Source organism: Neoarius graeffei, chromosome 12, assembly GCF_027579695.1.
Source record: "Neoarius graeffei isolate fNeoGra1 chromosome 12, fNeoGra1.pri, whole genome shotgun sequence".
In the NCBI taxonomy this organism is placed as follows: domain Eukaryota; kingdom Metazoa; phylum Chordata; class Actinopteri; order Siluriformes; family Ariidae; genus Neoarius; species Neoarius graeffei.
Window position 1 is genome coordinate 24,677,989 of NC_083580.1, and position 72,089 is coordinate 24,750,077.

The 72,089-nt window shown below is 41.9% G+C and overlaps 1 protein-coding gene across 1 annotated transcript; it reads left to right on the forward strand.

Annotated features, from left to right (window-relative positions):
- Positions 1-24,915: 24,915 nt before the first annotated feature.
- On the forward strand, positions 24,916-54,997 carry tbca (tubulin cofactor a). The gene is made up of 4 exons (XM_060935720.1): positions 24,916-25,093; positions 41,710-41,815; positions 50,524-50,610; positions 54,743-54,997. The coding sequence occupies exons 1-4, from the start codon at positions 25,038-25,040 to the stop codon at positions 54,821-54,823; spliced, it is 330 nt and encodes a 109-aa protein (XP_060791703.1). The 5' UTR covers positions 24,916-25,037; the 3' UTR covers positions 54,824-54,997.
- The last annotated feature ends 17,092 nt before the right edge of the window (positions 54,998-72,089 follow it).

Sequence of the window (72,089 nt, forward strand, 5' to 3'; positions counted from 1 at the left end):
AATCAATATGAAATTTGATTGGGAGCCAATGCAATATAACCTTTTAATGAAATAATCTCCAGCCAGGGGCAGCTTCAAGTCTTACTCGCTATGCAGAGCTTCTATGTCTTGTGCCCAAATGACATTAGAGCATTGCCAGAAACGATTGGGGGGACTTTTCTGATTGGTTAAAATATTTTCAATGGCAGCATCCATGAAACCATCCATTCTGCATGGAAACTGACTTTCAAAGATGGATGTCTTAGTTGTGTGAGCTCCTTATTTTCAGTTATTCACATGAATCATTTGTTTATATCATAATCTATCTTCACAACTGTATTTTAAAAATGGGTTTTCTTTTCTTTTAAGGTACATTTACTATATGTTTAAGGGCATTATTTTACAGTGTATACCAGTAACTGTATGTGATATTATTTAATTATCATAAGATCAGTTGAAGAAACGCTGATATATAATTTTGATCGCCACTACAAGTAGTGGGCAAATCACCAATGAAATTACTTCATGGATCTTTAAGAATACTACCAAGGGCAAGTATGTACCTATTTTAAAATTTGCTCTTTGTTGTAGCCTCCTCCTCCATTCAGCATGTACATAGTACATAACACATACAGTGTATGTGTTATGTACTATGTTGTGTGGAAAGGATTTGTTATCAAGAGTATTGAAATGGGTGGCATGCCACAGACAGATAGAGCAGTGCAGACTGTTTAGTTCATTGGCATGAGGCATAATATGTGTGCCATTAAGCCTTCTTGATGTTAGATGTAGGGATACTGCCATGAAATTTTGAATGGTCATATGTCACCTGTACAACAGAGTTTTGTGAACTAGTTTCTTGTTTGTGAAACTGTTTCAGAGTTAGCAGAATGGTCAAGATCTTTCTGTCACATCACAAAGGCGTGGTTAGTCTCAGATGAGCAGGTCACTGTAGTAGAGCAGACCACACACCCTGAAAGTGCTGATCATGCATATTGGCATGTTCACAAGGTTCACAACTTACTGACATGTTCACAAGGTCACACATACTCTTATGGTCTGTTAAGTAGTTTTTCAGCTTGCCGTTTGAGCCAATGCAAAATACTGATATAATACATCTGATATAAGCACTGTTTATAAGTGTTACCTGTTATTGCTTGGTGGGATATATAACAAACCTTTATGATGACTTTGATATGCAATCTAAACTTCTGAGGGAAACTGTTCATAAGGATGTAGAATCAAAGATTATGTATCTTCCAGTAGTAGAAAAACTAAATGGAGGAGCACTTATTTTTATTGATGTGCATATTTTTATGATTCTGTAATTGCTTGTTCAACTTATTATATTGACAGCAAACCACATTTTATTTTTCAGAATAGCATGAAGAACAGATACACTATATTGCCAAAAGTATTTGGTCACCCATCCAAATTATTGGAATCAGGTGTTCCAATCACTTCCATGGCCACAGGTGTATAAAATCAAGCACCTAGGCATGCAGACTGTTTTTACAGTTTGGAGCTGGCCCTTTCCTCTTCCAACATGACTCTGCACCAGTGCACAAAGCAAGGTCCATAAAGACATGGATGACAGAGTCTGGTGTGGATTAACTTGACAGGCCTGCACAGAGTCCTTACCTCAACCCGATAGAACACCTTTGGGATGAATTAGAGCGGAGACTGAGAGCCAGGCCTTCTCGTCCAACATCAGTGTGTGACCTCACAAATGTGCTTCTGGAAGAATGGTCAAAAGTTCCCATAAACACACTCCTAAACCTTGTGGACAGCCTTCCCAGAAGAGTTGAAGCTGTTCTAGCTGCAAAGGGTGGACCAACGTCATATTGAACCCTATGGATTAGGAATGGGATGTCACTTAAGCTCATATGTGAGTCAAGGCAGGTGAGCAAATACTTTTGGCAATATAGTTGTAACCCTGTTGGAATTTATTACTAAGAAGTTAAAAGATGATATGAATAAATAAGTTCATAGTGAAATAAATAGCTCAAAAAGTTAAAAGGTTAATGGTAATAAATAGTATTAAGGTTAAGAAAGAGTTAAAACCCATTGGCCAGGACGGGGTTAAATGGGAAGTGTTATGTTAAGTGAAATGGATGTTGGGTAACATACATTATCTTTCTGGGGGTTATAGATTTGCAATGTATTCTTTTATTTCATTTTATTTTATTTATTTACTTTTGAAAGGTGAATGTTAATGTGTTAAAACTGTAAAAACTGTGTACATGTAAAAAGAATTAAGTTTGTAAAAAATGTACTTACCTGTTACGTTAGCCAATCAGAGTGGGGGTTGGAGGTCGAGGGGAAGCAGGAAGTGTGAGAGGAAAAAGAGCATGCAAAAAAAAAAAACGGGGATGACTAAGAGTTAGGCTGTGACGCATGTGAACTGCAAAGTTGGCAAAACGCTAATTTGATGTATGTATATGGTAAATGTTTAATGACAAACGGACAGTGAGTCGTTTATGGACATTCTGCCTATGCATAGTAGTGTTACACGCGAGTTAGTGGAAGACTTTGACCAAAAGTTTCCCGCGAGGATACCGTGAGTGATAGTCAACCAGACTTCGCTTGTTGGAGTTAAGTGAACTGTGCAAGTGAGTAGCCTGCCCGGCTATACTACTTCAGTGACAGATCATCATACCCCGATCCTCGGAGGCATATCTTCGGCTGTGACATCGTCGGTGCTCCTTCAGCACCGCCAGCACTGCGAGGCTACCGAGAGCCTGACGCCGACAACAGCTGAAGCAGTGAGTTTTATTTCATGCGACACGGCGTGAAGCGGCCATGTTGTTTTAGGTCTCTCCGCTCCCAAGCCACACTAGTCTACAGGCCTGCATCTTTTGACTTTCACCGTGCTTTGGTTGGGTACCCATTTCATTTTTGTTTCATTTGATAGTATTTCAGTTTATGATATAAACTGCCGGCATTAGAATAAGGTGTAGCCTATGAGGTTTTGATTGAAGATTTGAGTTGTGAATATTTGAGTTTGGATTACAATTGAAACTGAGTTGAATTATTTGGACTCTAACTGTACTGGAACTAAAAGAGAATATTTTATGTTTGTATGTTATATATTTTTTTTTCTAATTTTAAGTAAACCGTTGAACTTAATGTTTGTGCATGTGTGCATATTTCATGTAGGGAATTCATACAGAGGTAACATTGAACCCTGAGTTTAGAGGTTAAAGGGTAAAAAAGTGTCATGTCATATTGTTTAAAGGGTAAACAGGTCATTTGAGACGTATTTCATGTCGAGGTATTTACAAAGTAAGACAATACATTAAGAAAGAGACAGGATTTCATGGTTAATTCATCAGTTTGATATCTTTATGTTAAATGTGTAAAACCGTAGCCTAGTGTCATGATTAGCATCAAGTAGTTTAAATAGCAACATTCAAAGACATTTCTGATTACATAAATTAGAGCATTAGTTAACTACATAGAGAGAGAGAGATCTCTCGCCATACATGGATTCGGGGAGCGCACTCCAACAAATAGCCAGGTCAGCTAGGGGGCGCTACATAAAATGGGGGCTCGTCCGGGATCGTAAACACTGTTAATTAATGTGACTAATTACTTTAGGAAATTAAATAATTAAGGATATTTTTAGTTTATTATTAGCATTTGGTAGCTAACTGCTTAGCATAAATAGGATTAGCATTCCTTTTGAAAAGACTCAAAGTTAATGTAATTATGGAGACTTCAAGTAGCCATTCAGAGTTAGCAACGGAGCTAAGGGGATGGTGCCGTGGCGAGGCTGTACCTGAGGATCATGCAGTCCTGCTACTCATTCCCAATGAAGTCGACATCAGCCTCATCGAAGAGACGATGCAAACAGTGAAGAGTTTAGGACGTGTGCGAGTCCGAGGGCGAACTTTCAGTACACGGCACAACAGCTACCTTGTCCTGTGTGAGTGTAGAGAAACAGCAGAAAGAGATAATGTTCCTCCTGAGATCTTTCCTATTGAAGGCGGAGAAGCATGGACTGTAGTCATAGCAAATGGAGTTCCACAAGGTGATGCTCCACTGCCAGCTCCAGGCGCCAATGCACAGGATTTTAGTCAAAAGTTAGCTGGGCTGCTGCAGGCTGAAGGTAAGACTGTAGAAGACCTCCGCAAAATGTTTCCTGTTAAAGATCCTAACTCAACGGAGTCAATCCTGCAAGCGGTGGGGGATTTTCTTCAAAAAACTTCAAAGCTTTCAAGTGACAACAGTTATCGCCGTCTACGATTTTTCTCTGGGACATTGCCCACCCCATCCGGAGAAGAGCAGTTTGACCACTGGCTGGGACAAGCAAAGCTCATGGTGGAAGAGTGTGATTGCTCTCCCAAAGAGAAAAGGCGAAGACTCATGGAGAGCCTCAGAGGTCCGGCGTTGGAGATTATCAAAGCAGCTCGAGTGAGTGATCCTGATGTGTCACCTGAACACTGTTTAGAGGCACTTGAACATGCCTTTGGGAGTGCAGAGTCAGGAGATGACTTGTATTTTGCATTTCGCTTACTACAGCAACAGACAGGTGAAAAGCTTTCAGACTTTCTCAGGCGGCTAGACCAGTCGTTGAACAAGGTGGTCCAGAGAGGTGGTCTCCCTCCTGCTTATGTAGACCGAGCAAGACTAGATCAGTTGCTGCGTGGTGCTGTCTCCTCTGATTTGATGGTAGTCAATCTGCGTCTGAGAGAGAGGAAACTGATCCCGCCATCTTTTCTCCAACTGTTAAAAGAAATAAGAGAAGAAGAGGAATATGAAGCCTCACGAAAGAAAATCAGTCCCTTTGTGCAGAGTGCCTATCTAAGGCAAGATAGTGATGTTAAGCAGTCTGAACTTCAGAGCTTGAAATCAGAAATAAAAGAGCTCAAGTCTTTAGTCACTGCTGCAGTGTCTAAGCCAGCTTCAGCTATGCTGGGTAGCACTGAGAAAACTCCCCTGAAACCTGTATCAAATGAACATTGCGCTGACAGTGAACTGACAGCATTGAAGCAAGAGGTGAAACGCCTGCAACAGAAAGTTACTCAGAAAGCGCCTGAGCCTCAAGCTGCTATTTCAGCTGTAAATACGCCAAACCCAGTTGCCAGCTCTCCACAGAGATCAGCCAAACGCTCTGATGAGTATTTTTGTTATCGCTGCGGGGAGAATGGGCATTTTGCAGGGAAGTGTGAGAACCCAGAGAACCAAGCCAAAGTTATCAAGAGACTTATCCAAGCTTTGAAACTGTCAAAAAACAACCAGCCATCGGCTGATGCCACTGCTAGTGGAGTGAACAGTGTAGTGAAGAAAAGCGCTGCTGATGTGCCAGAAAATGCCTGCATCCCTGAGGGTCTAGTTGGTCCACCCAGTTTAGTGCCATTGAAGATTAATGGGCACTCCTGCACTGCTCTGTTAGACAGTGGCTCGCAGGTGACAATTATATTTGCACCATGGTACCAGAAGCATCTGTCTGATGTCCCTATTCAGCCCGTGTCTGGTCTGTCCCTCTGGGGATTAAGTGAAACGGGTGTTAGCTATCCCTATTGTGGGTATGTGGTGGTTGACATTGAATATCCAGCTGAGGTGTTAGGAATCAGTCAGATGGTGACTGTCCTTGCTCTCATATGTCCTAGCCCCAGAGCTGAAGATCCGACATCTGTCATTGTGGGCACCAACGCTAGCCATGTTAGACGCCTGGTGAAACAGTGTCAAGACAATGGTGTGGATGTTGCACGTGTTGAGCGAACACTAGGTCTTCGTGTTAGTGTTAATGAAGAAGAATCCACTCTCCATAGTGGTGCTATCCCTGTGCATGAAGATGAGGTTGGTTGCATTAGATGGCTGGGTCCAGGCCCTCTGAACATCCCACCGGAAGGCGACACACAGGTAGTGTGCAAAGTTGAGTTACTGAAGCCAGTTGAACAAGAGATACTGATGATCGATGCATCACCCAAATCTGCATTGCCCGCTGGTGTGTTCCTCCATCCCATGGTTGTGCCCAGTGGCGCATTGGATGTCAACATCTTCAGAGTGTTAGTCAAGAATGAATACACGAGAGAAACATCCATACCTGTTGGAACAGTGATTGGCTGCATGTATCACATTGATTCAGTCGCGACTATTCCCCCTAAAGAGACTGCTTGCACTGAGTTTGATGCAAGCTTAATAAACTTTGGAGACACCCCAATCTCTGAATCGTGGAAGAACAGACTAAGACAGAAACTAGCACAGAAGTCACATGTATTCTCAATGCATGAGTGGGACGTGGGGTTAGCCAAAGGCGTAGAGCACAGAATCCGTCTCTCTGATCCCCGGCCTTTTCGTGAGCGGTCACGCCGACTAGCTCCTGCAGATATTGAAGATGTGAGGAAGCATTTACAAGAACTGCTACAGGCAGGAATCATTACTGAGTCTCGAAGCCCCTATGCGTCACCAATTGTAGTCGTACGAAAGAAAAATGGCTCTATTAGGATGTGCATAGATTACCGACTGCTGAACAGCCGCACAATCCCTGACCAGTATACGACGCCTTGCATTGAAGATGCACTGAACGCTCTGTCAGGAAGTCGGTGGTTTTCTGTTCTGGACTTGCGCTCTGGGTACTACCAGATAGCCATGTCCGAAGACGACAAAGAGAAAACGGCCTTTATTTGCCCACTGGGGTTCTTTCAATTCGAAAGAATGCCGCAAGGAATCGCAGGCGCTCCAGCGACCTTTCAAAGGTTAATGGAGAAAGCTATTGGAGATATGAACCTTTTACAAGTACTAGTATACCTGGACGATCTGATCGTGTTCGGGAGGACGCTTGAAGAACACGAGGAGAGACTGCTCAAGATCCTAGATCGCCTTGGGGAGGTTGGGCTGAAGCTCTCTGTGGACAAGTGCCAGATCTGTCTGCCAAGGGTGAAGTACCTGGGGCATATAGTGTCTGCAGAGGGTGTCGCCCCAGATCCAGACAAAATCGAGGCTGTTGCAACATGGCCAAGGCCGACGAACCTGAAGACGCTGCAATCCTTTCTTGGATTTTGTGGCTATTATCGCCATTTTATTCAAAACTATTCAGCAATTGTTAGGCCATTGACTGAGCTCACCAAGGGCTATGCTCCTACTCAGAAAAGTAAGAAACCGTCTTCAGCCATGAACAAAGTTTACCTAAAAGAGTCTGAGCCCTTCGGGGATAGATGGGATGAATCTTGCACGGAGGCATTTCATAGCATAATACTCTGTCTGACACATGCACCTGTACTGGCGTTTGCCAATCCTCAAAAGCCCTACATCCTGCATGTTGACGCAAGCCTAAAGGGTCTTGGTGCTGTCCTATATCAAGAGCACCCTGAGGGCCTGAGACCAGTTGCTTTTGCAAGTCGAAAGCTAAGCTCATCCGAAAGAAACTACCCCATACACCAGCTTGAATTCTTGTCACTCAAGTGGGCTGTAGTTGATAAGTTTCATGAGTACTTGTATGGGGCCAGATTCACCGTACGCACGGATAACAACCTGCTAACATACGTACTGTCTACAGCCAAGCTCAATGCGGTAGGGCATCGCTGGCTTGCTGCTTTATCGACGTACGAATTTGATGTTCAGTATCGCCCCGGGCGTCAGAACGTGGATGCCGATCTGTTGTCAAGGAAGGTGCCAGATGTGGATGATGAAGAGGGCTGGGTGACTATACCTCCACCTGGGGTCAAAACGATCTGCCAGCAAGTCTGTGTTTCAGAGTTCCCTAACAGCTCACTAGCATATGTCGCTCAGCTTGGAGCATCTCCCCACTGTATTCCAGACATTTATGCCTTTCCATCGCACATGGAATTGAAGTCATTGGAGCTCATGTCCAAACAGAACATAAAGAAAGCTCAAGAAGATGATGAGGCCATTGGACCAGCCATCCAAGCCTTGAAGTATGGACGTTGGCCCGAGGATGGGAACATAAATCAAGAGCTGCTGAGACTGAAAAGAGAAGCTGGGAAGCTAGCCATGAAAGAGGGGCTGTTGTACCGGTTTAGTAAGAGGTCATCTGGAGAAGTGGTCAGTCAGCTTGTCTTGCCGAGAGAGTTCCAGGAGATGGTCATGCATGCCCTGCATGATGACCTAGGGCACCTCGGACAAGAGAGAACCCTTGACCTGCTCAGAAGTCGTTTCTTTTGGCCTGGGATGTCAGCGCACGTGGAAGCATACATCAAGAACTGTGGAGAGTGTGTTTCCCATAAGACACCTGTGCAGAGAGCTGCTCCATTGCACCAAATCATAAGTCAAGGGCCCATGGACCTAGTGTGCATGGACTTTCTTTCTATGGAGCCTGACTCTAAAGGTATAAGCAACGTGTTAGTAGTCACTGATCATTTCACCAGATATGCCCAGGCTTTCCCAACAAAAAGCCAGAAAGCTCCTGTTGTGGCCAAAGTCCTGATGGAAAAATACTTTGTTCATTATGGATTACCTTCCAGAATCCATTCAGATCAAGGAAGAGATTTTGAGAGCCGTTTAATCCGAGAGCTACTTACCTTGATGGGGATACGCAAGTCGCGGACGACGCCGTATCATCCACAAGGAGACCCGCAGCCAGAGAGATTCAACCGAACTTTGATCTCCATGCTCGGTACACTAGGAAGTGAGAAAAAGCGAAGTTGGAGTCAACACGTACCTTACTTAGTACATGCGTACAATAGTACGAAGTGTGATGCTACAGGATATTCGCCTTACCACCTAATGTTCGGCCGAGAGGCAAGACTTCCTGTAGACTTGTGTTTTGGAACATCCCCTGATGGTATTGAGGACGTGTGCCACACCAGATTTGTCACTAAGCTTAAAGAAGATCTAAAGCAAGCCTACAAGCTAGCTTCTGAAGCTGCAGACAAGAGACACCAAAGGAACAAGAGGTTGTATGATCACAGAGTTACATTTCGGTCCTTGGAAAGTGGCGACAGGGTTCTGCTCAGGAACTTAGGACTGCGAGGAAAGCACAAGCTGGAGAGCAGGTGGAATCAGGAGCCCTACGTTATAGTGGAAAAGATGCCCAACCTACCTGTGTTTAAAATCAGAAGGGAGGATGGAAGACCAGGAACCAAGACCATCCATAGGGACCATCTTCTTCCTATTGGCCAGCTGGTGAGGATGCCCACCACCAAACAGGTCCAAGACCCTCCTGCCAAGCCAAGAACCAGAGCAGACCCTCGGCCAAGGGACTTAAGTCCGGAGGCTCAAGAGCTAGAAGAGTTTTCCGATTCATCCTCTGACTGGGGCTACTATGTTCCTCCGCGTGACTCAACGTCCTGGAGAGAGCTAGCGCAGAGAGTGACTAATGCCTCCAGGCCAGTAGTTGAAGTAGAAGAAGACTTACCTTTCACTCCTGAAGTGGAAGACCGTAACTCCTTACCTGATCATGACCCTGGAAGAGAATCAGATCATGAACCTGAAGCTGAACCTGATGACGGAAAAGAACCAGAATCCGAACCTGAGGAAAGCAACTCTGAACCTGGCCATGGGGATGAGAGGGAGGAAGAGCGTAGTGGAGATGAGGCTCCAAAAGAGATCTCAGAAGCTGAAACTGCCCATGAAGATGTGGACGAGGTCCAGAAAGCTGATAAGATCAGACCTAAGCTAAGACCTCAGAGAACAGTGAAGCCTACTATTAGACTCACATATGATGAGCCTGGTAGGTCCAGGGACCAGCCTGTGACCATTGTGCACAGGGGGTTAGTCATTAAAATTGGAAAGCATTAGACTCATAAGACTCCTTAGTTAAGTTTACTAGTGTCTGGTGAGGACACGCAGACAATTAAAAGGGGGAGGGTGTTACCCTGTTGGAATTTATTACTAAGAAGTTAAAAGATGATATGAATAAATAAGTTCATAGTGAAATAAATAGCTCAAAAAGTTAAAAGGTTAATGGTAATAAATAGTATTAAGGTTAAGAAAGAGTTAAAACCCATTGGCCAGGACGGGGTTAAATGGGAAGTGTTATGTTAAGTGAAATGGATGTTGGGTAACATACATTATCTTTCTGGGGGTTATAGATTTGCAATGTATTCTTTTATTTCATTTTATTTTATTTATTTACTTTTGAAAGGTGAATGTTAATGTGTTAAAACTGTAAAAACTGTGTACATGTAAAAAGAATTAAGTTTGTAAAAAATGTACTTACCTGTTACGTTAGCCAATCAGAGTGGGGGTTGGAGGTCGAGGGGAAGCAGGAAGTGTGAGAGGAAAAAGAGCATGCAAAAAAAAAAAAACGGGGATGACTAAGAGTTAGGCTGTGACGCATGTGAACTGCAAAGTTGGCAAAACGCTAATTTGATGTATGTATATGGTAAATGTTTAATGACAAACGGACAGTGAGTCGTTTATGGACATTCTGCCTATGCATAGTAGTGTTACACGCGAGTTAGTGGAAGACTTTGACCAAAAGTTTCCCGCGAGGATACCGTGAGTGATAGTCAACCAGACTTCGCTTGTTGGAGTTAAGTGAACTGTGCAAGTGAGTAGCCTGCCCGGCTATACTACTTCAGTGACAGATCATCATACCCCGATCCTCGGAGGCATATCTTCGGCTGTGACATCGTCGGTGCTCCTTCAGCACCGCCAGCACTGTGAGGCTACCGAGAGCCTGACGCCGACAACAGCTGAAGCAGTGAGTTTTATTTCATGCGCCATGGCGTGAAGCGGCCATGTTGTTTTAGGTCTCTCCGCTCCCAAGCCACACTAGTCTACAGGCCTGCATCTTTTGACTTTCACCGTGCTTTGGTTGGGTACCCATTTCATTTTTGTTTCATTTGATAGTATTTCAGTTTATGATATAAACTGCCGGCATTAGAATAAGGTGTAGCCTATGAGGTTTTGATTGAAGATTTGAGTTGTGAATATTTGAGTTTGGATTACAATTGAAACTGAGTTGAATTATTTGGACTCTAACTGTACTGGAACTAAAAGAGAATATTTTATGTTTGTATGTTATATATTTTTTATTTCTAATTTTAAGTAAACCGTTGAACTTAATGTTTGTGCATGTGTGCATATTTCATGTAGGGAATTCATACAGAGGTAACATTGAACCCTGAGTTTAGAGGTTAAAGGGTAAAAAAGTGTCATGTCATATTGTTTAAAGGGTAAACAGGTCATTTGAGACGTATTTCATGTCGAGGTATTTACAAAGTAAGACAATACATTAAGAAAGAGACAGGATTTCATGGTTAATTCATCAGTTTGATATCTTTATGTTAAATGTGTAAAACCGTAGCCTAGTGTCATGATTAGCATCATTAAGTAGTTTAAATAGCAACATTCAAAGACATTTCTGATTACATAAATTAGAGCATTAGTTAACTACATAGAGAGAGAGAGATCTCTCGCCATACATGGATTCGGGGAGCGCACTCCAACAAATAGCCAGGTCAGCTAGGGGGGCGCTACATAGTGTATCAGTACAATTTCAACCAATAGATGTTTGGTGTTCCATGACATTTCTACTGTCACACAGGCAAGTGTAGAACTTTTCTTTTACTGTCATCCATCCATCCATTATCTGTAGCCACTTATCCTGTTTACTGTCATTGTTAGGACTTAAGACTGATTTGGCCTCTAGTGGCCGCTATTGTGCCTCTGTGTTTTTCTTTTCTTTTTTTTGGTGGTCATGTGATCAATTTGTCCTTGTATTTATACTGGCTCTGTTGTGTTTGCCTTCACTGAGTCTTTGGGATTTGCTGGTGAGTGAAACCTTTGCTTTTTGCCGTTCAAAAGTTTTGTGCATTTCGAAGCCTCTCTGCCCTTGTGTTTGAATTTTTCTTTTTTGGACTTGGTTGTATTTTACCTTTTTGCCTCTGTGCTCTTGGACTATTTTTGGTTGTTTTCTGGATCTAAGTTGTTGGATTTTTTGCTTTTCTCCTATCTTCTGAGCGTTCCAGAGTTTGTTAATAAATTTTTTGACGAATACTATCCCTCTACACTTGCATCCCTTCACTAGCTCACTGAGCTGGTAAATTGCTGACCACTCCAGTGACCTGGGTTCAATCCCTGACCCCGCCATGACAGAAAGACTCAGTCATGACAGACTCAGCAGAGGCTTCTTGTCCTGTGCCAGAGTTTGACAAGTTAATGGCGGCCATCACAAGTTTTGGAAACACATGGCCAGGCGCTCACTAACCTACAAAAGATTCATGGTTCGAGGCTGTGGTGGATTGGCCTGGCTCTTCAGCAACTGACTGCTCCCATGGCTCAACTGGCTCCTCCTGCTGTACCAGCTCCCCTGGATCCACTTCGTCTGCCCTCACACAGCAATGAACCCCGTCTCCTGGCTCCATAGAGATATGATGGCAAGCAGGGTGAGTGCCATGGTTTTCTGACCCAATGTCAACTCACGTTTGAGCTTCAGCCAGCCTCCTATCCCACTGACAGATCCAAGATTGCATATGTAATAACATTGCTAATTGAGAAACCATGGGCAACATCCGTCTGGCAGAGGCAGGGTCCAGAGTGTTCAGACTTCAAGATGTTTTCTGAAGACATGCCAAGAGTCTTTGATCAATCAGTCGCCAGCCAAGATGCAGCAAAACGACTTATGTCTATCCAACAGGGCAGGGACAGTGTAGCAGATTATGCTATTTCGTTCTGGACCCTTGCAGTGGTGAGCAGGTGGAATGAGCCTGCCTTGGTCTCAGCTTTTCACCATGGCCTGTCTGACCCTGTTAAAGATGGACTGGCCTCTGTGGGGTGCCCTGACGATCTGGAGTCCCTGATATCACATGCTATACGCCTTGATAACCGGATCAGGGAGCGTCACCAGGACCAGGTCCCTTCCCAGAGATCTCCTGATGCTCCTGGTCCACCCTGGAACCCTGCTTCACCAGCCTTGGATTCCTCAGCACCAATGCACATTGGTTGCGCCCGCTTGTCTGCAGCCGAGAGGGAGCGCCGAAGGAGGGAAAGGTGCTGCATCTACTGTGGAAAACCAGGCCACTTTCGAGCATCCTGTCCTGAGCTCTCAGGAAAAGAGCAAGCCCATCCAGCCAAGGGAGGGTTGTGACAGGAGCCACTCTGTCTCCCGAGTTTCCTGGCCAAGGAGTCTTCCTTCCTATTTCCATCTCCTGGGGTGATTCTGTTCATTCTTGCCAGGCCCTGGTGGACTCTGGGGCGGCTGGGAATTTCATGGACACTAACTTTGCCCTTAAATTCAATGTTCCTCTTGTTCCTCTTAAGGTTCCCCTCTCTGTGTCTGCTCTAGATGGCCAAGCTTTGGGAAATGGCAAAGCCACTCAAGTAACCACCCCTGTTCATTTCCAGTCAGAAGGACACCGAGAAGAGATATCCTTGTACCTCATTCATTCACCTGAGTTTCCAGTGATCCTTGGCTTAACCCTCACAATCCTCACATAGATTGGGTGACCGGCCGTATCCTAGAATGGGGCCCAACGTGCCATGCCACCTGTCTTTTTTCCAGTCCTCCTGTGTTGCCTGCCGAGTCTCTAGATCCCACTAAGTTGTCCCAAGTTCCTGCTGAGTATTGGGGTCTAAAGGAGGTTTTCAGTAAAAGTAGGGCTGCTTCGCTTCCCCCACATAAGCACTATGATTGTGTCATTGACGTGCTCCCAGGCATTACTCCTCCTCGTGGGTGGATCTTCTCACTCTCTCTGCCAGAACGCAAGGCCATGGATGATTACAGTAAGGATGTCTTGGCCTCTGGATTCATTCAGCCATCTACTTCACCTGCTGGTACTGGATTTTTCTTTGTCAGCAAGAAGGATGGAGGATTGTGACCTTGTATTGACTACTGGGGGTTGAATAAGATAACCGTCCAAAATCGTTATCCACTTCCACTGATGTCTACTGCTTTTGACTTGCTCCAGGGGGCCACTGTTTTTACTAAGTTGGACTTGCGTAATGCTTACCACCTCATTCACATAAGGCAGGGCGATGAATGGAAAACCACCTTCAACACTCCTTCAGGGCACTATGAGTACCAGGTGATGCCCTTTGGGCTAACTAATGCACCCGCTGTTTTCCAAGCCCTTATCAATGACATTCTTAGGGACATGATTAACCACTTTGTTTTTGTCTATCTGAATGATATTCTTATTTTCTCCAAGACACTGCAGGAACACCAGCATCATGTGCAGAGAGTTCTCCAGAGGCTGTTAAAGAATCACCTATATGTCAAGTTTCAGAAGTGCGAATTTCATGTCCCAGAGGCCTCATTTCTTGGTTTTATTTTGAGGGAAGGGCAAATTCAGATGGATCCAGCTAAGACCAAGGCTGTGCGGGACTGGCCCATTCCTAAGTCAGTAAAGGAGGTCCAACAATTCCTAGGGTTTGTGAACTTTTACCGCAAATTTATTTGGAATTTTAGCTCGGTGGCTGCACCCATCTCCGCTCTCACCAAGGGGACAGGAGTGCCGTTCATCTGGACTTCCAAGGCAGAGGAAGCTTTTAAAGACATCAAGCTCCACTTCTCCACTGCACCTATGTTGATCCTCCCTGACCTTTTACACCCTTTTGTTGTCGAATGGACGCTTCCGATGTTGGTGTAGGGGCAGTTCTGTCTCAATGGTCTAATGGCAGATTGCACCCTTGTGCCTACTTTTTGCACCGCCTTGGCCCCACTGAGTCCCGGTATGATGTTGGAGATCGGGAACTGTAAGCCGTTAAGATGGCACTTGAGGAATGGAGACACTGGTTGGAGGGGGCCCTGCATCCGTTTCTGGTCTGGACGGATCACAAGAACCTAGAGTACCTCCAGCAAGCTAAACATCTTAACCCTCACCAGGCATGGTGGGCCCTGTTCTTCAGCAGGTTTGATTTCACCCTGTCATATCACCCTGGGTCTAAGAACAAGAAACCTGATGCCCTGTCTAGGCAGTTCTCTGCTGGAAGGGAGGGCGAGATCAGTACGGTGGTTCCTGCTTCTCGGATTGTCGCTCCTGTCCGCTGGGGTGTTGAAGCAGCGGTCAGGCATGCTCAGCGTCAAGAACCAGATCCTGGATCAGGTCCTTCAGGACTTTTATATGTGCCTAGTCAAGTGCGGGCCAAAGTACTCCAGTGGGGGCACTCTTCCAATCTCACTGCTCACCCTGGGTCTTGGAGAACCCTGGAATTCCTGCGGAGATGCTTCTGGTGGCCCGGCATGGAGAAGGAGGTGAAGTCCTTTGTGAGTGCCTGTTCTGTGTGCACCCGGAGTAAGAACCCAAGCCACTCTCCTCAAGGTCTGCTACATCCCCTCGCCATCCCGAGGCGCCCCGGTCCCATGTGTCTGCAGACTTCGTCACAGGCCTCCCCGAGTCTGAAAGTAACAGTTATTTCTGTGGCCCCATGCATGAACCTGACAACCCACTTGTTCCAAAAATTTTAGTTGGGCATGTCTCTGAACAGTTCATATTAATATCTGCCTTCCCTGAAATTGACGAACCGATAATTAGTTCCACTTCTGTAATACAGGTAGCAGCACTATCTGCTGAGCATATAATCAAAATATTTTTCCATGCATGAACCTGACAACCAACAAAATCCAACATGGCAGCGCCCATGGGAAGACGTGCAAAGACAGCTGCGAGAAGGCTGTCCTTTCAGGAAGTTATTAGTGAAATCCTTAGAGGTATGTATATATATATCTGTGATCACAGAACAACCAAGCAGTACTAGAATTAAAAATTTTTAACATTTACATTGTGTGGGACGCATTAAATTTATCTGGACCGCTGTAGGCTGGTTTACTAGGCCTATCACATTTGAAATGGGAATTATGTGTGTATTGCTGCTTATATTTCGTGCGGTCCTACAACAAAACAGGCGACAGTGTCTTTGTTCTTGTTTGTTGACGTTTCACTGTTTATCATTGATTACTGCTGTAGTTTCAACTGTTTGCTCAGTTAAGGGTACCTTTCATTGAACCCTTTGAAACATTCCAAGTCTATACACTATCAAGTAGATTTATTTTGCAGGTTGTCTTTCATACGCTTGTGATGTGCCTCAGAAGACATAGTATATGGACTGGTGTGCAATGCCATTGGGGCCTATACCATATAAACTAGCTGTGGAAGGCTTAAAACTAGATGATTTCACAAGTTTCTTCATTATTCAGTTGTTTCATTTGAAACCATGTTGTTGTTGTTGTTTTCAGTTAATAAAGTATTACTTTGTAACCAAGTAGTAATGCTACTTTTTTAATGTTTTACCGTGAATGAACCTAACAACCTGAGGGTTGTCAGGTTCATGCACCAGATTCTTCATTGGGGATATTCACCTCATATACATATATCTGTATTTTTCTTAGCTGTTTAAAATTTTCACCAGTGCAATTTTCAGACTAACTGGAGACATATTCTTTAAATTTGTTTCTTAAGACAATGATTTTTTAAGATGTTACCTTGACAGTTTCGGCGATAAACTTCCGCCTTCTTCAAAACAGTCACCAGATGTCGAGTGGTGACGTGCCTTATCAGCTGATGTTACTCTAAGGAGGCGTGAACGTCCCGCCCAATTTGACAGGTAGTTCACGCCTCCTGCTGTCAGGTCACTCCTCCAGGACGGCGCTCCAGGTGTGCGACAGCGCATACGCTCCCTCATCCCGGTTCATCATTCTCTGCGCACGCTTTCGTATCTCCACTGCCTCTAAAATCCAACACTGGAATCTATTTTCTTCAGTGCGAATGACTCTGGCCTCTTCCCAATTCATTATATGATTTTGCCGTTTACAGTGGTCTGAAATGGCTGATTTTAAGTTTTCTTGGTGTGCTTTTTCTTTTTCGGATCTTGTGAGTCTTTTTGTTGTTTCTTTTTCACATTCTATTTGGTGTTCTTTTTTGCGAGTACGGAAGCATCTGCCCGTTTCGCCAATATAAACTTTATTACGTGAACGGCAAGGGATTTCATATATGACGTTGCATTTATTGTCCAGTTGTATTTTATCTTTGGGGTGAACTAGCAGCTGTCGGAGGTTTTTGTATGGTTTGACCGGGGTGTTGATGTGGTATTTCTTCATGGATCATTGGATGCGTTCTGTAACTCCTTTTATGTATGGTAGTGTGACAAAGCCTCGGTTTGTTTTTTCAGTGTTTTTCCTTGTTTGTTTGTTTTTTTTCCTTTGTTTGTGTCTGTAATTTCCCTTTTCGAATTGCCCACGGTGGATATTGGCAGTTTTTTAATGCCTGTTGGATGTGTTGTTCCTCCTCCTGTCTGTCTTTCTCTTCCGTGATGCTCTGTGCTCGGTCGTATAGTGTTCTGATTACTGACATTTTATGTGCGATGGGATGTTCAGATGTCCAGAGTAGATATTGGTCGGTGTATGTAGGTTTTCTGTATGTTGTGATTTTAATGTTCCCTTCTTCTGTGTGGTGTATTTTTAGGTCCAGAAAAGCTATTGTCTTGTCCGTTTCCTCTTCGTGTGTGAATTTGATGTTGCCTGTCTTGTCTATGGAGTTTAGATGATCCGTGAATTGTTGTGTGTGACCTGTTTTGGTTATTTCAAGAATGTCATCAACGTATCTTTTCCAGAAGATAGGTTTGCAGTCATCCGGTGCTGTTTCTATGGCTCGGGTTTCCAGATCCTCCATAAAAAAAGTTGCATAGAGTGGCAGATAGCGGGTCCCCCATTGCAAATCCCTCTTTTTGTCTGTAAATTGTGCCTCTGAATTGGAAATATGTGGAAGTGGAAATGAAATGTAATAGTTTTGTTATGTCCTGTGCTGTAAGTTTTGTACGTTTTTTCAGGGTTCTGTCTGCTTTTAACCGGTTTTCTACTATGTTGAGAGTGTTTGTGACCAGTGTTTTTGTAAAGAGGGATATGATGTCATGTGATACGAAAATTTCATCCTTTTTAATCTTGATTTCCTTTAGTTCTTTCACCAGTTGTTTTGAGTTTTTTGCAGTGGTATTCCGTGAGTCTGAGGAGTGGTTTAATTATGTCTGCCAGCGTCTTGGAAAGGTTGTAAGTAACTGATCCTATACTGTCTACTATGGGTCTTAGTGGTGCTCTGGGTTTATGAATTTTCGGTGTGCCGTATATCCGGGGGGTGATGTCTGCTGTGGGGATGAGGTGGTTGTATGTTTGTTTATCGATTTTATTGTTGTCCATTAACGGTTTGAGTAATAGTTTTAGTCTTTTTTTCTTTTCCTCCGTCGGGTCTTTTTTGAGTATTTCATATGTGTTTGGGTCCGTGAGCATTTCATTCATTTGTTTTTCGTATTGATTAGTGTCCATGATAACTGTGGTCCTCCCTTTATCAGCCGGTAATATTGTTATTTTCTTGTTCTTTGTGAGTGTTCTGATCATGGGCGCCGCTGGGGGGGGGGGGGGGGGGGGGGGGGAAGGTTAGAACAATTCTAGGGGCCCAGCATTGCCATGGGGCCCTTTAAGGGGCTGATAATATGCTTTTAATGATTTTAATAAGACTTTTGAAATAACAACAATGCAATATTCCATCTGGTAAAATGAGCTAATTGAACAAGGTTGTCTATTTCTTGAGTTCTTCAACATATTGTCATTTAACCCTCCCCCTTTTGCGAAATGGTATGGTCCAGTTCCGGTAGAAGCGCGATGCGTTAAATCTGTGTGCTGATCAGTGCAACGCTACTTGCTGCTGTGTCGCGGTGCAGCAGCCAGCCAGCCAGCAGTGGAGTGCGTACAGTCTATGATCACTAAATATGAAGAGTGGCTGTCAAAAACGTAAAGAAAGGCAGCTGAAAGCTGAGAGGGACTGGAGAGGCAGGCAACTGGTCACTCAGTTTTTCCCAAAGAAAGGTAGCTATCGCTCATGTGTGTTCAAAATATTAGCGAATGGTAAATGAACAGTATGAACGTGGTTGGATTAGCCTATCAAGAGAACACTTTTACAGTTTGTACAGTGACATTTTTTCCACTTTAATAACTGAACTGACTTGTGTGATAAACAAGATGAAATATTACGTTATGCTGGTGCTAATAACTAGTGCTAATAACCAGTTTCATAACTAATGGGGTGCCCTAAATATGCACAGATTCAGCCTCAGGGGGACCTCCGCCCTACCAAACCACTGAACCCCCCTTTGGAGAAGGAGGTAAGCAGCAATACAACCCATAAATGCTTTAGGATTGAAGTTTTTAATGAGCGAGCGCCATATACAGTTTGCTAGATTAAAGTGTTGCTAATGTAGCAGACGTTGCATTGTGTTGTTCACCAGTCTTTTTATTCTGAAGAAATGAGACACAAATACACTGCTGAGGACGGGCTGCAAACGTCCAGTGGCATTGGCGCTTACATTTCCAAAACGAACTGAAAGAGGCCAGCGCCTCGTTCCCATAACTACCTGCGCTCTTAAAGGGCCAGCACAGAATTTCCTCACCACTACACACAATGGCAAGTGGAAAAAAATAAACCCGTTACACTAATAACGGACACCAGTCAAGTGTTTGACATGGTTACATGTGTGGAATGTTCACACGTTCTAAATCATTGGTTTCAACCATTGGTTAATACATAAAATGTAATAAAGTCACAAACTCAAGGTCCATGGGCTATCAAAAGTCAAATAATGACAATAGTGCAATTGTGACGAGGGTGGGCAAAGTTGAGGGGCCCAAAATTCTAATCTTTCATGGGGCCCAAAATTTCTGGCAGCGCCCCTGGTTCTGATGGCTTCCATTTCCTGTTTAGTTGTGTTTCTTGGGTGGCGGTTTAGCTGAGGTGAGGATGCCTGCTATTTCATTTCTTAATGCGGCCTTCTGTCCTTGGTCCTGTAACATGTTGCATGCTAGTTCCGTGGCTAATATGAATTCTTCATTCGGGATTTTATTTGGTGTGATGGCATAGTTTAGTCCCCCTGAGAGTATAGTGTGTTCTGCTGTTGTTAGTGTGTGTTTAGACAGGTTGCAAATCCATTTTTCATTTATTTGCTTGTCCTTGCATTTATTTTGTTTCTTTTTGATAAGTCTATTTAGTTTTTTAATATGGCATGTTTTTGTTTTTGAGAATTCTTGTTCTTGTATTATATTCAGATGTTCTTCCATATTTTTTTCCATGTCCCTGCTGAGTTTGTACCGGCGTTTGAAATCTTGTGTTCTTTGTGTTATTTCTGTATTCAAGTTGTTGATTTTGTTTGTCGTGCATCTAATTCTTTCTCTTACCAGAGTCATTCACGCTTTTTTGATGACCCTTTCCACATATTTCCAATTCAGAGGCACAATTTACAGACAAAAAGAGGGATTTGCAATGGGGGACCCGCTATCTGCCACTCTATGCAACTTTTTTATGGAGGATCTGGAAACCCGAGCCATAGAAACAGCACCGGATGACTGCAAACCTATCTTCTGGAAATGATACGTTGATGACATTCTTGAAATAACCAAAACAGGTCACACACAACAATTCACGGATCATCTAAACTCCATAGACAAGACAGGCAACATCAAATTCACACACGAAGAGGAAACGGACAAGACAATAGCTTTTCTGGACCTAAAAATACACCACACAGAAGAAGGGAACATTAAAATCACAACATACAGAAAACCTACACACACCGACCAATATCTACTCTGGACATCTGAACATCCCATCGCACATAAAATGTCAGTAATCAGAACACTATACGACCGAGCACAGAGCATCACGGAGGAGAAAGACAGACAGGAGGAGGAACAACACATCCAACAGGCATTAAAAAACTGCCAATATCCACCGTGGGCAATTCGAAAAGGGAAATTACAGACACAAACAAAGGAAAAAAACAAACAAGGAAAAACACCGAAAAAACAAACCGAGGCTTTGTCACACTACCATACATAAAAGGAGTTACAGAACGCATCCAACGATCCATGAAGAAATACCACATCAACACCCCGGTCAAACCATACAAAAACCTCCGACAGCTGCTAGTTCACCCCAAAGATAAAATACAACTGGGCAATAAATGCAACATCATATATGAAATCCCTTGCCGTTCACGTAATAAAGTTTATATTGGCGATACGGGCAGATGCTTCCATACTTGCAAAAAAGAACACCAAATAGAATGTGAAAAAGAAACAACAAAAAGACTCACAAGATCCGAAAAAGAAAAAGCACACCAAGAAAACTTAAAATCAGCCATTTCAGACCACTGTAAACGGCAAAATCATATAATGAATTGGGAAGAGGCCAGAGTCATTCGCGCTGAAAAAAATAGATTCCAGCATTGGATTTTAGAGGCAGTGGAGATACGAAAGCGTGCGCAGAGAATGATGAACCGGGATGAGGGAGCGTATGTGCTGTCGCACACCTGGAGCGCCGTCCTGGAGGAAAGACCTGACAGCAGGAGGCATGAACTACCTGTCAAATTGGGCGGGACGTTCACGCCTCCTTAGAGTAACATCAGCTGATAAGGCACGTCACCACTCGACATCTGGTGACTGTTTTGAAGAAGGCGGAAGTTTATCGCCAAAACTGTCAAGGTAACATCTTAAAACATCCTTGTCTTAAGAAATGAATTTAAAGAATAGTTTCAATAGGTAGACATAATGAACTTTCACTACATAACTGGAGACATGTTAATGAAACCCTTACAAACCTCAAATCTATGTCTGGTTGACTGATATCAAATTTACGGATTATTATATTCAGATTCAATTTTCTCAGTTTTAAAAATATGTGGGTTATCAGGTTCATGCATGGGGCCACAGATTTTAGTTGTGGTTAACAGGTTCTCTAAGGCCTGTTGATTTATCCCCTTGCAAAAACTTCCCTCTGCTCTTGAGACTGCCAAACTAATATTCGATCATGTTTTCCGAGTGTTTGGGCTTCCCCAGGACATTGTGTCAGACCGAGGGCCCCAGTTTCCTCCCGGGTGTGGCAGGCATTCTGCAGACTCCTTGGTGCCACCGCCAGTCTTTCCTCCGGCTTCCACCCCCAGTCCAATGGGCAGACGGAGAGGCTCAACCAAGACCTTGAGGCCACCCTGAGGAGTTTGGCAATGGACAACCCGTCATCGTGGAGTTCCTGGCTGCCGTGGGCAGAATACGCCCACAACACCCTCCAGTCTTCTGCAACCAACATGTCCCCTTTTCAGTGCCAATTTGGCTTCCAGCCGCCTCTTCTTCGGGAACAAGAGGAAGATGCCGGGGTTCCCTCGGTCCATCATTTCATGAGGCGCTGCCGGAGGACCTGGAACAAGGCCTCCAAGGCGCTGCTGCAGACCTCCAAATCCTACCAGTCTCAGGTCAACCATCGCAGGAGGCCAGTGCAACGTTTTCTCCCCGGCCAAAGGGTTTGGCTGTCCTCCAAAGATCTTCCCCTGCGGGTCAAGTGCCGCAAGCTTGCCCCTCGTTATGTGGGTCCTTTTAAGGTGGTCCGCAAGGTCAACCCAGTTGCCTACCAGCTCTAGTTGCCCCGGTCCCTTAGAATTAACCCCACTTTCCATGTCTCCCTGCTGTGCCCTGTGTTATCATCACCACATGCCCCTGCCCCCAAAGCTCCCCCTCCTCCTCGAATCACTATATGGAGAGCCTATCTTTACCATCCGCCATCTGCTGGACTCCCGCCGAGTGAGGGGTGGAGTTCAGTACTTGGTAGACTGGGAGGGCTATGGCCCTGAGGAACGCTCTTGGGTTCCAGCTGGGGACATTATGAACAAAAATCTTTGTAGGGAGTTCCAGCGCAAACATCCTCAGAGCCCAAGGAACGTCTGGAGACGTTCTTAGGGAGGGGGTCCTGTTAGGACTTAAGACTGATTTGGCCTCTAGTGGCCGCTATTGTGCCTCTGTATTTTTCTTTTCTTTTTTTTTGGTGGTCATGTGATCAATTTGTCCTTGTATTTATACTGGCTCTGTTGTGTTTGCCTTCACTGAGTCTTTGGGATTTGCTGGTGAGTGAAACCTTTGGTTTTTGCCATTCAAAAGTTTTGTGTATTTTGAAGCCTCTCTGCCCTTGTGTTTGAATTTTTCCTTTTTGGACTTGGTTGTATTTTACCTTTTTTGCCTCTGTGCTCCTGGACTATTTTTGGTTGTTTTCTGGATCTAAGTTATTGGATTTTTTTGCTTTTCTCCTACCTTCTGAGTGTTCCAGAGTTTGTTAATAAATTTTTTGAAGAATACTATCCCTCTACACTTGAGTCCCCTCATTAGCTCATTGAGCTGGTAAATTGCCTACCACTCCAGCGACCTGGGTTTAATCCCTGACCCTGCTGTGACAGTCATGTATGCTAGTGCATCTCAAAAAATTAGAATACCATGAAAAAGTTCCTTTTTTTTCATAATTTAATTCAAAAAGGTAAAACTTCCATATATTCTATATTTATTACATGTAAAGTGAATATTTAAAGCCTTTTTTGTTTTAATTTTGATGATTATGGCTTATAGCTCATGAAAATCAGAAATCCAATATCTCAAATTATTAGAATACTCCCTAAGATCAATTAAAAAAAAAGGATTTACAATACAGAAATGTCCAACTTCTGAAAAGTATATTCATTTATACACTCAGTACTTGGTTGGGGCTCCTTTACCATGAATTACTGTATCAATGCAGTGTGGCATGGAGGTGATCAGTCTGTGGCACTGCTGAGGTGTTATTGAAGCCCAGGTTGCTTTGATAGTGGCCTTCAGCATATCTGTATTTTTGGGTCGGGTGTTTCTCATCGTCCTCTTGACAATACCCCATAGATTCTCTATGGGGTTCAGGTTAGGCAAGTTGGCTGGCCAATCAAACACAGTAATATCATGGTCAGCAAACCATTTGGTAGTAGTTTTGGCACTGTGGGTAGGTGCTAAGTCCTGCTGGGAAAGGAAATCAGCATCTTCAAAAAGCTCGTCAGCAGATGGAAGCATGAAGTGCTCTAAAATCTCCTGGTAGATGGCTGTGTTGACTTTGGACTTGATAAAATATAGTGGACCAACACCAGCAGATGGCATGGCACCCCAAATCATCACAGACTGTGGAAACTTCACACTGGGCTTCAAACACCTTGGATTCTGTGCCTCTCCACTCTTCCTCCAGACTCTAGAACCATGATTTCCAAATTAAATGCAAAATGTACTTTTTTTCATCTGAAAAGAGGACTTTGGACCACTGAGCAACAGTCCATTCTTTCTCTCCTTAGCCCAGATAAGACACTTCTGACATTGTCTCTGGCTCAGGAGTAGCTTGATATTAGGAATGCGAAAGTTGTATCCCCTTTCTTGAAGATGTCTGTTCATGATGGGTCTTGATACACTGACACCAGCCTCAGTCCACTCCTTGTGAAGCTCTCCCAAGTTCTTGAATCAACTTTTTTTCTTGAAAATCCTCAAGACTGCGGCCATCCCTGTTGCTTGTGCACCTTTTCCAGCCACCCTTTTCAGCAATGACCGTTTGTGGCTTACCCTCCTTGTGGAGGGCATCAGTGATCATCTTCTGGACAACAGTCAAATCAGCAGTCTTCCCCATGATTGTGGTTGTGTGTACTGAACTAGACCGAGAGATACACTGTGTTCACACTGTTTTACTCAAACTCGAAATGAAATATTCTAATATTTTGAGATTTTTTTTTTTTGTACTGTATACCATACTGTTTAAAATTAAAATAGAAAAATGCTTGAAACATTTTCGTTTATGTGTAACGAGTCTATAATATAACATTTTCACTTTCTTAAATAACTGATGGAAAATATTGAACTTTTTCACAATATTCTAATTTTTTGAGATGCACTAGTACATTTTAATTTACAAGGACATTTGTGCATATTGTGCAGATTTCAAGGTACATGCAAAATAATTTCTATTAATTTAACATGCTTCACATATTTGTTGGCTTGTTACACATTTGCACCATCCAGTTTATTTGTAATTTTTATTTACGTGTATATTCGAAAACAACTGCATATTTCACTACATTTATGATGTACAAAGCCTTTTTGACCCATTTTCGTAGCCCTAACTATACTGCGCCAATCCGCAATGCACATGCGCACTAGTGTTGCGCATGCGCACATTTTTATTACGCTTGGACAGCGCAGCTTGGGTTGTGACGAGCTACGTGAGATGTACGCATGCGCAGTCCAGCATTTTGGAAGTGTTGGAAAGCTTTTTATTTCAGTTGTCTTTTTTTAAAAATTGCTATTATTTACGAGTCTTTTTTTACTACCCTTTTCAGAAATTACCTTCATGATGGCGGATCCAAGAATACGCCAGATAAAAATAAAGACTGGAGTCGTGAAACGGTAAGTGTACAAAAGAACAGTGTTTGTAATTTTATTTATTGGTAGCATGAGTGCTACTAGGTCGCGGCTACACAACTCAACTGCGGGAAGGTGCGTTTCTGGTGCAGCTAGCAACCGAAATAATGTTCAGTCCCGTAGTCAGCTGGCTAGCTCTCTTTCGTTTTCCCTGGAATTTTGTTTACTTAGCACTTTTTATATTGTTCACTAAAAGTGACATTGAAGTGTTGTAGCTAGCATGCTAAACCTAAAAAGCACACGAACGAAAACTCAGCAGTCGTAAGGGTAACGAACATGGGAGAGAATGTGCCATTTATATTTTGTATTTTGTTATAACATCACACAGTATTGTATTTATTATAGAATTTTACTGTTGTCAGATTCTTGCTTAGATATATAAGCATATTACATGCAGGAAATTTGTAATCAATAAGTCGTAATTAGTGTAGTTAGTCAGGTATTCTAAAAAAAAACGGAAGAGCGGAAAGCAGGCTTGTTGTTTTTAAAATCTCTGGGAATTTAGTTTGTGTTGATAGTTTTGTTGAGTCACCTTCTGCTTGTGATCAAATTTGGCGTTTTTCCCAAAACTGAACTTAAGGCCAGCGTGACCATACATACAAGTGTGATGTCCAGCTTTTCAAGGATCATTGTTGGGCTTTGAGACTGGAATGTGAGTATTTACAATGTACTATTATAGAAACAGAATCCTACGGAGCCGTAGAGGGGACATGGTGAATAAAAAAATAATAAGGCGTGGGAACGACTTATAAGGCGTGTGCACGAGATATTAATGCGCGCGCACGAGTTATAACCCGTGCGCACGCTTTGCGTTAAGGCGTGCGCTCGGGTAGTTAAAAGTGAAGGGACGAGTTACAAATCGTTCCCTCGCTTTCATTAAGGCGTGTGCACGAGATATTAAATCGTTCCCTCGCTTTCATTAAGGCGTGAGCACGAGATATTAATACGTGCGCTCGAGTTATAAAGGCGTGCGCACGGGTTATTAAAAAGTGAGGGAACGTCTTAAAACGCGTTCCCTCGGTTTATATCCAAGGCGTGGGAATGATATCCTATGTCGTTCCCTCGACTTATTAAAATATTCCCACAATATCCTTGTTTTCGTTGATCTCGTTGCCTACACACACACGTACACACAGGCTGTAGGTCACCATGGTAGCTCCGGAAATACTAGACGCTATTTTATTATATTTTAATACTGGACTCAGATGCACAGAAATCCTCGATGCACTTGCATCCCAATGTGGCTTTATTATCAGTCTGAGACACCTCAAGAGAGTTCTGAGAGAGAATGGGCTTCGCCGTCGTAGTTTTTCTGACCTAGGAACGACTATAGATTTCATCATCAGCCAACTAAATAGCCCAGGTCGCCTCCACGGGTACCGCTGGATGCACGCAAAGTGCCTGGAACATGGCATTCAGGAAAAAACAGAGGATGTACGGATTATCCTTCAACTACTGGACCCAGAGAGTGTTGCGCTACGCCGTCATCGTACACTTCAGCTCAGACAGTACTTTTCCAAAGGACCCAATTTCATTTGGCATGTCGATTCTTATGACAAACTAAAACCGTTCGGAATCTGCATAAACGGATGCATAGACGGGTTTTCCCGTAGGATCGTCTGGCTGAAAGCCGCATACACAAGTAGTAACCTGCGAGTGATTGGCAGTTACTATGTGGATGCAGTGGAGAGGTTAGGTGGATGCCCAAGAATCGTACGAACTGATTTTGGAACTGAGAATGTGACTGTGCGAGACATCCAGAAGTTCTTCAGGCGTGACGGAGAAGACGACAGGGCAGGGGACCGAAGCTACATCTCCGGGGCCAGCACTGCAAATCAGCGTATTGAATCTTGGTGGGGCCAGTTGTGTAGACAAGGGGCTGAATACTGGATCGAGTTCTTCGGAGAGCTGAAGAACTTCTGAATGTCTCGCACAGTCACATTCTCAGTTCCAAAATCAGTTCGCACGATTCTCGGGCATCCACCTAACCTCTCCACTGCATCCACATAGTAACTGCCAATCACTCGCGGGTTACTACTTGTGTATGCGGCTTTCAGCCAGACGATCCTACGGGAAAACCCGTCTATGCATCCGTTTATGCAGATTCCGAACGGTTTTAGTTTGTCATAAGAATCGACATGCCAAATGAAATTGGGTCCTTTGGAAAAGTACTGTCTGAGCTGAAGTGTACGATGACGGCGTAGCGCAACACTCTCTGGGTCCAGTAGTTGAAGGATAATCCGTACATCCTCTGTTTTTTCCTGAATGCCATGTTCCAGGCACTTTGCGTGCATCCAGCGGTACCCGTGGAGGCGACCTGGGCTATTTAGTTGGCTGATGATGAAATCTATAGTCGTTCCTAGGTCAGAAAAACTACGACGGCGAAGCCCATTCTCTCTCAGAACTCTCTTGAGGTGTCTCAGACTTATAATAAACAGAGGTGTCAAAAGTATTACCATTTATTACTCAAATAGAAGTATAGATACTATGGTTTAGAAATACTTTTCATGAAGTAAAAGTATCAACTGAAGCTTTTTACTCAAGTAAAAGTAAAAAGTATACTGATTTCTAAACTACTTTAAAGTACAAAAGTAAAAGTAATGAAAGAGGAAAAAATGCTATTAAGGACAAAGGCGCAGCCTAGAAGTCCACATACAGTCCATTCTCCTGACCCATTAAAATGTGTTTCATGGAGCACAAGTAATAATGACTTGTTGTCTGTAAGTGTTGTAATGGTGTAAAACTTCATACCTCAGAAGTAAGTTATCAATACATTTTTATTGAAAATGTATATATTAACTAACACACACACACACACACACACACACACACACACACACACACACACATGTCTCGACCACATCACCCCATCCTACTGATCCACACAGATGGAAAAAACAACTAAAGTAATACGATTTATTTGAAAAGATTGCAGCATTGTAATGTCCAAAATATTGTATAACGCAATATTTTTGCAGTATGCTGGCAATCATTTTGTGTCCAAAGTTGCATTGCATTCACTGTCTAAACGGCAGTAATAATACAGTATTTGAATGCAATGAATGAATGAATGAATACTACACTAACACTACTGTAAAATTACAGTTTTTTTCTTTTTCATATGGGACGTGCAGTAGAGGCAGCAGGTTCCAGTTAAAATGCAAGAAAAACACTTTCTCATCCCTACTAGTTACTGGCTCACCAAGAGAAGTCAACAGAATGTTTGTGTTCCAGCAATACGAGGCTGAACACAGGCGAGGAGAGAAAGGGCGGCCGCTGGAATGCCGACACACTACAAGCTAATATAACGTTTACTAAGCTAAGACCTGTCACTTTACTCAGTAACCCCCACCAAGATACCATAACTGCGTTTGTAAACTTAACCTGACTCAGAAAAGAGAATGCCGCATGGTTCGTGGGGGGGATTCCACTCCTGACAAACGAACGAGAGCCCGCAATTTACTAACGGTGTTGAAGTCAGAGCTCTGATTGCTGTGTGCTTGGAGCGCCCTGAGTGGCAGTTGATTAGGTGGACAAGGTAATATAAAGATTGGCGCAATGAAATGCAAGTAACGAGACTATTATAAACGTAACGAAGTAAAAGTAAATGCTTGAAAATGTAACGAGTAGAGATAAAAAGTAGGTTGAAAAATTATTACTCCAGTAAAGTAGAAAGTATCAATTTCTACTTAAGTAAAGTAACGAAGTATTTGTACTTCGTTACTTGACACCTCTGATAATAAAGCCATATTGGGATGCAAGTGCATCGAGGATTTCTGTGTATCTGAGTCCAGTATTAAAATATAATAAAATGGCGTCTAGTATTTCCGGAGCTACCATGGTGACCTACAGCCTGTGTGTGTGTGTGTGTGTGTGTAGGCAACGAGATCAACGAAAACAAGGATATTGTGGGAATATTTTAATAAGTCGAGGGAACGACATAGGATATCATTCCCACGCCTTGGATATAAACCGAGGGAACGCGTTTTAAGACGTTCCCTCACTTTTTAATAACCCGTGCGCACGCCTTTATAACTCGAGCGCACGTATTAATATCTCGTGCTCACGCCTTAATGAAAGCGAGGGAACGATTTAATATCTCGTGCACACGCCTTAATGAAAGCAAGGGAACGATTTGTAACTCGTCCCCTCACTTTTAACTACCCGAGCGCACGCCTTAACGCAAAGCGTGCGCACGGGTTATAACTCGTGCGCACGGGTTATAACTCGTGCGCACGGGTTATAACTCGTGCGCACGGGTTATAACTCGTGCGCACGGGTTATAACTCGTGCGCACGGGTTATAACTCGTGCGCACGGGTTATAACTCGTGCGCACGGGTTATAACTCGTGCGCACGGGTTATAACTCGTGCGCACGGGTTATAACTCGTGCGCACGGGTTATAACTCGTGCGCACGGGTTATAAGTCGTTCCCACGCTTTATTTTTTTTATTCACCATGTCCCCTCTACGGCTCCGTAGAATCCCGTTTATTCGCCATATAAATTTTATACGATAGTAACAGTACAATGCAGATGTACTGACAAGTTGACAGTACGTTTAAGGTTCCAATTATGCTGTATCCAGTTTGATTAGCAAGAGAGTGAGCTATGGGGGGGAAAAAATATAGCAGCTGTCTTGCTGCTTCTATTCTGCGTGTGTAACCACGTGACAGTGTGACGTATGCACCCAAATGCAATGACGTACAAAAGTAGCATATTTTATTAACATTCTAATTACCTCGCCCTGGGATGGAGTCCACCAAGGGGCAAGGTATTGTTTTCGGTGGGATTTCTTTGTTTTTTTTGTGAACGATATTACGGGAAAACGGCTGGACCAGTCTTCATTAAACTTTCAGGTTAGATGGGCATTGGTCTCAAATAGAACCTCCAACATTTTGAGGGTCGTCCGGTTAAGGTTTTTGTGGCTACTGCTTTATATACAGTGTCATTGTGCTGTAAGAGTGTAAAGCCAGTATCTCACTGGGCTGCAACAGCTTGCAACAAATTGCGAACGTCATTCGCGAGAGTTTCAAAAGTGTCTTGAAACATTTGCGGGGCTTCTCAATTTCCTCGCATGAGTCGCAAAGTGTCGCTTTTTCGTCGCTGAAATTTTGAACATGTTAAAAAAAATTAGTGCGACAGAATTTCTCTCAAAATAGCCGCAAATGCGTCGCTGGTGTCGCAAAGCCGTCACGAACCCTTCTCAAGTCAGTTTCCCTGAGGCTTCCTCTACTTCCCTGCCTGCCGAGAGAAAGCCGGGCTGCGACAGCCTGCGACTAGTTGGAGACGCAACAATTGTGGTAAAATATGCGAATATCAAATCAGTGTGATTTCAAGTGGAAATTGTCGCTAATTCGCATATTTTATCGCAATTGTTGTCTCCATCTAGTCGCGGGCTGTCGCAGCCCAGTGAGAGGCTATCCTAACAATCGCACAGTATGGTGTGTTCTGATTGGCTGAGAGCAGTATAGTGTGTTCTGATTGGCTGAGGGCAGCTGAGAATCAGAATCAGAACCATGTTTATTGGCCAAATATGTTCACACAAGGTCAAAATCAAGGTCACCAAAAAGGTCAAAATCGTTTTTTACGTGTTATCTTCCTTCATATTCACCATAAATGCTACCGGGTGAGGTTTGTTTTGCCTGACACTTGTTAGTCTTGTATTATTAACCCAACAAAACTTTATATTTTTAAACAATAAAGATCTTTGACAAAATGGAGTATAAACACAGTCTAAAACCATGCAATATATATTTGTATACCTCCTGCGCCCCCCCCCCCCCCCCCCCTTGTTGTTTATAGCCCCTTTTTTGGCACTTGATGGATCACAGTGGAAATAAGCATTTATATTGTATTGTGCTATCCATGTGTTTTAATGTGCACTATACTTGTATTTTGTACATTATTTTACTAATTAAACTAATCAATAAAAACATCACTAAGCAAATAGTACCATTTTATGCTAATTTAATTTTCTTTTCATAGACAAAGTAAAATCAGTTTAACCCTTTGGTGACTGACCCCTTGAAAATGGTTCCTCCAGGAACTATGACTTTTCAGTTGTCAAGACAACAGAAGAACTAAAATACAAAAACAGAAAGATACGTCACAATGCTCTTGTGCACAAAACAAAATGCTCTTGTATTTTAGTTTTTCCGTTGTCTTGACGACTGAAACGTCATCGTTCCTGGAGGAACCATGTTCAAGGGGTCAGTCACCAAAGGGTTAATCAAAAGCAACAATCGATGGAGGTAAATTACACAAGGCACAGCATACTTCGGCAATCTCATCAAGTTAAATCAGCTTCCATTTTTTTTTTTCTTAAGTTCCACAAATTCACAGGTCATATCTCTGTTGCAGTGTTGCATTTGAGATATTTGTAACCCAGTGAGTTGCGTCTGACAAATACTAAGTGTGCGTCTCTGCTGGGAGGGTTTCAGGCACAGTTTCATTTGACTCTGGTATGTCTGTTAAACAAAGTGCATAAGTGAAAGTTTTAAAAGTTACTGGAACGGCATCGCTAATATCTCACCTGGCCTACATTTGTTCTCCTTGTGTATCCAAACTCGCTAAGGTTTGCACTGCTTTTAATCTGGTTTTCTTGGCAGAGCTTTCATTTATCCTGTTGCTTCTTGATACTGCAAGACGAGTTTTCATCTCAATCTTATTGTGTCCTAATCTGAGGAGTGGTGCCCAATTTGGATTTGTTTTATTGCATAGGTTTGCCGGTGCTCCTGCAAGTGAAGTGTTCATGCTAAAGCTTAAAAGTTCAATTTAATCAGCTGAAAAAATAGCTTTAATTAGCAGTGAACTATTACCAGACATAAAGTGGTCACCACACACACGGGTGTAATTAGCTTTTTCCTCAGTTAAGTCCTTACGATGTATGTTTTTGAACCACAGTGCACGGCGTTCTCTGGACAGTTCTTCATCTGTTTTGTCACAGTTTTTAGGCATTTTGGAAATTCTGAAGAACCGTTTCTCTGTCACAAGTAGCATTGTTACTGCAATTGTATACCGTTGTCTTTCTTCAAAGGGAAAAGAATCCAAAGAAAATCACAAAGCATTGCAGCAGCTCACACGTGAAGCACCGCTATCTTGGTGGTTATCATCCAACATGGCGGACTTAAGGTTTGGAAAATAAGTTTAACATCACATGCGCATGAAGAATAATCGGTGACATTAAAATCAAACAAAACCCAAAAAATAAACTCTTATAGTACTGACAGATATTATCCATGTTTGAGTGTTCACTTGTTCACCTGGGTACTATGTACAGATTTGTTTTTCTTTTAAAAATAAAACATCCCTTGGTGCTGCCATCTTACTCTCTCCGAGGTTCAAATATTGCATTCCGAGTACAAATTGCGTGAGAGAATCCGAGCTTGTGGCATCACTTACCCACCACGTGACTTTCTGAGGCTGAGACCTAGTGGATGGCTTCTAAATTGTTATAAACAACCCCGAAGGTGTCCAAGTGTCAAGCGTTTGGCTGTAAAAATAAGCCAGATCATTGAAGCAGTGAAAATGCACACCCGTAAACAGCAAGCGCGCACACACCCAGCATTTGGGAGCCTTTTGCTGCCTATAGAGGCCTTTTACATGAGGTCATAACTGCGAATTTGTTCATGCAGCCATATTGTCAGCAAGCTTTGTGTTTGACAACAACCAGCACAAGTGTACGTGAGTGATTGTAAGCCCAATTCAGTAAACATCTACAGGTAGTCGTCGACTTACGACTGATTGACTTTACGACCATCTGGTTATGACTGGCAAGTGTTTCCCAGCTGAGCTAGCTGAGCATACGACAGTTTCTGCCCCAGCTCATGGCAGCGCCCAGCATCCAAGCCTCTTCTATTATGTGTGCAGTGTTTCGCTGGACAAACGAGTGAGCTACAGCGTGCGTATGGCTTAACCAGATCTTATGCTATAACGTGCGCAGCTGGTAATCAAAGTAACTTTCACTTTTCTGTTCTGTTACACTGTTCTGTGTCCAATGTCCAAAATGAAAAGTTAGTTTTCAACTGTTCAGCTAAAAAAAAAGTAATTAAAACGATTGTTGTTGAAATGATGTTTGCAATTTATTTATAATCAAAAACTGATACAGGTGGATGAAAGAGTGATGGTGTGATAAAGTACTATACTAAGTACTACTGAGTGATAAGTCCTAGTGAATGCTTGATAAGTAGACAATAGGGATGAGCGAGTACAGCTGTATCTGTTAACCATATGAATTATCCGTATCTGTACTTGGAGTGGGCGGGGCCTAACCTGGAAGTGGGTGGGATTTAACCTGGAAGTGTGTGTGTGTGTATATATATATATATATATATATATATATATATATATATATATATATATATACACAGGGAGTGCAGAATTATTAGGCAAATGAGTATGTTGACCACATTACCCTCTCTATGCATGTTGGCCTACTCCAAGCTGCATAGGCTTGAAAGCCTCCTACCAATTAAGCATACCAGGTGATGTGCATCTCTGTAATGAAAAGGGGTGTGGTCTAATGACATCAACACCCTATATCAGGTGTGCAAAATTATTAGGCAACTTCCTTTCCTTTGGCAAAATGGGTCAGAAGAGGGATTTGACGGACTCAGAAAAGTCAAAAATAGTGACATATATTGCAAAGGGATGGAGCACTCTTAAAATTGCCCAGCTTTTGAAGTGTGACCATCGAACACAATCAAGCGCTTCATTCAAAATAGTCAACAGGGTCGCAAGAAGCGCGTTGAAAAAAAAAGGCGCAAACTAGCTGCCCGTGAACTGAGGAAAGTCAAGCGTGAAGCTGCCAAGATGCCACTCGCCACCAGTTTTGCCATATTTCAGAGCTGCAACATCACTGGAGTGTCAAAAAGCACAAGGTGTGCAATACTCAGGCACACAAGGCACACAAGATGAAACGTCAAGACTGGGCCAAGAAGTATCACAAGACTGATTTTTCTAAGGTCTTATGGACAGATGAAATGAGAGTGAGTCTTGATGGGCCAGATGGATGGGCTCGTGGCTGGATCAGCAAAGGGCAGAGAGCTCCAGTCCGACTCAGACGCCAGCAAGGTGGAGGTGGGGTACTGGTATGGGCTGGTATCATCAAAGATGAGCTTGTGGGACCTTTTCGGGTTGAGGATGGCGTCAAGCTCAACTCCCAGTCCTATTGTCAGTTTTTGGAAGACACCTTCTTCAAGCAGTGGTACAGGAAGAAGTCAGCATCCTTCAAGAAAAACATGATTTTCATGCAGGACAATGCTCCATCACACGCATCCAAGTACTCCACAGCATGGCTGGCCAGAAAGGGTCTAAAGGAAGAAAGATTAATGACGTGGCCTCCTTGTTCACCTGATCTGAACCCCATAGAAAACCTGTGGTCCCTCATCAAATGTGAGATCTACAAGGAGGGGAAACAGTACACATCTCTGAACAGTGTCTGGGAGGCTGTGGTTGCTGCTGCACGCAATGTTGATCGCAAACAGATCAAAACACTGACCGAATCCGTGGATGGCAGGCTTTTGAGTGTCCTTGTAAAGAAAGGCGGCTATATTAGTCACTGATTTGTTTTTTTTGTTGTTTTTGAATGCCAGCAATGTATATTAGTGAATGTTGAGTTGTTATATTGGTTTCCCTGGTGAAAATAAATGAGTGAAATGGGTATATGTTTGTTTATTGTTAAGTTGCCTAATAATTATGCACAGTTATAGTCACCTGCACACACAGATATCCTCCTAAGATAGCTAAAACTAAGAAAGCCCTACTCCAACTTCCAAAAATACTCAGCTTTGATATTTATGAGTCTTTTGGGTTCATCAAGAACATAGTTGTTTTTCAGTAATAAAACTAATCCTCAAAAATACAACTTGCCTAATAATTCTGCACTCCCTGTATATATATAAATATAAATTTTTTTTTTTTTTACTAAATTCTAACAGAAAACGAGAGCGCCCGAAAGGGAAAACCGAGCCGCCTCATGGCTGTAATGCAAATTGCTTTCCTCCTCAGTATACAGGTGCGCTTCCATGGTAGGGAAAAAGAAACTACCGCTGCTGCCTATGTAGTGCCCTATTTATACAAATAGGAGTCATTCAGGATTCAGCCATGTTTTTGCTCCGCGTCATGGCTGAATCCTGAATGACTCCTATTTGTATAAATAGGGCACTACATAGGGAGCAGTGGTAGTTTCTTTTTCCCTGCCATGGAAGCGCACTTGTATACTGAGGAGGAAAGCAATTTGCATTACAGCCGTGAGGCAGCTCGGCTCGGTTTTCCCTTTCGGGCGCTCTCGTTTTCTGTTAGAATTTGGTAAAGAAAAAAAAAAATAAATATTATTTACCAGCTTACCGGGTCCATGAACATAAATCTGACAGCTGACAAGGTCGGGATATAAACGAATCGAATACAAACCACCCGCCGGGACTCCTACTTATGCGGCTCCAGCTTATCCTTGAAGCTGGAGCCACAGCTGGATGAAGCAGGCAGCGCGCAGTGATAAGAAGGGAGAGAAAATAGTGCCAAGCGATTTCGAGGTCTGACTTTTTATTTGGCAACGGTTTTGTGATGCAAATATATCACTCTTTTGAACACGTACTGTTTTGAGACGAAAAATGTTTTACTTTCGTGATCCCAACAAACTTGCCGGACTACTTTCATCTGGACAAGAACTGGACTCGCAGGATGCTGTCAGGGGCAAGTCAGTGTGTTTGCACGACACTATTGATGGGGATGCCATACAGATTCATGTCAAAAATCCCGAACTATCCCTTTAACGTAAACCTAGAGACGCCGCCGAACTTTAAGGCAGATGTTTGGAGGCACTTTGGATTCCAAAGGAAAGGAGAAAAAAAACAGTGAGCCAGTGTTCTGTAAAGTTATCCTACCTCTTGGATTTGTCCTACCAAGCCTACTGCGCATGCGCGAAATCCAGGAGGGTAGGAAAATTCAACAGTAGTTTTGTCCTACCTATCAGCTGGGCTGATACTCACCAATTTTCTATTTCACGCATTTGCTGATTTTCATGTTTTGTGCGTATTGGCAGAGTCAAATAATTTGTAATGCTTTGTTTTGAATAATAAACCGGTCTGTATGAGAACTTGCTAATTCATGTGTTCTGCGCATGCGCAGTAGGCTTCGCGCATGCACAGTAGGAGACTAAGATGCACACTGCACTTTTCAATGTGTTTCAGACAGTGTGTTGTTCCTGCAAAATAAGCACAAGTTAAATGTTCTCCGGTATATGTTCTCAAGTTTACAAAGAACAAATTGATATTAGTGTTAGCACTGAAATGTATGTGCAGTCTGCAGTGCAAGTTTTAAGTTTTCATAAAACAATTTGATTCTGCTTGTTAAGCAGCACTGATGTGTCCATGCTAGGGATGGGACATGATTTTCGAATAGTCGAATATTCGTGACGAGTTCGAATAATGAATAGTAATTTCGAATGCCGTTTTGGCTTGCGTTACATTCCACTAAAAAAAAAAAGAGCGCGGAAAGGCGTTTCCTTGTTCCTAACATACTCTGTTGCATTAATTCGGCCAGAGGGTGCTGCTATCGTACAGTAAAGGTAGTCAAAATAACAGAAGAAGAATTGCAATTTGCAACATGCGGTGCGATGCAGAGATGCAGCGAGGTAGCAAAAGTTCCGTATGGTCCTCATTTACTTTGATAAATGAAAATGAAGTGGAATGCAACATCTGTCAGGTAAAGCTGGCATACCACAGATCAACCACCACCATGCACAACCACCTGAAAGCGAGACATCCAGTAGAAGTGACTTCGGGCCAGCAGTCAGTTGCCGCTTTCATGGTGAGGTCATCTAAGTTGAATGCCGCCCGTGCCGAAAAAATATCAACTCTCCTCACTAAGATGATAGCTAAAGATATGCTGCCTGTTAGCTTTGTGGAAGGAGAAGGCTTTCGAGAGTTGATGAACTTTCTTGAGCCTGAATATAGAGTTCCATGTCGAAAAACAATCACTAGCAGGCTGGAAAAACTTCGTGATGAAAATGCAAGCATCCTACAAAGGAAATTAGCGAATGTCCATAAAGTGTCCATAACTACAGATTCGTGGACGGCGCTGACAACGGAATCCTATGTCACCATCACCTGCCATTACATGCTAGACTGGGAGATGCAGAGTGCTGTTCTGCAGACCAAAGCCATGCCCGAGAGACATACGGCTGAGAATCTCGCAAATGTACTGTCTAACGCGAGGGACCACTGGGGTCTCACTGGAAAAGTCATCGCGTGCGTGCATGATAACGCCAGTAACATGGTTCTAGCCAATTCCGACGCCGGGCTGGGGTGGGACTCGCAGCCTTGTTTTGCACACACTCTTCAACTGGCTACAAACGACGGTTTCAAACTGCAAAACATAAACCACGTCGTAAAAGCTGCCAATCGTCTGGTGTCTCACTTCCATCATAGCACGGTGGCAACAGAAGCTCTGAAGCAAAAGCAACAGCTCCTAAACGTGCCTGCACACAAGTTAGTGCAAAGCTGCCGGACGAGATGGAATTCGATACATGACATGTTCGAGCGCTTGTTAGAACAGAGATGGGCTGTGTGCGCTGTCTTGTCAGACAGAAATGTCACCAAATTATCGGATGCGCGCACCCTGGAATTGGCCGATGATAGCTGGGGTGTGATGGAGGAAATTTTGCCTGTGCTGTACTCACTCAAATGCGCCACCACTGCGTTATGTGGAGAGTCGAATGTGTCGCTCTATGATTTTTCCAGTGGTTGCAAACCTACTGTCCAAACATCTCAAAGAACTCCCAGAAGAATCTTCCAAAGTCACCGATTTCAAAAAAGCGGTGTCTGCCTCATTGAAAGAGCGCCTTGCACCTGAAAATGCCAGCAGCGCACGCAAGGTCGCATACATTGCCTCATTTTTGGATCCCAGACACAAACACCTGAGGTTCGCAACTGACGAGGTGAGAAACACAGTGCAGGCCGAGGTGAGAAACCTTCTGTCCATGGCAGATGATGAAGAGGCCGGAGAGGCGGCGGAATCGCATGAAGGGCCCAGCGAACCAAAACATTCCCGAAAGGATGGCCCATTAACAGCAGCAATTGCCGTCATATTTGGCGAGGATTACAGCACAGAGAGGGCAACATGCGTGACTGAATTGACTCAGTACTGCCAGGATACATGCCCACCGCTCCACGCTGACCCGATGACATGGTGGAAAGACGATCAACAGAAATACCCTCGCCTGGCAAAGTTGGCCAGCGCCTACCTGTGTGTGCCTGCAACATCCGTGCCATCGGAGCGTGTGTTCTCCGCAGCCGGTCTAATTGTCAATAGGCTGCGTACCCGTCTCCATCCCGACCACGTCGACATGTTAATTTTTTTGAACAAAAATATGTCTTAAGTTTATTCTGCTCTGACTGTTCGAATGCTTTCATTATCGTTTCCTAAACGGGCAGTTTCACCCGCGGTTCCTTTTAACAGACGAAAATAGTCGTGGCTGCATAGAAATGTACAATAAAATTGGAAGCCTATATTATTGTTTGATACTGTAGGCTATGTGAGGTGAATGGAAGTTTGTTTTTTGATGACTCATTAAACCGTTACCACTTTCACCCTGTCTGTCATGTGTGTGCGTGTTTGGGTGGGGCGGGCGGGGTTCTGTCGATTTTCGAATCGAATTTCGAATATCTTTTAGCGAATTTCGAATAGTGTTTTTGATCAAAAGTCACATCCCTAGTCCATGCTTACAGAAAAGTTGATAATACTAGCACAGAAATGGGAATTTTCTGTATGTTCTAGTGAAGCAACTCTTGGTTTTGCCAGCAGTGGAATAGAGACAAATATGTCTGGCAAGAGTGTGTAGTTATGTATGTGAAATGTAATTTTACAGTGGTCAATAAATTCTGATTTTCTTCAGTGACACAAATATCGTGATGTGGTTGAAATTACATAATTTGGGCTACACCCTGTTTTTCTGAATTTGGGCTTTTCCCGTCGTGATGCAGGGTAATTTGGGCTTTTCTGCATGTGCAAAGTGCTGTTTTCCCAGTGCTGTGTTTAAACCTGCTGCTGTTTTTTTTTTTTTTTTAGCTACAAAGTTATGAATAAAATAAAGAAATCTATGAATGTTATTTTTACCTTTATTGCAAAGTGTCTACAGCCTTAATCCCTCTTGATGTACATGACAAAAATAATTAGAATACAGTTAGTTAGTATTTAAAAGATGGGTTGGGGCCTGAGGCAAGCCTGGAGGAAAGGAGCCTGTGAATGAAAAAGCAAGGTATGCACTGTTGCCATCAAAGAGACAAACCTGTAGCAGACCTGTGACACAAAAGGTTTTTCAGTCACATCACAAGAATTGGCAGTGCAATTCACAGTATGTAGTCAGGTAAAATATCTTAGTTTAAATGATAGGCCAGTGTCTAAGACCATCAATAAGAGGACCAAGCTCCAAGTCACTGATTCCACCCACACTTGTACAACTGTGTGTGTGTTTTAAGATACAAGCTATATCTTAAATACACAGTTGTGTCCCAAATAGCTCTCTTTTATTCAGTCTTTTACCTGATTTTAAATCATGACACTAGTTATCAGAGAGATTTCAGTTGAGGTCAGATAATGTGGGTTTTAGGGCTATTTTTAGGTTTTTAAATGATACAGGAATTATTAGGAGAATTTAGCACAATAGGGTAGTAAACATTCTGGTTCACACTCCAGTCCAGAAGGTGGCGGTAATGCACCTAAAAGCTGTTTGCCAACCGCCATAAAAGATTTACCTAACGTGGAAATCCCGCTGTGGTCATTGGTATGCAAGTTTTGCTCCTCCACGAAATCATGGCATGCCGATCGCAATTCATGGAGAATTTGTGCTCTGTGCAAGGCGTACGGCTTAGGGATGGCGAAAACTAAAAATCTTGACCGACCACCGAGCCTCATTAGCCGGTTAAAGTTGGTTAACCTATGAGTTTAAACAGGGATGCAAACTGCGTGCCTTTTTCACGGCTCGTGCAGATCCGATTATTTTTTTTTTGGGGGGGGGGGCGTTGGAGTGTCTGAATAATTTCATCAGAGTAAATTCTGTATTAAAATTACTACATAAGCAAATGCCGTTACAGTCCATGAAAAAGCCGTGAAAGTTTGTGTGGAGAGATATGATCTGCAATAACATGCATTGTTGGCTACGGACCGAAACATACTTTCAGAATGCACTGGCCAAGGCAGGACTAAACTCGATGTGCCTTCTAATAATAAAAAAAAAAAAATAATAATTTGTAAGCTAAAAAGCCTGTGTCTACACTTTTTTTTTTTTTTCTCTCTTTCGCCGAGTGGCAGCTGTGTTCAACTGGAGCGGGACATGACTGAGTGTTTCTGATTTGTCAGCTGTCTTTAACTGGGGTGGGAGGGCGGGACATGACTGAATGGGTGTTTCTGATTTGTCAGCTGTCGTCCTTACACTGCATGGTGTGCCCCAAGTGTTTACAACACAGAATTCCAGGTTCTCCGCTCCAAAATCGGCAGCTTCAAAACGATTTTTTTTTTTTCACCGACAACCAAAAAAAAATTAACCGGTTGACGTTGATTCGGTCAACCACCGGTCAAACGGTCATCGGTTAACATCCCTAGTACGGCTAGTTTGACGAACCCGGAACAACATGGGAATGGTGCGGATTTTGTGTCAGTTACGAGAAATGCATGCTAATTCTTGCTAATTTCAGTGTTTTTAAAGAAGTCAAGATATTGGGTTTTATGCAGCCAAGTTTATTTAAGCAATTTTTTTTTTTTTTTTTTTTTTTTTTTTTTTTTTTAACTTTTGGTAGCATATTTTGGGCACTTGACCTTAATTTGGGCTCCTTTTTAATTTGGGCGCCTATGACATTATCCATCGCAGGGTCATGTAATTGAAGGGCCTGACCAAGATAGAACAGAACTGGAGCTTTTTTTAATGATGGTCAAATTTGTGTAATATTTGTACATACTGACTTAATCACATTTATGAAGACAGATCAAACTTCTGCAAAGTAATATCTTTACTAATTTAATTTCCTATTTTCACACTCCTGTTTCTTGGCAGAATAAGTTCCCATCACTTCACAAAGTGCTGCAAATCAAAATAAACAGCAGAATGACCCCTTTCCAATGATGGAGCAAATAAAACAATGAACATTTTCCATTAGGCTCTAAGCACATATATTTGCAAGTTACTAAGTCATGAAGTAATTTAACCCCCCCCGGGATTTGATATTACCAGATTCCCGACAATGTCCCCTACACAATTATGAAAAGATATATCTACTGCCAGCATTTCATGGTGAGATTCATGTTAAAAACATATCAGATGCTCTTTTTATTTTCCCCATTAATATTTTAAAAAATGCAAGTATTATCATAATTATGGAAGGTCTGGACTTCCTAGACTGTTCTGGGGGGGTGGGGGAAGCAAGATATAGCATGCATGCCTAGCCCTTAAAATGACCAAGATAAGAGCTTTAAAGTGGAGGTAGTGAAATTACCCTGAAAATAGCCTAGGGTTCAGAAGGTTAAATATGTAGCTTCTCTTTGTGGTTAGATCCCTGTCGTCTATGACCTTTCTTTTGCTTTATTTATTTAATTATTTATTTTGTAGACTGGCTAAAGAAGAGGTATTGTACATAAAGGAGGCAAAACAGCAGGAGGAGAGAATCGAGCGCCTGAAAGCCGAGGCAGGGGACGAGTATCTCATCAAGAAACAGGTAAATGCAAAATGTATCAGAAAATGTACTGTATAGAGTTGGTTAATGTGGAGCACATATAGGTGTGATGGTGATCCAGAAAGTTAAAGCTTGATCCCAACTGGTTCTTTCAGCAGAACAATTATCCTAAGCATAGCTTAATAGTTGTAACAAAATTGCTTAAAGGAGCAATGCATAAGAATTTGGCTACCTGGCAAATTCATACAACACATTCTAAACAAATAGGGGGCAGTATATCATCAAAGCTGGTGTCCACCCCTACCAGGTGTCCAGCCACTACTGGGCTAATACATTCTAACTTTAGTCATGAGTGGTGTGTATGTTTTTATTTATAATGCATCAGAAATGCATACACACATGCATATAAAATACACAAGTGCTGACTGATTTTATATAAAGGGCTGAGTGCGGACTGAACACTACACTGACTCACTATTGCCTCTTGAGCTACAAGACAAAGTATGTACTATAAAACTCTTAGAAATTCTTATACACAGCATCTGTAAAGATAACGAAGTGAAAGTATTGGAGTGCAATCATAAAGCCCTGACCTGTATCCCATGGACAGTTATTACAGGGGCTTCAAAGTTTGGGAGAATAGCAGGGTATAAATTTACAGCAGGGTGCAAAATGGTAAAATGTCTGCCAGCGGCAGACGACATGCACGCAAAGCGTGCAGGGGGGGTTTCAAAGGGGGGTGCGCCCCCCCTTTTGGCACGGAAAACTTTATGAAATGCACTGAGAAATGGTGGCCTCTGGTAACTTTTAACAGTGAAAATAAAGGGTAATCAATACTATTTGGAAACTTGAAATATGAAACCATACCTCAGTCATTTTATCAAATTTCAGAAATATTTGCAAACAAACACATAAAAAGTAGTCAGATTGAAATCCACATATGGATGATATAATAATTTTAAGTCTGATGTGCACTTTGACTAAGCTAAGGTGACAAGTTTCTCCAGATTCTCTAATACTATTGAAGAATATGGTGAAATCTTGAATACAGATGAAGAACAAAACAACTTCAATTATAATCAAAATGTTTATTTTTTGGCAGTCAATAAACTGTTACATAAAATGCAGCTACATCTACTTCATCAGCTGACTTCATCGGTATTAAAAAACAGCAGCTAGCAGCACTCATTGACAGTCTCAGCATTTCTACTGAAAATAAGTTTTATCCAAATCTCATCAACCTAATCATGTAGGGGCCTACTGAATAGAAATTATATAAATCTAGTTATTTAGTGCGGGTTAGGCACAACAAATATATATAATTTTTTTTTTTTCTTTTCCCCATGGGGCGGGATGGTTTGGAACAGGTCATCTAAAATTGGGATAACGTTTTACCCAGGACGGGTATTTGAGGCGGGTCGTCTAGTTTAAGCTTGATTAGCGTTGTTACGCACAGTTTTTGTTTTTTCGAGCAGCTGTCAAACGCAGAGTCAACTTTACGGTCTGCGATTATAATGTCTTAAGCAAGGCTGAGAAACGGTGGACTAAGACGCATTTATTTTTCTATATCAACACAATGACAGAATAAATTTGTGTTCAAAACGTACTTGCCTTTCCCTCTAGACCTTTTTAGCCACGCATCCAGCATGGAGCCGCCTGCAACTCTCTTCGTCGCCATTTGTGAGTCACATGATGGTATGAACCATTCACAGTCCATGGAACACACTAAGCCAATCAGAGTACGGCTTACATATGGCACAAGGGGGAGTAGTGGCTGCACTCATGTCGAGGATGTAAACAAAGTTGACGCGGCAACGGACATACATGACATAGTGGATGTAATTTACGTTCACAATTTTTTTTTTTTTTTGCCATCAGAAATATTTAATATTAAATTTTGTGACTCGACTGACAATAGCCGGCGGCATAACAAGCCACAGACGGCGATTTGCCGCCGGTGACCGGCTACTTCTGAGACCGCAGTATTAGAGTGAACTTGGAGGGGGCAAGTGTCTGAGCAAGTAGGACCACAAACCTGACTGAGTTGCACTAGTTTTGTTAGAAGGAATGAGCAGAAATTCCAGGAAAGTATTGCGTGAAGTTTGTGGAGAGTTACCTTAAAGCAGGGGTGCCCACAATATTTTGATTCGCGAGCTACTTTTAAAATGACCATGTTAATATGATCTACTCGGACTAGGTTGTTACCACTACTAGGCCTACTATGACTACTAGTGCTGCTGCTGCTGCTACTACTACTACTACTAATAATAATAACAATAATGACACTTGTTTTGATTTATAAACATTCATATGCAATTTGTTTAATAATATGCAAACATGCATACAAAAAGGTGACTGAAATTTACATTCAAATTATGTTAAATGCATAAGCTTTGTACTCCTAAACGTATTTTTGTTCAAATCACTTAACTTTTATAAACCGCAAACTACTAATAAGTAAACATGAAACAAGCCCACTGTAAAAAAAAAAAAAAAATGGGCTATGTTTAGAAAAAAAGTTAAATGCATCCACACAGGCATTGTAAACCCCAAAACATTGTTCACATCAATTGACTTTTGTATAGCCTGCTAGACAGAGATTTGACATTTACAACAATTTTATATAAAAACATTTTTCCTCCTTTTTATATATATTTTTTATTTTTTTAACCATGGAACTTAGCAACAGCACAACATTAATACATAGCATACTGATGTAGGCCCTAAATCAGATCTTAATCCGATGATCGGCACTGGAGGGAGTCAGAGAGGGCTGCATAGTCCGGACAGTAGCTGCTAGTAGCAAGCCTCAAGCAGGCCTCGAGATGATCGTCGGACATACTGGAGCGGTATTTAGACTTAATGATCTTCATATGCGAAAAGGCCGACTCGCACAAATAAGTGGAGCCAAACAATGCGGTTAAGGAGGTGGCACATTGCCGCATGTTCGGGTACTTCGCCTCCGTGAGTAAATTCCAAAACGGCCCATGCGCCCTGGACTTCAACTCGATGTCAGACTGCAGCATCTCGTCTTGCACGGCAGACGTGTTCAGCTGAAACAGTGCTGCAACTTTTGAGGCGAGGGAATCCACCTCAGTATCTTCCCCGAATGGGTGGCACATGAATGTAGCTAGTGGCTCGAGCAAAGCAAAGTCTTGAAATCGCTTCTCAAACTCTGACTGGAGAATTTCAATCTGCTCAGTGTAGCGCGCACTGTTAAGTTGTGCAAACGCCCTCCCTTGCATCTCCAGCTCCGAGGCGAGGTTTCGGAAGTTTCCTAAATCACGGCGCTGCATCTTTGAAACCAGCAGTTTCATTTTACTGGTTGTCATGGTAACCTAATGTAACATTTTTTTTTTTTTGACGCAGCGCTTGGCTGACATTTCGCTTCAGGGGAAAAAGCGAATTTGTTTACATGTAAAAATGACCACGACTTTTTTTTTTTTTTTATTTCATAACAAATACATTTAATATTTACATATCAATCATGAGATCTACCATCCCTGCCTTCGAGATCGACCGGTCGATTGTGATTGACGTAGTGGGCACCCAGGCCTTAAAGCATATACACAGCCATGGCCTCACTTTCATTTATAAATGCCTTGAAACCTCAAGAATGGCACAGGAATAGTTTTAAGCGTTAACAATAAATCTAATATAGTAATTTTTACGATGAAAGTGATTTTTATATAGTTAGCGGTCTGAGTGAATGACCTTGATGTCCGTAACGTCACAACAGGAAGTCTATCGGGCTTATCGCCACTTCCGCTATACTAAAACACAGAGCTGACTGCAACTCCAGTCCTCCATTTTGAGCTAATTTATCGCCATGCCACGTAGATGTGTTGCTGGCCGGTACAGCAACATGACAGAAGCTGGATTTACGTTGGATTCATGGCCCAAGAATGTTCAAACTGCAAAGATTTGGACGTGTTTTGTGAGAAGTTCATGGGCACATTGGGCACCTATGAAGTGGTCTCTCCTCTGCTCTGCGCATTTTACTGAAGACTCGTATGAGACCTCTGATCTGTTGAGGAGCATTGGCTATAAGCCCATATTGAAAGAGGGTGCAGTATCAACAATTAAAGGAAAAGAAAACTACAAGAAAAGGAAAGTATTCATTCACTTATTTAAAAAGGAAAGTGAGTTCAGTTGCACCAATCCTCCCGGAGTGAGCTGAGGGTTGTTGGTAAAACCTCCCCGCAGTTGTTGCTAAAACCGGTACCATCCCGTTCCGTCCCGGGTTTTAGTAATTGCCTGAGCCCAGCAGAGCTCTTGACATAGTTGTCTGGTACACCTTAACTCTACTCTCAGCCACTGTACTCCTGTAAATTCTTCAGAGTGACTGTTGACCTCACTGTGGCTTCCCTCACTAGTGTCTGTCTTGTCTGGTTTTTTTTTTTTTTGATGGAGGACCTTTTCTAAGTAGTACTTGGGTGGTGTGATGCAGCTTTCGCTTCCTTACTATTGATCCAACAGTGCTTACTGGGATGTTCTACCTTGTTCCCAAGTTGAACATAATGAAATTCTGTTACCTTTAACTTCTTTAGAATGCTCTTTGATCATCTTTTTCACTCCTTTCCTTCAGACCGTCTCTTCAATGATGGTTCAACTGAAGGTTTTCTTTTTCAGAAAATGGGAGCAGTTTTATTATTTCACAGGTGAAGGACAATTTAAGCCAGTTGTGTCCTCCTTAAGACCATCTTTCATCTGGAGCTTCAGGAATTTGGGGGCTTGAGTACTTGCACAAGCAGCATTTCAGTTTTTGATATTCTTTGAAATACTTGCTGACACACAATTTTGTCTGAAAAAAAAATCACTGTAGGAGGATATAATTTTGCAGTCCCAAGTACTGATGGGAAGAATGTGTATTTGTCATTTGTTATTCGAACCAGTTTGATCAATTACAGGAACTGAGGTTTTTTTTTTTTTTTTACAGCCACTGTATATATCAGAAATGTGTTCCACTGTTAACTTTTCTCCCCTGAGATGTATTTAATAAATAAATGGTGTCTGCCTTTTGCTGTGGCTGAAAACTTTTGGGCCAGTTTCAGGTTTTTGTATGGTTTTAGGAGTTGTAATTGAGGGTGGAATTTGATGGAATACAAAGAGGTCATGGAGAAGTCTCTGAATGTCATTGAGTGGCCAAGCCAAAGTGCAGAATTGGAACCTCATGAACACCATCTCTCAAGAGGCCTGAAATTAATTCAGACACTACCTATCCAGTTTGCTTTGAGCCCGAGACTTGCCCAAGAAGACTTGATGTAACTGCTGTGTCAAAGATGCTTCTACAATGTACTGAATATAGCATCTGAATACTAATCTAAAGAGATTACAAAAAATCTAAAAAATTGTTTTTGCTTTTGTCATTGAATTATTGTTTAGCTTAATATTCAGAAAAGCAAATCTAATCCATTTAAAATTAAATCTATAACAAGTGTTTCAAAAGCCACTGTATGCACTTGTTGAGTGCTTTATTATGAACACACTTTTAATACTGGGAAAGACTGCCCTTTGCTCTCGGAACAGCCTCAATTCGTCATGGCATGTATTCCACATCATGTTGGAAACATTCTTTTGACATTCTGGTCCATGTTGACGTAATTGCATCATGCAATTCCTGCAGATTTTTCAGGTACCCTTTCATGCTGCGAGTCTCCTGTTCTGCCACGTGCCAAAAGTGTTAAAAGCATTTTGAGACAACTTGTGCTTTGTGACATGGTGCACTATCATGCTGGAAGTAGCCATAGATAATGGGTGAATTGTGGTCATGAAGTTATGCACATGGTCAGCAAAAATGCTCAAATAAGCTGTTGTACACAAGTGATGATTCATTGATTTTTAACAGGCCCAAAGTATGCCAAATAAATATTTCCCCCACCATTACACCAACTGCCACCAGTCTGGACTTCTGGACACAAGGCAGATTGGGCCAGGGCCAGAGTGGGGCCAATTTTTCAGTCCAGGAGTCATCTGAGTGGCCCACACACTCTGTTGGGATGTCTGCAATGACAAATCTGCAGTTTAAGTATTTACTATGTAGAAGTGTCCAACTTCTGAAAAGTATGTTCATTTATGCACTTAATACTTGGTTGGAGCTTCTTTACCACAAATTACTGCATCAATGCAGCATGGCATGGAGGTGAACAGCCTGTGGCACTGCTGAGTTGTTACTGAAGCCCATGTTACTTTGATAACGGCCTTCAGCTTGTCTGTATTTTTGGGTCGGTGTTTCTCCTCTTCCTCGACAATAATCTATATAGATTCTCAGGTCAGGTGAGTTCACTGGCCAATCAAGCACAGTAATATCATGGTCAGCAAACCATTTGGTAGTAGTTTTGGCACTGTGGGCAGGTGCTAAATCTTGCTGGAAAAGGAAATCGGCATCTCCATAAAGCTGGTCAACAAATGGAAGCCTGATGTGCTCTAAAATCTCCTGGTAGATGGCTGCATTGACTTTGGACTTGATAAAGCACAGTGGACCAACACCAGCAGATGACATGGCACCTCAAATCATCACAGACTGCAGAAGCTTCACACTGGACTTCAAGCACCTTGGATTCTGTGCCTCTCCACTCTTCCTCCAGACTCTAGGATGTTGATTTCCAAATTGAATACAAAATTTAATTTAATCTGAACAGAGGACTTTGGACCACTGAGCAACAATCCAGTTCTCTCTCTTTAGTCCAGGTAAGACGCTTCTGACATTTTCTCTGGTTCAGGAGTGACTTGATATTAGGAATGTGACAGTTGTAGCCCCTTTCCTGAAGATGTCTCTGCATGGTGGCTCTTGATGCACTGACACCAGCCTCAGTCCACTCCTTGTGAAGCTCTCCCAAGTTTTTGAATTGACCTTTTCTTGACAGTCCTCTCAAGGCTACGGTTATCCCTGTTGCTTGTGCACCTTTTTCCAGCCAGCCTTTTCAGTAATGACCACCTGTGGCTTACTGTCTTTGTGGAGGGTGTCGATCATCTTGACTGTCAAGTCAGTGGTCTTCCCCATGATTGTGGTTGCATGTACTGAACTAAACAGAAAGTTACATGGCATGTATACTGTTTTTACTCAAACTCGATGAAAAATCCTCATTTTGAGGGTTTATTTTGCACTGTAGGCCATAATTATCAAAATTAAAATAGAAAAATGCTTAACATTTTAGTTTACATGTAATGAGTCTAGAATACTGTGCATATAATTTTCACTTTCTTAAATAAGTAATGGAAACTATTGAAGCTTTTCCTGGTATTCTGATTGTTTGTTTGAGATGTACCAAGTATATTGTTTAAAAGTCTAAGAGTTCTTTGGTATAACTGTGTAAACCTGTATATTCCCCAGGCTCTACAGCACAGTTGCCCACTGCTCTGGGTGTGTGCTCACATCCCCAGATGGGTTAAATGCAGAGAGAATTTCACTGTACCCTAATGTACATGTGACAAAGGCTTAAAGATATTTGTCATGTGACCAGCCTGAAATCAAGCGACCAATTACAGATCCTGGAGAGCTGTCCTCATTGTCTCACTGCCCCTTGTATGGGGAGGCAGGGGGTGTGATCAGTAAACTACCTGTATGTGGCTCCGAGCGCAGCTGTCTGTCGGCTATGCTTCAACAAGTAGTTCTAAATTATAAAGCTAACATGAAGTTTATTGCGTCACCAACCCCACAGCCCACCAGGAATCCACCCTGTTATTAGCCACTGCGGCATTGGATTCAGTCCATGGATTCATGCTGTTGATGGCAAATTTGACCCCATTACCTGTATGCCTCAGCAGAAATGGAGATTCATCAGACTAGGCTACATTTTTCCATTCTTCAACTCCAGTTTGGGAGAGCCTGTGTCCATTACAGCCTTAGCTTTCTGTTCCTGGCTGACAGAATTGTAACCGGACGTGGTCATCTTATGTTATAGACCATCTACCTCAAGGTTTGACACCTTGTGCATTCTGAGATACTTTTCTGCTTACCACAAAAGTTACTTGAGTTACTATAGCCTTTGTCAGCTCAAACCAGTCTGATCATTCTCTGTTGACCTCCCTCATCAAGACTTTTCCATCCGCAGAACTGCCACACACTGGATGGTTGGTTTTGTTTTGTTTTTCCCCCTTTTTTCTTTATTGCACCATTCTGAGTAAACTCTTGAGACTGTATGTTTGAAAATCCCAGGAGATCAACAGATATAAAAATAGTCAAACCGGCCTGTCTCGCACCAACAATCATGCCACAGTCAAAATCAATGAGATGATAAATTTTGCCCATTCTGATGGATGATACAGATCTATCTAATAAAGTTCCCCATGAATGTATATACACACACACACACACACACACACACACACACACACACACACACACTGGCCACTTGCCCCACCTCCTCTATCCCTGATGACCACCTTTACCCCATCTGTAACAGGAAGGGTACAGTAACTCAATGTTTCTTTACGACCTTTGGTGAGCAGAAGCACATCTCAGAATACACAACATGCCAAACGATGAGGCAGATGGCTACAACAGCCATAAATTCCATAAATTTTACCTTGGGATAATGCTGCATACAGCTAATAAGCAAGCACACTGCCAGGTTTTGAAATGAGGAGAAATGGTAAATTTGGACATGCTACATAAGTGTGTGTGTGAGAGAGAGACAGACAGACTGGGAGCAAGGATGAGCTCACCTTTCATCTGAAGTGGATGCAGAGAAAGCCTTGCTTTTATGTGTGTACTTGATGATAACCAAGGGGGTCTGCATGTGTAACAGATGGAGGTGTTGCAGGAGTCAAGAATGATGATTCCAGACTGTCACCGCCGTTTAGCCATGGCTCATGCTGATCTGCAGCAGCTGTTGGTGAGCATGAACACCCTTTCTCTTTTGATGACCAAATTCACCTGTGTGAGTTCTCCAAATCACACAGAATAGTATTTGTGAAATATATTGTAATATATATTTCACAAATACTATTGTGTGATTTGGAGAAAATGCACACGCGCGTGTGTGAGAGAGATATTCTGAAGTTACGTACTTGGTGACCAGACTTGTATATTTTTAGATTTATTTAAGCAATGATGCAATACTTGTACTATTTACAAAAACACATCTGGAGTAATCTGACACAACACTGTGTTGTAGTGCCCCATAGAGGCCAGATTAGACCAAAAAAAGAGCTTTTCACACAGTCCATATTTATAAACTTTTCCAAAATGATTCACTTTCAATGCTTTTATAATGACCTCTTAACCAGTTAGCCCAGTGACATGCATAACAGCAGTTTTTTTTTTTTTCTTCCCCCACCATAGTAGGCCTTTTGAAGTAATCCTCCGACTTTAATCATGGTGTCTTTTGTTATGAGAGCAATGTCATAAAAGCCCACAAATAGTTTTTAGGAAATAAGCACTGCTTCAGCTTTTCTAAGACATTATATAACTCAGTGCTGTAAAGTGAAATTAATTAATGTCCTACCAACACTGAGCTTTTAATTAATTCAGTTAAATATGAGGTGTGAAATGGCAATGCATAATACTAGAGTGCACAAATTATAAGGTAAAAAACATTTAGGGAAATTCCATTTTGGGTAGGCCATTAAAACTGTATTTAAAAAAAAAAACCTTACAATAAAGATAAACTGTAAAAAAAAAAAATGGCGTGTACTCTTTGCCATTAAAGTCTGTGTAAAACAAATTCAGAGATTTATTTCTAAACACGCATATGTAGGTTATAAAATAGTTGCTGAAAACATGAAAAGACTGAAATGTACTAAATTCTGGAGTTAGACCATTAGTTTTTCTTTTTTTTTGTGTGTTCAGGATTTTTTGGGTGGGTCAAATATCATATGATCGATGATGCATGCCATACTTGGCATAACCCTTCCCCTAACATGATAACGTTATAAAATTTAGAGCTGCATTAGCATCAGTGGTTATCTAGCTTGATTATGAGTTACTAGACATACTACAGCCAACAGCTTGGTAGCTAGCTATTCCTTCATCCCACGAATGCATCTTCCTTGTGTCTCACAAGCACCATTGCCCAAGAGTGCACCTTCTGACAATCCAGTGGGGTAATACAGCTAAGTGGTGTGCCAGTGCTCCCTAGTTCCCAAATTAGGCACATGGTTGCACTTGAGATGTTCGGTGGTCAGAATGTACCATCTTCCTGTTCCCTCCAATTTGGTTCCCTACAACCTTTCAGGGGCTAGCACATCTCCATAAAGTGCTTGGTTCACACTGTCTATCCCTGTAACACCTTTATTCTACTCGTAAACAAAAAAATATATAAATGGATGAATAAACAAGTCATATAAATAAACTTTTATGGTGGAGTGCAAGGATGATTGCGAGTTTGATCTGTGACTATACAGACAAATAAAATTATCTGGTAATGTGACAATGTTTTCCCTGTTATTTATTGACTATGGCAAGTTATGCTAGTCAGTGATGCATATTGCTAACTTGTAATTGTTGCAGACTGAAAGGAACAAAGTTGATTCTTGGGTAGGTCAGTGTCTTCTGGATCCAAATCGGATTTTGAATCTGGTGCCTCAAACATGTAAGACTGCTAGCATTCGTTTTTCAGGTCATGGTGGTAATTTGACAGTTGAGAGAGGCTACACCTTTCCTGAGATTGGGTGTGGTTTCAGCACCTTCAGCAGACATGCCCCCAATGTCTCAGAGCAGAGTACTGCTATTATGAAACCAATTTTTTTTATTTTTTTTTAATTGAATCATTCAAGTTTGGCTAGGTGATTAACCCTCTGGGGTCTGAGGGTATTTTCTGACCCTAATGATTTTGGTATGCTCTGATTTTGTTAATTTCAACAAATCTAAGCAGTATTTTCAAAGTCATATGACTTTTGTATTCGGCACAAGTTCAGCTACATTTAATATGTATGTCATGATTGTACTTTTAAAAAAAAATAACAGATAAATGAAGATGTAAAAAGAAGTTTTAGAATGGTGTTGGAATGTGTGAAAAAAACATGACCTTGCCGATTGTGACGAACCATTTTGATCACTTGAGGTGATTCTGTTCAGTCTTAGGAATGTATCAAGTACAAAAACTAAATTCTGCTCCATTGATTTGAACAATTAACTGGCCATCAAAAAAATGTCCTAATGTTTTGGGATAAAGGATTAGCAGTGGGAGGGTATTCAATGAGAAATGTAAAAAATTCCATTCAATGAGAAGAGGGGAAAACCCCTCCCACTGCCAACTCTTAATCCCATCAGGTCAACTGATCAAAACAGTTTGGTACAATGGGTAAGGTAATTCATACATTCCAACACAATTCTAAAACTGCTTTTTACAACATAATTTATCTGGTATTTGACTTCATTTTGGAATGAGTCTATTCAGTGTGTCTTGAAATTAACTCGTGTACTGTTCTACTCAGTTCAGAGCCACAACCAACTCTGTTACACAATTACTCTGATTTTGCTCCAACTCCAAATTTTACTCTCAACTCAAAATGGAGCAAAATTAACTATTTTTGAGGAATACTTTTAACTCTGGAAAAATTGCTGTCATTTTTCCTGTGTATGCGTAGCAGCGCATGCATATCAACCAATCTGCTCATAATAAATAGAAGAAATATGTACACTTAAGTTGATCTTTGGCTGGATCGAGTCGAAGTTTAAAAAAAAAAAAAAAGGCAGCACTGCTCATCAGTGTCGCAGTTCTCAAGATTTAATTGAATCATGAATTGAATTATGAATCATCTGAAGCACGTAAAATTCGTGTCATCTCGCAATAAATTTTACCTCCAAATAGGCTGATCTGTGACAGATTTTATCCTATTTATGGTGGGTGTTCCCACGGCGAAAGAGAAACCAATCGAAACTGAAAGAATGAAAGTGATCATCATGCCATTATGTGAATAGTCTTTTTTGAATGTGTAAGTGGGCGCTCAGCTCTCCGACTCCGGTGTGCCTGTGTAAGGTGACAAGTTTTATGTTTCATCTAATTTAGGTAATTTAAAAAATATATTTGGCACTGGGCATATAGGAAAGGGTAAAGTATAAAGTTTCTGTCACTGTTTATCATGTTTGTATGATTTAAAAACTCGCAAAGATATATTTATCTCAATACATGACCTACTCATTCTAAACCTGCTGAGCTTCACTGGCGAAGCTCTCGACCCCAGAGAGTTAATAACATGTTTTTCTGTGCTGTGACGACAAACTTGGAACACCATACAGTATTACTAGTTTACACTGACTTTAAATAATATCTCTCTTGCACCAATTTTGTGGCTAAATAGATTGCAGTTAGACTAGAACATCTCAATTTCATTTTTATTTCCACCTGTTAGCCAGCACATCAGGGCAGGGATACTTCAGAAAAGGTGGTTCTGTCTAAAGCATGGCACCCACTAGATGGGTCCCCTTATCACACAACAAATACCAACCAGGAAGGGTGATATGCTTCCTCCAAAGCACATGATGCCAGCCAGCCATATCTTTTCGAAGTCCTGTTTATGCACCATTGGGGGGTGGCGTAACACTTGGAGGAAAGTGCTATCTGCCCACTTTCATATGCATGAACTCGTGTCACTGTAATTGACAGCGGAGAGAAAGTATGCCACCCTCTCTCCCTGACAGCACAGGCCAATTTTGTTCTCTTGAACTCCTAGCCATGGATGGCTGTGGCATCATCGGGATTCGAACTGGATGATGGGATGAATGCTTTTTCTCTTGTGCCACTCAGGAGTCAGTTGTCATGAAAATTTTTTTCACTGTGTTCCTTTCATTGACCAAACATTGTTACGTTTGGGGGGAAAAACAGACCTCAGAAATTCAGGAAGAGTACTACAGTGAGATTTAGGGGAGGAAGATAAAGGACTGGTGCCAAGGCTGTTAAGCCAGACTGTCTTAAATTAGAGTATATTTATGATTTCCTGAGAGATTTTGAATCTTATGATGCTATATGATATAAATTCATTGGTGATCTATATTTGTTTGTTTGCTATTCCTTTGTATTTCAGGAAATTGAGGTAGATCTGGAAGAATCAGAAGAATACAAGGAGGCCAGAAGTGTTTTAGAATCTGTCAAACTGGAGGGATGATATAAACACGTGCAACAAGGGTCCATTCCATTAGTCAGGACTTAAATGTTGATGCAGACACAAGTCTGGTCATTGTCTTTGTGTTTATTTTTAACATGATGAATTGCGTGCCTCTTTGTCCTCTGTTGATTTGTTCAAACTTACAAAATTCAATAAAACATTCTTGCTGTACAACTTTATCCATTTATTTCCTTGTATTTGCCTGCTCTTGATATGTACCTTGATAGTCTAAAAATCATTGACTACAGCTGTAAATTTACAGGTAGAGTCAGCTTGGCTGGTTCTTCCTGCATCTCCTTTATTGAAAATACTCAGTCTCTGAATTCTCCATCTTCAATGAATGGGCTGGTAATTGATTTTTATTATAATCTTATGATTTCCAGCTTATTTCATTATCTTTGTAGTTGCATGTTTTATGTACTACTAAATACAGGGATGTGATTTTTCGCGAAATTCTGCTTTTTTCACCTCAAAATTTGATTTTTTTTTCCGATTTTTCGCTCAAATATCCGCATTCATATCCTATTCGTTCCGACTTTCAGTAATTCCGTCATTGAGATGAAACGAGGTACATGATTGGCCCATCGCTCTGTAACAACCAATGAACGCGCTTGTTCGATAGCTGTACGTAAGCTCGCTTCAAACAGAGTTGAAAGATGGCAGCCTCCGTGATCGAGCGTAAAGATGCAAATCGAGTTAAAGAAATCGACAGAATAGTGAAAAACAAGTTCCGCTGGGAATGGTTGGAGAAAGAGGTTGCTACAGACGTTGGACATAATACTGTGAGATTTGTTCAGGTCGGGGCGGATCGTCTCTCGCTCAGGGGGAGAGAGAGATGGCGTGCTTGCTGGAGGCCCCTCTACGCATCAGCGTGTTATCGGAGAGTGTGTGTCGTTTGGTCACGAACAAACTCTCAGCTTTTTATGTGTGCGTTTTGTCCGACGTGGCAGAGCCGAGTGTGTTTGACAGGACATGGTTGTCTGGGTCGAGTTAGTGGGCTTTGTGTGTGTGTTTAGGGAGGCGAGAGGTTGGCTGACGGTCACCCGGAAGGAGTTCACGTACCGGCGCGCTGGGCGGAGAGGAAAGGAAAGAGAGGAGATGCTGCTGTTCGTCATTTAGTCCGCGGAAATATTTCCACTTTGGGTGTAAAATGACTGGAACATTTGCTCAGGGAACAGACCCGACACCAGAGTTAGCTCCTGAGTTAGTACAGCTTGCTAGTAGCAGTGAAGTTCTGTTACTTTACACTCAGGCTTGTTGCTACTTAGCCATGTAGCTAGCAAGAGCTTTAACGCACCGCTTAAACACAAGTCTGTCAAGGCCATTTATTTATAATTTAATCCTATTTTGGAGCATGTATAGCTTCTTCTGGCTACATAGTCAAAATATGTGTTGCAGCTGCCTGCTCTGCCTAACAGGCTAAGTGAAAGTGAGCGCTGCGCAGCTGGAAACGCCCCCTGTCCTGTTGCTCCACCGCGCTGATGAAGAGGAAATCTGTTGCGCTGAAGACCAAACCGCTCCATAAGGCGCATAGAGTGCACTAGAGAGACTACAGGGGCTCGCTGTGTAGGGCACTTGTATAAGAAGGAGGAAGTGATTTGGGATTGAGCCTTCAGTGTGTGTTATCAGCCAGGTTGTTTAAATTTATTTATTTAAATTATTTTTTAAAAAAGTATGATAATTATGAATGAAATGAACTTAATTAAATTTACAACCAATGTAGATACATTACATTATTTACACATTACCGTGATATCTAAGGCATAATTAACAAAATTTACAGCAATAAAAAAAAATTAAGGGTGGCACGGTGGTGTAGCAGTCAGCACTGTCGCCTCACAGCAAGAAGGTCCTGGGTTCGAGCCCCGTGGCCGGCGAGGGCCTTTTTGTGCGGAGTTTGCATATTCTCCCCGTGTCCGCGTGGGTTTCCTCCGGGTGCTCCGGTTTCCCCCACAGTCCAAAGACATGCAGGTTAGGTTAACTGGTGACTCTAAATTGACCGTAGGTGTGAATGTGAGTGTGAATGATTGTCTGTGTCTAGTGTCAGCCCTGTGATGACCTGGCGACTTGTCCAGGGTGTACCCCGCCTTTCAGAAATATGAGTAGAAATATTAGAGATATTGGCTTCTTCACAGACTTCTGATTGGATTGAATGGATTCAGCAAACACATTTTTTGTGAATGTTTAGTGAAAGTGATTTATTCTTGCATATGAAAATCCTCAAGTGAGTGAACACTGTACAGTTCTGTACACTGGAGATCAAAATTAGAGAACAACTTATAAAAACTTGAATAATTTTGAAATAATACCATCTTCACTGCTCAACAGTTAAATGACATTTTATTGTGTCCATATCATGGTTCAACAACATTTTTTTCACAAAATGACTAAAGGCATTTCACAAAAAAAAATATTTTTCAGAAAACGCACTGATCAAAATTAGAGAACACACTGATCAAAATTAGAGAACACACTGATCAAAATTAGAGAACAACAATCTGGAACAAAAATCTGAAGGTTACAACAGTCAGCAATTAGTAAGAAGTGTACAGGCCTCTGCTGTGAATGACTTCAGCACATCTGCGGCCACAGGATAGCACTAGTCTCTCACACTGCTCTGGTGTGATTTTGGTCCATTCTTCTTCCAGCCTCCTCCACAGTTCGGTGATTGTAGAGGGTTTCTTGACCATAACTTTGTCACCAAGGATTTTCCAGAGGTTCTCTATTGGGTTGAGATCAGGACTCTGGGCAGGCCATGCCATTAATTCAATGTTTTCACCTTCAAGGAAATTCTTTACCCGTTTTGCTGTGTGACATGGAGCATTGTCCTGCATAAAGACTGCAGGCTGATTGGGCGATGAACGCAAGTAAGGAACCATGTGCTGTTGAAGAAGGTTCTGATACACATTTGCATTCACTCGGCCATGTAGCTGTACAAGAGGCCCAACTCCCGCAGCAGAAAACATGCCCCAAACCATGACACTTCCTCCTCCACCTTTCACTGACTTCTTTACACACTTTGGGTTTAGTCTTTCTCCAATGTGTCGCCGAACATAATGCTTCCCATCAGACCCAAATAAATTAAATTTGCTTTCATCACTGAAGTGAACCCTGGACCAGTTCTCCTCTGTCCACACAACATGCTCCTCAGCAAAGCTCAGTCTAGCTTTTTGATTTTTTTTTGCTAATGAGAGGTTTGGTCACTGCAGTGTGGGCCTTCAGTCCAAATGCTCTTAAACGGCGAGCCACTGTATGGCGAGACAGATCCTTACCATGTTCAGCACTGAACTGGCGAGCAATTCCACCTGCAGTATGGAAACGATTACCCATTGACATCCTTCGCAGTGACCTGTCCTCTCTTGCATTTGTCTTCCGTGGACGACCAGCCTTCTTGGGCGACTTGAATGAGTTTGTAGTTTTGTAAAGATTCAATATTCTTGAAATCACAGATTTGGAACGATCAACTTGTCTTGCTATGGCTGATAGGGTCATCCCTTTGGTTTTCATCTGGACAACCTGCTGCCGGAGGCTTTCAGTCACTTTAGAACGACCCACCATCTTGCAAAGTCAATGAAACTGGCAGTTAGAATGCCACTTAAATAGGGGTTGACTGATAATCAAGGAAATTAGCACCATGTGCTAGATTAGCACCATTAAGTGGGAGGCACCTGAAAGTGTTCTCTAATTTTGATCAGTGCATTTTTTGCAAAATGCAGGTTTTTTGTTGAAATGCGTTATCCATTTTGTGAAAAAGTGTTGTTGTAGCATGGTATAGACACAACAAAATGTCCTTAAACTGTTGAGCAGTGAAGATGGTATTATTTCAAAATTATTCAAGTTTTTATAAGTTGTTCTCTAATTTTGATCTCCAGTGTATATGAGTCAATTTCACAGAAATTTTTTTTTTTTTTTGTCCGGACGTGTTTTGTTTCACACATGCAAACTCCTCACCTTTCGGCGAAATTCGCCGTTTTGGTCCCAAAATAGGTCACTTGTGTGAATCGTGTAGATCCGAAGAGTTTTTTTTTTTTTGGGGGGGGTAGGCAGGCTACAACGCTATTGTTGCCAAACATTTCACTTCCAAGGTTACAGCCAATCAAGATAAACAGTTACTAACACGCTTCTTTTCCATTGGAGTTCTGATCAGCTGGTGCACAACCCACTGCTGGTTGCCAGTCCTCGCTTACGAATATTCCACAGATTCAGACCGCAAAGTCACCTTTTTATAGAGAGATCTGGCAACCTCATCTCGCGACTGAATCTGAATACCAATGGAACAGTTTCCAGCGCGCTCGGGGGTGAATAACCATGGGCGGATCTACCGGGGTGGCATATGCCACTCTAAAAGAAAGCCTTGCCACCCCTGCTGCTACCCCAGTTGGCAGCGACGAATTCAAAGAAAAATTACGGCCAATTTGACATTTACGTGCGCGAATTTCCAATGTCTGACTGCAGCGAATGCAGCACGAGATAACGCCAGAGATTGGTTGTTTTGGAAAATTGAGAGGCGCAAAGCGAGGGAGCCAGGAGTCGCGAGGAAAGGAGACACGGGAGGAAAGGGGTAAAAGCTGATTAACTATCTATCAAAAAATGAAATTATAATGAATGAACAGTGCTAGTATAGTTGCGATGCTGATTTTGAGAGGATAAAAATCAGGTTGGAGAAGGTTATTTAGCTAACTATACATGTAAGGCAAAAAAAAAGTGTGTTTCCGGTAACCCGACCGATCGAGAATTTCCGCGTCGAAATTGCCGACCGTAAAGTTTTTATTACAAATTTCCCTCGATATTTTAGTGTAAGTGGCGTTAGTTTGTCATAATTTTTTGTTTCAACGCATTCAAGTTGTGAAAGAAACGATAAAAAGTAAAATGTTTTGCCACTTCTATCAGCCCTCCTGGCTGTAATGCAAATTGCTTCCTCTTCAGTATACAAGTGCACTTCCATGGCAGGGAAAAACACTACATTTAGCCGCCTATGTAGTCCCCTATTTATACAAATAGGAGTCATTCAGGATTCAGCCATGTTTTTGCTCCGTGTTTTTGCTCGACCCCAAGTTCTACAGTAGGCGAGGCGAGGCCGTCTGCTTTTAATGGAAGTAGCCTAGCCTAGGACGTTAAACCATATTTTCCACGTTATTTCTTGATAAGGTGTTTTCACATTATCACATGAAAATATCATGAAATTACGTGATTGTTATTACATGATAAATATATTGTAAAAACGTGATAACTCTGTTAACAATATCTTTTCACGTAATTACTTGAGTCTAAGCCAATTTTTTTTTTTTGAGTGTGGCAGCAATACGTTTCCGCAGATCATAACTCGAACTCTTGCGATATTTTTTTTATTCGTTTAAAGATTTAAAACACTTATTTTATTATGATGTGTGGTATAAAGGATTCTGTGCCAAAATACTATTTTGTAAGATGTTTACTTGTGTTAATTTTTTCGAACAAAATAAAACAAATTAAGAAAAAAAAAATTTCCTACCTACCGACCTTATTTTAGTATTTCATGTTACCTGAAACACACTTTTTTTTTTTTGGCCTAATGTTAGCTAGGTCTGACATTAGTTTTGTGTAAAGTCGGCCACAAAAGTTAATATTGATTCACCGTCTGTCAAGGAAAACATTGCTATTGGCTGAAGCTTATGATTCAAATATTGAGGATCTTAAACATGAGTTACATCAGACGAGGAGAGTACTAGACAGAAAAAAGGGGGAACAGGAGAGTCCTACCACTCTCATGGAGTTCACTGTTTTTGGACCCATACCAAGATGATGATGTTGGGTTTTTTTTAGTTGTTCAGGTTGTGTAAAATAGCGGTTGTCTTGCCTGTGAGCAGTGCATCCTGTGAACGAAGTTTTTCATCTCTCAGGCTCATAAAGACTTATTTGCGGTCGACTATGACAGAAAAGAGACTATCAAGTTTGGCTGTACTCAGCATTGAATCAAAGCGCACAAAAGCATTAGATCTTGATAAATTTGTGAAGCGTTTTGCTGAGCAACATGGAAATTGCCGCATTCAGCTGTTGTAGGCATGACAAGTTCATGTTATGCTCACTGGTGAGCCTTTACAAAGCGTGAGGAAAAAAAACTATAAAATGTGACACTGGTGTAAATGGTTTAAATCATGCTGAACTTGAAGCAGTGTTATTGTTGTTTTTTAGTGTCTGTTCTTTTGCATATACAGTATAAAACTGTCCAGAAACGGTATAGACCTCATCTGAGAATGTGTGTTCTTTGTGAACAATAAAGGCATGAGATTAAGTTTATCTGTATGAGTTTGTAAATGGCAGTCTGTGCCCTTTTGTAGTGTGTACATACTATTTGTCGTCAAACTGTGATTAAATTCAGTATATATACATGTCTGTAATACGTTGCCACCCCTCAAAAATTCCTGCCCCCCTCTTGCCACCCCATAAATATTTTTCGAGATCCGCCCCTGATTTCACATAGGTGATGTCTTTAAGAAAATTGACAGACAGGGATTGGCCAGGTGTGTCCTCTGGGGTAGGTCTGTTAGATAGCACAGGCAGTAATATATGACGCGGTGGTCCGGACTACCGTTGTGGTCCGGACCACGCCGTTTTCAGGTGTGGTCCGGACCACCAAGTTCAGAAGACAAATAAAAAGTCTTACTGTGAAGTTGGTAAAATTATTTTTCACTTCCCTCGTGGCAGCTCCCGCTTTTTTACATGCGTTAGAACTGGTATCTTTTATTGCGCGTGTGTTTTACGCATGCATTTCTCTTCCGGTTTGAGAAAAAATAACAAATGATGTACGACTTTGTAAAAAAACTCGTATTAAATGACAAACACAGTATGATTTTGGTAAGTTTTTATTTATATCGTAATATAATACAGCATACGGTGAACCGGACCACAATCCAGGAAAAATAATTAATTAATGCCCTCGTTTTGTATGGAAAATACGGTGATCCGGACCACCGCGTACCGCGTCATATACCTTTTTGTAAATAGCCCACTGTGTTGTACACAGGGGTGAAAATTAACTTCACAAAATATCAAACTTTACCGGCCACTGACAAATAAATGGTACAATTTACTGGCCACTCAACAGTAACTTATTAAGACATGTTTATGGAAAGTTATTTTGTACTGTATTAAATTCAAGATGTCACTGGTTGCAATTTTTTTTGTAACGTAGACTACGAAATGTACTTTTGCGCGCGTGCCGTGTCCCCGTGCATCCTTCTCACCTTTTTCACCCCTGACCAGTTTGCATGCCTGGTATAGATTTACAATTATAAGTCTGTAATTATTAGTCCTAAACATTAAGAACTGAAGCCATTTCAAAAACATACGAGATATCTTCATGATACCATAACGATTATTTTGTCATAACAGTCATTGTTATTTCTTCTTGGATGTGAATTTATGGGCCAGGGCGTTTCAAAATTGATACTTGATTCAAGGATTGGACTGGATGAAACCTACACATATTCATAGTACTGTGCACATTCATAAATGTGAACTGGTGAAGTGCCAAAAATATGACAATCTATTCTAACCAGACATGGCAAGTGAACACATTATACACAAATATACTGTTATAATAATGTGTACATTGTTATTATATAATGTTAACACACAATGTAATTAATACACACATGTTGGAATTTACTCTCCTACCCTACAAAACATATATTCTGACCTTTTAATTGCATTAATATTTTGTTTTGGGCCTGAGATATGGGCAGATCTCCATTTGGCGGCCATCTTGAATTTCTCAGAGAGCACAAGGGGGATTTCCGGGGATTTTTAGTATGTTATTCCTAAAGGTATTCTGAACATATTCTGAAATTTTCAGCTTGTTACTAATTTGTTCTGGGTATAACCCTATCACGGGCGATTGCTCCAAGACAACGAGGGAGGCTCAGCCTCCTCTAAAAATGACGAACATCGTGTAGGATGAATTGTGCTAGGCTTATGTTATAGCCGACCTTATAATATTGCTATTTCAGATCCATAATCATAGAAATATATGTGCTCAACCCAACTACAGTGTGAAATCATTCCCTTATAACTTTAATGTGTGCGTGAGTTTTTCCCCCTCGTGACAGCACGATGCAGCGCAGCCTCAGTGGACTTCAATGGCATTTGGGAGCTATGCACTTTTCAATATCAAAATGCAAGACAGTTATTGGACAAATACTGCGAAAATGCCCGCCCACGGAGTCTCACGGACTCCCAGCCTCAGTGGACCTCAACGGCATTTGGGAGCTATGCGCTTTTCAATCTCAAAATGCAAGACGGTTATTGGACAAATACTGCGAAAATGCCCGCCTACGGACTCCCAGCCTCACATGGGAGGGACATGGCAAAGCTTTCCGCGAGGAGACTGGTGATTGGTGAAAGCGGCCGGATATTTTCTTTGATTGACAGCTCGTTTCAACTATAGACAGGCAGCGGCGAATTTCGGTTCAGTCCCATGCGGATTCACAAGTGCTGTGGTGTATTGTAAGAGATCAGCTTACATTTCGATTTCATTCATTACATACGGTTTCTACCAGCTTTTTTAGTTTGTATATATTTTCATTGTAAATAAAGTGTAAATATAGTGTTGTCAAGTTTGCTATCTTAGTTCCAGAAATTTCGTTTATTTGAGTGACTGAACTTGAGGGGGCTAGTCAGCTAGCAAGAAAGCTGCGCACGGATGCCAAGCATTGCTGATTTAATTTTGGCGAAGCCATTTGCCAGTCTTCCTTTCGAGGAAAAAATTAAAGAGCAGGGTAGACCAACGCCTCAAATTGACTTGGTGAAAAAGGTAGGGAATAATACTCGTTCCTTTCAGCTCTCCTGGTACGAGAAAGTGAATTGGCTAACAGCAAGTGACCCACATCAACAACAATAAATAGGCTACTTTAGTAATATGTCATGGATGGACCAAAAATATAGAATCTATTTAAAATGTTTATGCTGAGTATATTATATTGGAATATATATTTTTCTGGGTATGAATTAAACACAGCTACAATTTGGAAAACATTTTTAAACAAAAACACAGCCGAGAACATTTCACACTACAGACCTGGATTAAAAGTGAAGGGTTATCAAAATTGTCAATAAAACATTTCTCAGTCAAAATAAGTAAAATATAGGGAAAGTGTCATTGAATGAAATGTGTGGCACCCAGCTCTACTGCTGAGGTTCCTGACAAAGAGCTGCTTTCAATAATGATCAATTTTTAAACAACATGCCACAATTTTAAAATATAAAATGTTAAAATATGCCCCCCAACACCACCATCATGTATATTGGACAGTAGGCTAATGGGCCAAAAGAACCTGTTATTTCACAGTTTGTGACCCTGCCAACAATCAGCCAGATCAGAGGCAAGAGTATGGGCAAAATTGATGTGTTTTTTCTTTTTTCTTTTAAAATCTGGAAATATCGTAACCAACCAGCCTCCCCTGTTTGAAAGACTACCAGCCGCCACTGAACCCTATTACTCCTGGGCTATAGTAAGGGGTCAATCATCTGGCATTTTTTTTTTGGATATCGTGAGGAGGACGTGGAACAGCAAATGCCAGTTTGTAAAGTGTGAAAAAAAAACAAAAAACAACCTGTCATCACGAAAGGCAGCAGCACTACAAATATATTCCATCACCTGAAAACTCACCCGGTACAGTATGAAGAGTCTCTTAAACTCCGAACTACTTGCCCACGAGCTAAACCCCCCCTAGCTAAACAAATGACCATAGCGGCCTCGTTCTCCAAAGCCACCCCATATGAGAAAACGAGTCAGAGATGGAGAGCTTTAACGGATGCAATCACTAAGGTCATTGCCGAAGACATGATCCCAGTTAGTATAGTGGAAAAACCAGGCTTCCAAAAATTACTAAACACACTCGATCCCAAATATGAGTTGCCTGGTCGCAGATATTTTACAGAGAAGGCAATATTTTGGGTGCTATAGTCATGATCTCATCTCATCATCTCTAGCCGCTTTATCCTTCTACAGCAGGGGTGTCAAACCTGATCCATAAAGGGCCTTGTGGCTGCAGGTTTTCATTCCAGCTATGCAGCAGCACACCTGACTTGGCTCATTCAATCAACTGAACTGTCTTCACACAGTCAAATACTTGCAGCCACACCCACCCTTGATTAAAGGGTGGGTGTGTCAGTTGATTGAATAAGCCAAATCAGGGTGCTGCTGCATGGCTGGAATGAAAACCTGCAGCCACACGGCCCTTTATGGATCAGGTTTGACACCCCTGTTCTACAGGGTCGCAGGCAAGCTGGAGCCTATCCCAGCTGACTACGGGCGAAAGGCGGGGTACACCCTGGACAAGTCGCCAGGTCATCACAGGGCTGACACATAGACACAGACAACCATTCACACCTACGGTCAATTTAGAGTCACCAGTTAACCTAACCTGCATGTCTTTGGACTGTGGGGGAAACCGGAGCACCCGGAGGAAACCCACGCGGACACGGGGAGAACATGCAAACTCCACACAGAAAGGCCCTCGCCGGCCCCGGGGCTCGAACCCAGGACCTTCTTGCTGTGAGGCGACAGCGCTAACCACTACACCACCGTGCCGCCGCTATAGTCATGATAGTAAGTATATTTGTTTTCAATACACATACACCAAGTTGCCAAGTTTTCCAATATATTATTATTTGTTGACAGGGGCGCTGCCAGAAATTTTGGGCCCCATGAAAGATTAGAATTTTGGGCCCCTCAACTTTGCCCACCCTCGTCACAATTGCACTATTGTCATTATTTGACTTTTGATAGCCCATGGACCTTGAGTTTGTGACTTTATTACATTTTATGTATTAACCAATGGTTGAAACCAATGGTTTAGAACGTGTGAACATTCCACACACGTAACCATGTCAAACACTTGACTGGTGTTCGTTATTAGTGTAACGGTTTATTTTTTTCCACTTGCCATTGTGTGTAGTGGTGGGGAAATTCTGCGCTGGCCCTTTAAGAGCGCAGGTAGTTATGGGAACGAGGCGCTGGCCTCTTTCAGTTCGTTTTGGAAATGTAAGCGCCAATGCCACTGGACGTTTGCAGCCCGTCCTCAGCAGTGTATTTGTGTCTCATTTCTTCAGAATAAAAAGACTGGTGAACAACACAACGCAACGTCTGTTACATTAGCAACACTTTAATCTAGCAAACTGTATATGGCGCTCGCTCATTAAAAACGTCAATCCTAAAGCATTTATGGGTTGTATTGCTGCTTACCTCCTTCTCCAAAGGGTGGTTCAGTAGTTTGGTAGGGCGGAGGTCCCCCTGAGGCTGAATCTGTGCATATTTAGGGCACCCCATTAGTTATGAAACTGGTTATTAGCACTAGTTATTAGCACCAGCATAACGTAATATTTCATCTTGTTTATCACACAAGTCAGTTCAGTTATTAAAGTGGAAAAAATGTCACTGTACAAACTGTAAAAGTGTTCTCTTGATAGGCTAATCCAACCACGTTCATACTGTTCATTTACCATTCGCTAATATTTTGAACACACATGTGAGCGATAGCTACCTTTCTTTGGGAAAAACTGAGTGACCAGTTGCCTGCCTCTCCAGTCCCTCTCAGCTTTCAGCTGCCTTTCTTTACGTTTTTGACAGCCACTCTTCATATTTAGTGATCATAGACTGTACACACTCCATTGCTGGCTGGCTGGCTGCTGCACCGCGACACAGCAGCAAGTAGCGTTGCACTGATCAGCACACAGATTTAACGCATCGCGCTTCTACCAGAACTGGACTGTACCATTTCGCAAAAGGGGGAGGGTTAAATGACAATATGTTGAAGAACTCAAGAAATAGACAACCTTGTTCAATTAGCTCATTTTACCAGATGGAATATTGCATTGTTGTTATTTCAAAAGTCTTATTAAAATCATTAAAAGCATATTATCAGCCCCTTAAAGGGCCCCATGGCAGTGCTGGGCCCCTAGAATTGTTCTAACCTCCCCCGGCGGCGCCCATGTTTGTTGATATTATATTATGGTGCTCTGTGTTGTTCTCATTTATATATTTAACAACAGTATCAAAATACTCGGGTCTTGAAATAAATGCACATTAGTCATGAACAATGGTAACTACTCTCTTTTGTGTTATTTTTGACAGAAGTAAAATTCATACATGAACAAATTTTGGCAAGTTGATTTTCTGTTTGGCTATTGGAAGGTAACTAGTCCAGCTGGCTGGTGAAAAAATATATGAATTTCGAGCCCTGATTTTATTTATATATATAAAATCTACACAATATGTATAAAACTCGCCTTCACGCCTACGGCGCTCAAACTTGTCTCCCTCCGAGCTACTCGCAGAGAGGGAGAATCTCCCTCTTTGCAATTTCCCAAGTTGGAGCCTCTGGAAATGCCGTACAGGTAACAAACACCTGTGTTTCCAACTAAGATTCTATGAAATGCGTTTCATCTTCATATTAATCTTCAGTTTTCTAACAGTGCATGAATGTGTTTTCTATACTCTGTCACTCAGGCTGAGAGACCAAGGAAACACTCCACTTAATATTGCAATACAGTCCTCAAGGTTGTTAGTGGGGAAGAAAAATTGATGTTGCTTATAGACTCTTAATTTGCATATTAGCGTGCCTTTTGAGCCATTTATATTTCAGCGTTCTCACATTTATTAGGCTATCGCTTGGTCACTTCAAATCTAAGAGATGTGGGCGACAAATCGCTAGATTATTAGCGGAATCCGTTCTAATTAAATAAATAAATAAAATCACTCGCCATTAACTTCAAGGCTAAAGAGGTTAGAGAGGGAGAAAAATGTTCATTCTCACCGCTAACCGGAACGACCTAATGATGTAGGATTTCAGATTTGTCACGGCTTAATGCGATTCATTAGAGCCAATAGTGAATTTAAAAAGCCAAAGATAATGCATTTTCTTACTCGCCGACATGCCAAATAACGGCGAGCTATAACACGACATTCTGGTGTGATTTGAGGGCCATTATTATTAGGTCACCGTTGTACATCTACTCCACGAGCTCATAGTAGCCTAATAAAGTTTAACTAGGGGGAAAAAGAAACCATCGGATATTCCTCAGCCTGTTTTTGTCTCTTATTCCCCTGGCCGTTGATTATTGGTATTTTCCTAGTTTTCCAAACTAATAAGTGGCACTATCAAGCATTTAGATAGCGTTCCCGAGAGCGCGCGCAAGCTGCTCGCCTTAATTGATATTGAGCGAAGCGCGCGAGGGCCGCCGCTGGCTAATTTGCAGTTTAATCAGCTTCAGTAATGAGTGTGGATGATTAGCGCCGCATGCAGAGAAAAAGAGAGAGATGGATACAAGGAACGTCTGTCAGACCCCGGTGATAATTTAGGACTAATTGTAGTGATTAGAGCAAAATTGGATGACTTTGGAATTTTCTAACGTGACGCGTCTGGTTGTATAAATGTGGAAGTGGCATTTCTCAAGGACCTTATCCTAATATTCACGGATATGTTTAGCCTAATAACGCTCAAATGCTTACAACGACAACGATTAGTCTATTCACTTTTATGTGAACTTATTTTCGTTTGTATTTTTTTTTTAAAAAGGTCTATTTTAGATTTCATCTCCTGTGTGTGTGTGTGTGTGTGTGTGATTTGCAGAATCGTTGTTGAACCTGCTGTCTCTCCACATTTAAAATATGGCTAAATAAAGACAAAGCAAATTGTGCAACACATGACATTTCTTAAATCCTCTTGGCGCTGACTGTTTACATTTGGTGAAAGTGACATTTCATAATTTATTTCTTCTGGTATCAGTCGGCCTATAGCAGGATTAAAAATATATCAATATCTAAAATTATACACTGAAAAAAGTAACCTATAGAATTTACCCAATAAATCTGAGGTAACAATTTGCATTGACTTGTTTGGGGTAGATTTAATTCCATATATTGAGTATAAAATAACTGAAATAAAAAGCTATGAAATACTTAAATAAATTGGGTAAAATTTACCTCACGTTTATGTATCTATTCAACAGCTACTTTCTCATTGAAACTGGGTAAAATTATCTCTTGTTTGCTAGTAGGTAATACCTGATAATTACTAATCAAAGATAATTAATATCACTTAGTAACCATTACTTATTTGGAGAAGGTAAGATGTACCCCCCCCCCCCCCCAAAAAAAAAAAAGACTTTCAGATGGTTCATCATCTCAATGTTTTTAATCCATAAAATCATCAAAAAGAAATAAATTAAATAAGACACAGAATAAAGTGCAGTACAACAGCTTCACACAACATTTGAAGTAATGAACCTGTTTTATATCTCACTAACAGCTTCAAATGTTGTTTCTGGACTGACCAAATCTGCAGTCCAGGTGCATACAACAAATAACTGAACCGCCTTGTTTATATGCAGCAATGATGCACCAAATGATCAAAAAACACAAAATAAAGTGCAGTACAACAGCTTCACACAACATTTCAAGTAATGAACTTGTTTTATAACTCACTAAACTAACAGCCGGAGAGAGGAAGATGGCAGTCCGAGAGTTCCCTGTCCCACCCACTCAAACACGTGGTCTGACGCATGCGCAATTTGGAGCACAGGACTCACGGCTTTGGGGTATATTTTACCGTATTTTTTCCATGTAACGGTTGTTACTGTTAACGAATAGGTAGAATATGTATAATTTACCCATTACTTTATAATTCCTTGGCTGACTGCAATAATCGAGTAAATTTTATCTGGTTTGCATAGATTATATTTACCACTCTCCAAAATCACTTATTACAGTGTACGAACTCCTCAGTTAAATCTCTGCATACTGTAATTACTGAGCCACGTTCTAGTTGAACCCACAGCTTTTTCATGTTTCATAAAAACAATATTTACTGCACATAAAAATACATAATTAAACCATAAATGTTTGGTGTTTGATGCACCCATTCATGCATCCATTACATTCCTTCATTTTTGTTCTTATCGTATTTTAAGTCTGTCCCAGTTAACCTGTACCATGCTGTTTCATTAACTTGATGCTTATTTTGTTACAATACTTCATCATGTATATCTTCTTCTTTTGGCTGCTCCCGAGTAGGGGTCGCCACAGCGGATCTTTCGTCTCCATTGCTCTCTGTCTTCTGCATCCTTCTCTACCACACCTGCCACTTTCATGTCCTCTCTCACCATATCCATGTATCTCCTCTTTGGCCTTCCTCGTTTTCGTGCCTGGCAGCACCATCTTCAACATTCTCCTTCTAATATGCTCTGCATGTCTTCTTAGGATGTGCCCATACCAGCTCAGTTTCATCTCTCTTAGCTTAATTCCCAAGCTCTCCACATGTGCTGTCCCTCTGATGTGCTCGTTCCTTATCCTGTCCAACCTTGTCACTCCCATCACAAACCTTAACATCCTCAACTCTGCCACCTCCAACTTTGTCTCCTGTCTCTTCATTAAGGGTACTGTCTCCAATCCATACATCACATCTGGTCTCACTACTGTTTTATACATCTTATCTTTCACTTTTGCTGGGACTTTCCTATCACAAATGACTCCCGAAATCCTTCTCCAACTGCTCCACCCTGCCTGCACTCTCTTTCTCACGTCACTATCGCAGCCCCCATTTTCCTGCACAGTTGAGCCCAGGTACTTGAATTCACCAACTTTCTTTACGTCTACTCCTTGCATCTTCACTACACTCATCCCCATTCTCATTGATGCAAATGTATTCTGTTTTGCTACTGCTCACCTTCATTCCTCTTCGTTCCAATGCATACCTCCATCTCTCCAAACCCAGCTCAACCTCCTTTCTTTCACCACATATCACAATATCATCCGCAAACATCATGTTCCATGGTGACTCTTGCCTCGCTTTGTCCATCAAGCTATCCATCACTATGGCAAACAAGAAAGGACTCAAAGCAGATCCTTGATGAAGTCCCACCTTCACCTTGAACCATTCAGTCATTCCAAATGCACACGTTACTGCTGTATCACTGTTCTCATACATGTCTTGCATCACTCTAATATACTTCTCATTCACGCCACACTTTCTCATACAATACCATAACTCATCTCTCGGCACTCTATCGTATGCCTTCTGCCTTCTTCAAGTCTAAAAAAACACAATGTAGCTTTCTCTGGCCTTCCCTGTACTTCTCCATTAACATTCTTAAAGCAAAAATTGCATCCGACGTGCTCTTCCTTGGCATAAACCCATACTGCTGTTCACAGATTGCTACCTCTCTTCTCAATCTCACCTCCAATACCCTTTCCCATAACTTCATGGTGTGGCTCATCAATTTTATCCCTCTGTAATTACTGCAGCTCTGTACATCTCCCTTATTCTTGTATATTGGGACTAGCACACTCTCCATTCATTCGGCATTTTCTCATTTTCTAAGATCTTATTAAACAATCTCATTAGGAACTCCACAGCCATCTCACCCAAACATCTCCAAGCCTCAATCGGGATACCATCTGGTCCGACTGCTTGCCCATTCTTCATTTTTTTTTTCATGGCTGCCCTCACCTCATCCTTTCTAACCAACTCTGCTTCCTGATTTGCTGTCTCCAACGAATCTGACCTTTTCTCTCTTGGATTCTCCTCATTTAATAAATCCACAAAGTACTCTTTCCACCTTGTTAATACACTCTCTTTGTTTGTCAGCACATTTCCATTTACATTTTTCATCATTCTTACCTGCTGTCCATCCCTCGCTTCCCTGTTTCTCTGCCTAGCTAGTCTGTACAGGTCTTTCTCTCCTTCTTTGGTCTCTAGTCTTTCATACAACTCCTGGTATGCATCTGCTTTTGCCTTCGCTACCGCCCTTTTTGCCTTCTGTCTCGTCTCTCTGTATAACCGCCTGCTTTCCTCATCTCTTTGATCATCCCAATTCTTCTTTGCTAGCCTCTTCTCTTTTATAATTTCCTGCACTTTTGTTCCACCACCATGTCTCCTTGTCTTCCTTCCTCCTTCCCAATGACCACTCTAACACCTTCCTTGCTGCTTCTCTTACTAGTATAGCAGTAGTATCCCAATCTTCTGGCAGACTTCCATTACCACTCAATGCTTGTCTCATTTCTTCCCTAAACTCCTTCTGATGTTCAACCTCTTTTAGTTTCCACCACTTCATCTTTGGTTCCACTATTTCAAGCATGCTCTTTTTCACTTTCAAGCTCATCCTGCACATGACCACTCAATGTTGTCTAGCTACACTCTCCCCTGCCATCACTTTACAGTCTCCAATCTCCTTCAGGTTACCCCTTCTGCAGAGTATGTAGTCCACCTGTGTAGATCTTCCTCCACTC

Excerpts from the sequence above, each read along its gene's own strand:
- tbca (XM_060935720.1), top strand. The coding sequence starts at position 25,038 with ATGATGGCGGATCCAAGAATACGCCAGATAAAAATAAAGACTGGAGTC. Across the intron at positions 41,816-50,523 it reads AGTATCTCATCAAGAAACAG|ATGGAGGTGTTGCAGGAGTC; the intron begins GTAAATGCAAAA and ends CATGTGTAACAG. Across the intron at positions 50,611-54,742 it reads CTGATCTGCAGCAGCTGTTG|GAAATTGAGGTAGATCTGGA; the intron begins GTGAGCATGAAC and ends TTTGTATTTCAG.